Below are 72,089 nucleotides of genomic sequence, written 5' to 3'. Positions count from 1 at the left end.
CTTTCGTCAGTGAGCAAGTATTTTACTTCCATCTACCACTACCTCTATCATCCTTTCATCAGAGCAACTAGTCCCCTTCCATCTATCACTAGTTTCATCACCCTTTCATCAGAGAGGAACTGGTCTCCATCTATCACTAGCTGTGTCATCCTTTCATCTGGGAGAAAATAGCATCCTTCTGGCTACCACTGGCTTCGTCACCCTTGCACAGAGAGCAACTAATCTCCTACAACAAGCTTTGTCACCTTTTCATTACAGCCTCTTTTCATCTACCACTAGCTTCGTCACCCTTCCATGAGAGAACAAATAGTCTCCTTCCATCTACCGCCAGCTCATCTCCCTCCATCTACCACTAGTTTTGTCACCGTTTAATCAGAGAACATTTGTCTCCTCCATCTACCACAAGCTCTATCATCCTTTCATCAGAGAGCAACTAGTCCCCTTCCATCTATCTCTAGTTTCATCACCTTTTCGTCAGAGAGCCACTCGTCTCCATCTACCTCTAGCTTTGTCACCTTTTCATCTGGGAGAAACTAGCATCCTTCCTTCTTCAACTAATTTCGTAGTAGTCTCTTTCATCTACCAGAAGCTTCTTCACCCTTTCACATTCCATGTGACAACAAATAGTCTCCTTCCATCTTCCGCCAGCTCATCTCCCTCCATCTACCACTAGTTTTGTCACTGTTTAATCAGAAAATGTCTAGTCTCCTTCCTTCCTACCACTATCTTCGTCATCCTTTCATCACAGAGCATCTAGACTCCATCTAACAGAGAGCAACCAGTTTCCATCTATCGACCAATATTTTTGTGCATAAACACTTTTTCGTAAGAGAGCAGCTAGTCTAGCTTTTACCATGATCCCCTTCAACATTTTCCGTCAATAAGCTTTGCTGTTTCTATCGATCATTTCACCCTTCGTCTAAATAAAGGTAAGAAAAAATAAATAATTTCAATGTAATTCCACTTCCTTTTCACATTTAATCGAAAGCCATTAAGCTGTTTCCATATCATTATATTACGCAACTATTAAAATCAAAGAGTATCCAATAAGTATGACAAAATCAATTTTACAGAAGGTTACAATTAAACTGAGACACAAAACTTCATGAGAAACTCAATTATCTTATAAACTTCATTTTCATAGATATGATTAACTTAGTTTATCCCATGATTTCTAAAAATCCCGCGGTCCCACCCCCCAAAAAAAAAATCTTGTTCCTTGTGCCAGGCCAAGCTGGAATAAAAAAACATAAAATATTATTGATAAAATCTGAAGTTAATGTTTGAAATGTTAATTTTCTCTTTACTTTAATTTCAGCTTAGATTTATCGATATTTCCTTTTTATTCAGTAGATATCTTTTGACAAAGTAATCACTGTTTTCAAGGCAACAAAGACCTAGAGAGAAGACTGTCACGATGATTTCAACAGCAGAATCAGTAACTCTATGTGCTATTTTTTTTTCTTTTTAGGCTGGATAAGATTAAAGACAATGCTAATAATAATAGTAATTCTTATTTACTCAGGTTAGCCACTTCGCGTCAGCGTTTATTGACAGTCTTCTACGAAAGTAGTACATTTTTTTTAATAGAGAATATATCATGATACAAATGCTAACAACTCTAAATTACGTTACCCAAACAGGCAAACATCTCTCAGTGGACCCAACTTGATATGATTTTGTCCTAATTAAAATATTATACAATATCTATGATTCTATTTACAGAAAGTAGCCACTCGGTTTTTGCAAGCACTTTTCCAGCGGTTCGATGCATTTTAATTATAATATTAATATTTATAATATTAATAATGATTATTCTTTTTACACATGTAGCGAAAGGCGGTCTTGTACTGACCCTTTACAAAACCATAGGCAATATTTTTTTTATAAAGCCTTAGGAGTACCCCCTTAATTGTGCCCCGCGTACATGATATGCTTTCTTTTCTTTCTTTCAGAAACAGAGCGGATGATCAAAAGGAAAAAAATCCAATAATACTTAGTGAAATTATTATTGATTAACTATTTAATACCAGTGTATTTCTGTTTTCCCACTTCTGATTCTCTTCTTTTCTGGATGCATTTTTATATTATGAACAATGATTCTTTTTTTTCGTCAGGGAACACCACTTCAGCTGGTATCGGCCGTCTTCTATATAACTTTTAACTTCTGATCTTTATTGTCTTCTCTTTTCAGGCTTGATACTTTTTTAACATGAATATTCATAATGGCTCTTATTTTCCAGGTTAGACAGTTCCGTTTTGATAGGTTTTTTTCCAGCGACCCTGCTATCATTACCATTAACAATATATTTTTTAATGTAAGGTAACCTTTTCAGATTATTATTGACGTTCTTTTCTCTGTCTTACTAGCACTCCCCTAACCATGCTTCCGTGTCCTACTGACACGATATGCTTTGGTTTCTTTCCCTCATTCTTAGAAGCAGGGCGGCTGATACAAAAACAAGAGTCCAATATTATGTGCTGATTGAAATTTATAATTGATTTATTATGTTATCCAAGTATATTTCCGTTTCTTTGTATACGTCTCACTTTTTTTCCAGACTTGTTTTATTTCCTTCGTTACGAAGGGAGTCCACTTCAACTGATGTTGGTGGTTTTCGATTAATCCTTCTTACATTAGTGATGACCGTTATTTTTCGTTAGCATTTGTAAGATAACCCTTAATAAAGACCTTTATTTTCTGTGGTGTATACAATTTAATTTTTTTTGTCTTCCATCGGCTATGCTAATGTATGTTATTGTTTCTCTTCTTTCACTTTAAGCAGAGTTGCTGAAAAGAATGGAAAAGTATGCTTCAAAATTTCCCTTTCAATCATATATTATCAAATAATTGATTTTGGCATGTAATTTTCGTAACTTGGATCTTATGATCTTTATTCTCTTTTCAGGCTTGATACGTTTTAAACATTAATATTGATGACGACTCTCTTTTTTTACTAAGGATAACCACTTCAGCTATTATAGGCAGTTTTCCATCTTTCCTACTAATGAAATCAAATAATTTGCCTTACTCTTAATAATAACTCTTACTTATTTTTCCACGTTGTCAGTTCAACTTTTAGTAGTGGTTTTCCGGCGCCTTTGCTATCATTGCCATTAACCGATTAACATAACAATAACTCTTAATTACATATAGGTAGCCACTTCAACTTTTATTGGTGGAGTTCCAGCGTACCCTGCTATTGAACATGGTACGATTTATTCCATTCTTTCATTCTCAAAACCAGAGTGGCTGATTCATAGACAGAAATTCCCATTTAACAAAATATTTTTAGCAAAATATGTGAATACAGGCTTAGGATTTTCGTGAGATCTGAAACTGTGGCCCGCCGAATAATTTTGTGCCACCCGCCAAAACTTCGAAGATGATCAAGGTAAGTAGTTTGGTTTTGCTCTTTTCAAACATATCAAGTCACTTTTGTATTTACTAATGTGAAGGAAAGATTTCTCATCCAAACTTTTCTAAAGACTCGTCTTAAGCTTGTACTTAGATTTTAATCTGTTTTCGCTGATATACTTGCCAGAACATGTGTTAAGTATCATTTACCTGCATAGTTCTTATTCATCTCCAATCATGCCAATGCATCTCGGAGAACTAGAATTCGTTCCATTCTGAATTTTATAGAAACATAATTTAGGAGGTAAAATTACATCGGATATTATATATTTGTCTTCATCCAATATAACGATTTTCATGATTATGTTCTCTTCTTTTAAAAAAGGTTATCTTAAATGTCTGTTTTATCACTTTCACATTCCACAGGTGTATGTATGGGGGTGGGAGGGGGTGATGCCCCTCAAAAGTTCAACGATTAAGAAAGACAAGGAAAATCAAGGGAGAAAATGAAAGAAAAAGGGAAAATGGTGACATCAATTCATGAATATTATATCTTGATATATATCACAAAATTGTATTTTGATTTTAAAATTGATTTTGCTGGCTCTCAACTTTTTGGGAAGTTTGCTCCGTAGGTCATGCCATTTCCCTTCTTTTTGGTCAACCAAAGGCCAACTGCTAGTCGACCAGGATCCATATTGATAAATCCGTAATAAGTCGAGTAGTCACTAATCAACTAAGTGTGCAGTTTCCTAATTGTGCCATAAATATTGCATTTTGGTAATTGCACATTTTGTTAATCAACCCAAAATGTTCAACTTAACGGCATGTACCCGATTACTGGCTGATGCCCCCCCCCCCCCGTTGGTTTGTGACGCCTTTTTTGTACCGGTATTCATTATGATTTTGCATTGGTCTTAATGATACTTGTTCTTTTTCTTTTTAATTTCACAGTTTTCACAGAATTTAAATTCCGGAAGCTATCTTGAACTTTTTTCGAAATATGGACAAGGAGATCGAATGGAAAGTACCATGAACGTTTCCACAATGAAGACTCAGTTCCCGGAGAAGTTTGTGTTCTTATTTACTTATCATTGACTTCGCTTCATCCACCACGCCTCCTCCAATGTTGAACTTGAGAAACAAATCCTGATGACTTCAAGTTCCAAGTTCTGGATAAATGTCTATTACTTTATGGACACAATACTTTCAGAAGAACTCTAGATGCAGAATCAGTCAACAAATTTCTTCTTGGACGGATCCCTATATTTTCTGTGTGCGGACTAGACACCATTTTAAAGATAGAACTTCGCCGAGACTAATCCGAACCTCACGGGAGGCTTGTTGATGGGTCTCTGGACGGTTGTTCTCCCCTTGATTTACCCATTTAAACTTGATAATATTGTGAACATCAGCGGACAGAGACTTATTTGTGGAGCTGCGGATAAATATTTAAACACTGGATCTTAGAGGAAAATTTTGTTTGGAGCTGAAATCATGTTCCTGTGGACATGGATACATGCCGATATCAGAGAGAGGACAGATGTCAGACTGAACATTTGTATGAGTGAGTCATTTTACCCCTAGAACAACACGACAATATCACTTACTGATCTTAATGAAACTTTGACATTTATGGATATGGGTTACGGTTTGGTTTTAGTGCCAGGATTTGTAGAGTAAATTAATTAGGCAAAATTATAGGGTCCCCCATAGGAGCCTGACCGAAGCTTGATCTTAGCCCATCTCCATAAATGTTATTGTGTCATATCAAGAAGATTGCTGCGTTGCCACCTACGGGTAATCGAATTCATTTAAATATTTTTTAATTAGTATGTGCCGAAAGCTTTACAACTTTTTTTAAAGAAAAAGGTTGTAAGGCTTTTCCCCCTACAAATCTCGTTGAATTGTTAGCGAGGATTCGGCGTAATTCCTTACAGGGGCGGTGCCGGCAGTGAGGGGGTGGAGACGTTGCCTCTGAATTTTGTTTAAAGTATTTAAAGAAAATTACAAAAGAGGAGAAGAATACAAAAACGAATTAAAAAAATAAAATATCGTATTAGTTCCTTGAACTCCATAAGAACACTATTATTCAAATGAAAAACAAAAACAAACAAATTGACGACACCTCTCGGTCGTCTTGCCCCCTATACCCTGGCGCCGCCCCTGGGTAAACATACTTTCACATGCCAAGATTAGGGTAGGTGAAATTATCGTAGAAAGCATTGACGACATTCGATATTCGGGCGTTAATAGATTTCGTATACGAAATGCATTACGTTTGCCCTCGTAGGAACATCCGTTACGAACGTTTAAAAGGTGAGATATATTACATTTATTTTGTATGTTTGATTATTTTTTTAATTTTTCGTTTGATTGATTTGGGGCAGCTCGCTACCCAATTTACTTCTTAGAGCAGGAGAAACTAAGTGCTGAGTAAGTACTTTTGTGTAATATTGATAGCATTCCAATTATATCCTTTTCTGAATTTCCATACAATTTCTACTTTACTTATAAGGATAATAGTGTGGTTCAGTGCACAGTCCCATAGCAGATCGAGTTGTAAACCCCATGGAGAATTATTTTCCCATGGTAATCCTCAAAAAGTCAAGTGTGAGTGCGAATGGATGGATCATGAATAGGCCTATCGATATAGAAACTAATAAAGAGCCAATATTCAAAGTTAAAAAAGACCAAGGATTAGAATAGTTTAATATTGCACTTCTTCCTACATGTAGATATGATCAGATTGTTTTTGTACAATTTTCGTTATTCTTTTTGGACAGTTAATAGTTCTAACAATTTCCAGTCCCATGCAATAGCTATAGTAATAGATCTAGATATCGTTACCATTATGGACAACATGTGTCGTGTAGACAAAACTGAATATGGGCTATCCATCCGCTTCATATTTTTGTTATTTTGTACAGGAATGTTGTTGCTCAAAGGATCAGTGGTTTTGAATTGGAATAGTTCGTTATATGCGCTTGTAAGGAACAAATTGTAACAATCGTATGAAAACATAGGCCTAACTTTCTTTATGTTATTATATCTAGATGAAACATTAGTAAATAATTAACAACCTAAAATTTTTACCGCATGGAGATGATGATGATGATTATGATAGCGATAATAGCACCGGTTATTGTTCAATTCAGTTCAATTCAAGAATGGCATTTATTGATGATTATGCAATATCGTACATGAATTAAGCTGCAGCTGTAGCTTTCTCGTTTAAAAGGTTGCTGGCACAATATATAAATATCATAATGAATACATTGTAAAATTATATTAAAAACAATGTAAATTGTAATGAGGAAAAGACAAATTTGTTTTATTTTATAGATCTAGTGCATAGAAATAATTATCAGAATCGAGATTTAAATTAACATGGATCTATTGTGTTTATGTTTCAGGTATGGAATACCCCCCCAAAATACATACCCAGCATTAGCAAGGTCGTATTTGGACAGTTAAAAAAACATTCGCGGCTTTCGTCGTCTTGCCAACCTGAGTGACTTGAAACCTCAGTCATCATGGTCATATATACCAGGGGAACAATATACTTGTATCAGTTCGTGATCATAATGATTCTATGAATGTTGTCGAGCTGGTTTGTGGGGCGAATTTTAATGCCATGGTTTGTAGAAAAAGTCACGCATCTAGGGCCTTAGTATGGGGCCTTGACTAAAATTGCTCAGTAAATTTATAATATCATGTCAAGAAGATTGCTGCATAAGCGCTCGAAGGTTACTTATTTTTAACGCGACTGGGATAGTACGACTATTCCTGAAACGGCTTGAGGTGGCGCTTTAGTTGAAATCGTCTTCTGGCTTTACTTTCGACGAGGAAAAAACATAAACCGTTGACTTTGTTTTTACGTTTTCGTCCGTCCACTCGTTCATTCGTTGAGTCTCTCGTATGATCATTCGTTTCTTGCTTTTAGTCATCATGCTCAATACGTAGCACCGATCGTCTCGTTCGTTTGAATTATCGCGGTAAGTTTAATTTCACTAGTACTCTTTTTACAATGTCTTTGTATACATCAATCAATGGTATCAGTCTATATCTTGTAATTCGTTATTAACATTGCTGTTATTAAATTCTCGTAATTTTGATTTGACACTTTAATACAGATACACATTTCTTTACATTTAGTAAAGTGTTGGAGACATAGTTTTTCATAATATTATTGTTGATTTTATCATTAAAAGGGCTTTAGACAAATTAGGTACTCAAAAAGAATAAAATCAACGATCAAAATCAAACTTGCAACTACAACGGTTTAATAATTTTCTATTGATAGATCTAGATGATGAATAAAAACATTATTTAAAAAAGAGATGATTATTATCAAGTGACAACAAACCGTAAGGTTTGTATTTTTGGTGCGGGTTTATGTATAATTAAATGCCAGACAATCGTCAGAAACAAATAATTTTCTATCATTACTATTTTTTGTTTATGTTCCAGGTGTTGGATATGAATAGGGGCCTTCATCTTCACGCGCTTTGGAAGAGAAGCTTCTGCAACCATATCGACGAGGAAATACCCTCTTGAAAATCTAACAAGCTCCGCGAGAGTAATTTTCCTGTGGAACAATTATACAGCAAATTTTTCACCGATATCCAACAAAGCTCATACAACCAAAGAGGTTTAATACAGCTGAACAATTTATCACATCCTTAGAAAGGGATGAAAACTAATTTAATATACCAGATATTTGGTATTCTGGTAGGGTATGGTTGATTGTGGGGTTGACTATTTTGGTTGATAACTCGTAATGAGTAATGACGATATATACACAAACTGTAAAAAAAATGTAACTAAGTGTGATGATTTTAGTTGTAATGTCAGATTGTTTGAGAGCCAGGATATGTATAAGTATTTTATTCCACAGGTTTCCTGCCAGCAGCGATTTGTCAAAACTAGTTTCATTTAGTAATCTTCGCCACCCTTCCATCAGAAATCAAGTATTCTCCTTCCAATTACCACTAGCTTCGTCACCCTTTCATCAGTGAGCAACTAGCCGCCTTCCGTCTTCAACTAGCTTTGTCATCCTTTCGTCAGAGAGCAACTAGTCTCCCTCCTTCTACCAATGGTTTCGTCACCCTTTCATCAGAAACTAACTACTCTCTTTCACTTTACCACTAGCTTTGTCAACCTTTTACCAGAGATCAACTAGTCTCCTTCCATCTATCACTAGCTTTGTCAACCTTTTACCAGAGATCAACTAGTCTCCTTCCATCTATCACTAGCTTTGTCACCCTTGTACAAGAGATCAACTAGTCTCCTTCCATCTATCACTAGCTTTGTCACCCTTGTACAAGAGATCAACTAGTCTCCTTCCATCTATCACTAGCTTTGTCACCCTTGTACAAGAGATCAACTAGTCTCCTTCCATCTATCACTAGCTTTGTCACCCTTGTACAAGAGATCAACTAGTCTCCTTCCATCTATCACTAGCTTTGTCACCCTTGTACAAGAGATCAACTAGTCTCCTTCCATCTATCACTAGCTTTGTCACCCTTGTACAAGAGATCAACTAGTCTCCTTCCATCTATCACTAGCTTTGCCACCCTTGTACAAGAGATCAACTAGTCTCATTCCATTTACCACTCGTTTCGACACCCTTTCATCTGAGACAACTAGTATCCCATCTACCACCAGCTTCATCACCCTGTCACCAGAAAGTCTCTTCCATCTTCCACTAGCTTCGTCACTCTTAAATCAGAGAGCAACTTGTCTCCCTTCTTCAACTAGCTTCGTCATCCTCTAGAGCAAGTAGACTCTTTCTATCTATCACCAGCTCTATCACACTTTCATCAGAGAGCAACTAGTCTCCTTCTATCTATCACTAGCTTCTTCACCCATAAATCAGAGAGCAACTAGTCTCCTTCCATGTACCACTAGCTCTCGTCACCCTTTCATCTGGGAGGAACTAGCATCCTTCAATCTACCACTGGCTTCGTCACCCTTCCACAGAGAGCAACTAATCTACTATAAGCTTTGTCACCCTTTCATCAGAGCCTCCTTCCATCTACCACTAGCTTTGTCACCTTTCCATGAGAGAACAAATAGTCTCCTTCTGTCTACCGCCAGCTCACCTCCCTCCATCTACCACTAGTTTTGTCACCGTTTGATCAGAGAATATCTAGTCTCCATCCATCTAACACCTCCTTCGTCACCCTTTTACCAGAGATCAACTAGTCTCATTCCATCTACCACTAGCTTCATCACCCTTCCACAGAGAGCAACTAGTCTCATTTCATCTTCTACTAGCTTTGTCACCCTTTCATCAGAGAGCAACTCGTTTCCTCCATCTATGCCACTAGCTTCGTCACCCTTTCATCCGAGAGCACTAGTCTCCTCCATCTAAACCACTTGCTTCGTCACCCTTTCATCATAGGGAAACAAGTTTTCTTCCATCTACTACTAGCTTCGTCACCCTTCCACAGAGAGGAACTCGTCTAATTTCATCTGCTACTAGCTTCGTCGCCCTTTCATCAAAGAGCAACTAGTCTCCTTCCCTCTACCACTAGCTTCGTAACCCTTCAGCAGAGAGGAACTCGTCTCATTTCATCTTCTACTAGCTTCGTCACCCTTTCATCAGAGAGCAATTATTCTCCTCCATCTAAACCACTAGCTTCGCCACCCTTTGATCCTAGAAAAACTAGTCTCCTTCCATCTACCACTAGCTTCATCACCCTTCCACGGAGAGGAACTAGTTTTCTTCTATTTACCACTAGCTTCGTCACCCTTCCGGAGAGAGAAACTCGTCTCATTTCATCTTCTACTAGCTTTGTCACCCTTTCATCAGAGCCTCCTTCCATCTACCACTAGCTTTGTCACCTTTCCATGAGAGAACAAATAGTCTCTTATCTACCGCCAGCTCACCTCCCCCATCTACCACTTGTTTTGTCACCGTTTAATCAGAGAACATCTAGTCTCCTTCCATCTAACACTTCCTTCGTCACCCTTTTACCAGAGATCAACTAGTCTCATTCCATCTACCACTAGCTTCGTCACCCTTTCATCAGAGAGCAATTATTCTCCTCCATCTAAACCACTAGCTTCGCCACCCTTTGATCCTAGAAAAACTAGTCTCCTTCCATCTACCACTAGCTTCATCACCCTTCCACGGAGAGAAACTAGTTTTCTTCTATTTACCACTAGCTTCGTCACCCTTTTATCAGAGAGCAACTCGTCTCATTTCATCTTCTACTATCTTCGTCACCCTTTCATCAGAAAGCAACTCGTCTCATTTCATATACCACTAACTTCGTCACCCTTTGATTATAGAGACACTAGTCTCCTTCCCTCTACAACTTTCTTCGTCACCCTTTCATCAAAGAGCAACTAGTCTCATTCCATCTACCACGAGCTTCGTCGCCCTTCCATATATAGCAACTAGTTTCATTTCATCTGCTACTAGCTTCGTCACTCTTTCATCATAGATAAACTCGTCTCATTTCATCTACCACTAGCTTCGTCACCCTTTGATTATAGAGACACTAGTCTCCTTCCCTCTACACCCTTTCATCAAAGAGCAACTAGTCTCATTTCATCTACCACGAGCTTCGTCGCCCTTCCACAGATAGCAACTAGTCTCATTTCATCTGCTACTAGCTTCGTCACCCTTTCATCATAGAGAAACTAGTCTAATTTCATCTGCTACTAGCTTCGTCACCCTTTCATCAGAGAGCAACTACTGTCATTTCATCTGCTACTAACTTCGTCACCGTTTCATCAGAGAGCAACTACTGTCATTTCATCTGCTACTAGCTTCGTCACCCTTTCATCAGAAATCTACTAGTCTCCATCTAAACCACTAGCTTCGTCACCCTTTCATCAGAGAGCAAATAATGTCCTCCATCTAAATCACTAGCTTTGTCACCTTTTCATTATAGAGGAACTTGTTTTCTTCCATCTACCACTAGCTTTGTCACCCTTCCACAGAGAGCAACCAATCTCCATCTACCACTAGCTTCGTCATCCTTTCATCAGTGAGTAATTTTTTGGCTCTTACCATGATCATATATTCAACATCACACCGTCAGTAAAGTCTACTGCTTCTTTTGATTATTTCACCCTCCGTCTATATGAATGTAAGTAATCGATAATTCTGAACGATATAACATTTTTTGTCACATTTAATCAAGAGCCATGAGGCAATTTCCATATTATTTTCACATATTTTACATATTATTATATGGGGTAACTCATTAAATCAAAGAGAATTCATTAGGTATGACGAAAAACAATAATTTCGCAAGTTACAATTAAACTGGAATGTATGATACTCACAATTTAATCGGAAAGTCCAATTGATACAATGGTTATCTGAGTTTACCCCATTATTTTGAAAAAGAAAGGACAAAATATTTTATCTTGTGCCAGGTCAAATTTGAATCAAAGTCCTAGAAATTAGAGAAGAATTTAGACAAAACAGGGTTAAAAGTAACATAATTTTTTTTATTTTTCTCTTCGTTCTTTTAATATCAGCTTAATGATTTTTCTTTCCTATTTAGGGGAGATCATGTGATCAAGCTATTGCTTTTATATGGCAATGGTGGTCAAGAAATGACACTGGTGTACAGATAAGGCTGGCGGGATGATTACAAGGGCCCAATCATTAACTCTGTGTGGTATATCCCCCTTTTTTTAGGCTGGACAAGATTGAAGATAATGTTAATAATGGTCATTCTTATTTACTCCGATTAGCCACTTCGCGTCAGCATTTATTGGCAGTGTTCTACAAAAGTAGTCCATGTTAAATGCAGAATATATCATAATACCCTTGCTAACGACTCTCCTAGCGGATCCATCTTGATTCTGTCGTAATTATGATATTATTATACTATTAATGACTCGCATTTACTCAAAGTAGTCACTTGGTTTAAACTGACGGTCTTCCAGCGGCTGGATGCATTCTAGTTATATTATCTTTTTATTTGGATTATATAATATTGATAATGATTCTTTTTTTACAGTGAAACTACCTGAGGTGGCGGAGGCGGTGTTCTATTGCCCCTCTTAACATATGTAATGATTTTTTAAAGCCTTATGAATTCCCCTTAGCTGTGTCCAGTGCCCCGCTAACATGATGTGTTTTTATTTCATTCTCTCAGAAACAAAGCGGACCATACAACAACAAAAGTCCAATATGTACTTACTGAAATTATTATTGATTGATTATACAAGCGTGGTGTATGTTTCCCTTATTTTGTCTCAATGCATTTTGATTATATTATGAACAATGATTTTTTTTCACCAAGGAAATCCACTTTAGCTGGTACTGGCCATCTTCTATATGACTTATAACTTCTGATCTTTATTGTCTTCTCTTTTCAGGCTTGATAATTTTTAAACATGAATATTTATTATAATGACTCTTATTTTCCAGGTTATACAGTTCAGTTATAATAGTTTTTCCAGTGATCCTGCTATCATTAACATTGACATATGTTTTATTACCTATTGTAGCCACTTATTAACATCTTCTAAACCATGTCTCCATGCCCTGCTAAAATGATATGTTTTTACTTTTTTCTCTCATTTTCAGAAGCAAGGCAAATGATACAAAAACAATATATGTGCTTCCTGTTTTCCTTTTTATTAATTAAGTCAACTGAGTGTATTTCTTTTCCGACTTGTTTTATTTTCATTATGAAAATCATATTCTTTTTTATTACCAAGGAAAGCTTCTTCAACTGATGTTTGCGGTCGTCTATTGATCCTGCTTACATTAATAATGACTCTTAAATTCCTTAACCCTGTCTCTTGTCTTCCGAACTAGCCCATCAGCTCATATTGGTCGTGTTCCAGCATGCTCAACTATTAAGCACGATATGTTTTATTTCCCTTCTTTCATTCTCAAAAGCAAGAGTGACTGATACTGTGATACAGAGAAAGTCAAATTCTTTCATTATCTAGCTATCAGCCTGGCGGTCACTTGGGCAGTTTGGGACTCAAATAAACTACCCTTTTTGAATTCCAGACTAACATTATCCCTTTCCCTTGATTGTTTTCGTTGCTATGTTATGATGAGCTAAAGCTTTTTTCTTTTTCTTTTTGATTTTGGATATTCGTTCTGATTTCGGTTTGTTTGTGTTGATCATTATTATATATTTAATTTAATCTAGATTTTGTTTGTTGCTCTTGTTATTTTTAGCATTTTTTTCCTGTTGTAATTTGTTACGATTTGGCTTGCTCGTTTTGATCATTATACATTTAACTGGATCTTTATTTTGCTCGTTGCTCTTATCATTTTGAGCATTTTTTCATGTTTGTTATTTGTTCTGATTTGATTTTCTCGTTTTGATTATTATACATGTTACTGGATCTTCATGTTATTTTATTTTTTGTATGTATGTTTGTTTGTGCAAGTTTTGAAATTTGTTATATATGTATTTATTATTTATCATTTCCATCCATCCACCATATATAATTCACGGGGATTTTATACTAACCATTATCAAGCATTTCATGATCTATTTATTTCCCTTTTGGTTATACGTGTAATCACCTTTTATTTATACTAACCCGGGGTCGTGCTGCTACCTTCACGCGGTGACTCTGTTACGTGCAAGGGCGTCAATAGTGGGTGTAAGATGCAGACAACTTTGCCGAAATCATCAGTTATCTAGAATACGCCCACAAACTTCTGAGAAAAAAATTGTGTATAATATATGTAATATATTTAAAAAACTAAATCCTAGGTGAATTACTTACCAATGGAAACAAATCCAGTTGTCAACTTGGTACACAAAATCTGGTAACGCCCTTGCACAACTAAAGCAGCCATTATCCTGATAACTTTTATTTTCATGTCATTTCTCATTTTCTCTTGTGACGTTACAATTCAATCATCAAAGTAATCTCATGAAATTTGAAGAATTGCACGTCACAAATATATCACTAATGGTATGTAAGTCGCGTTATTTCATGCGAGCGTTAGCTAATCTAATTTAATGTATAAAGGTAATCCTACTCGATTGAAATCTTGTTTTTAATCCAAACGATCGGCTCGCGTTTCTCGCTGACATTGCCTTGTTCAGTGAGATAATAATCTGCTAAGAGGATATTGTGGGGCTTAAGACATCCCCTTTTCAAGTCCATGCAGAAATTAATCTGCTCGCTGTTCGAGTTGTCATTATCATGTTTTAGCACATCCTGTCTGTGATTACAAAAAAGTGATGAATATTATATTAGGCATACACTATTAGAAAATTTATCCTTAAAATAAAAGAAGTTCCTGCAGCAGAGTCTCGAGAACACCTGTATAATCTTACCAGATTTCATAATCTTACATTGTATCATGTAAAATAACAGGAAATTTGTATTTGGTGTATGGAACCTTACAAATTTCCTTAAATAAAACACAATTTTCCCCCTTTTTAAACAGACCTGTTCTGTTAAATTGTTGAAAAATTCCTGTTTTATGAATTTACAAAATGATTCTGTAATTGCTTTTTGCAAAATCTTGTTTTTTTCCTGTAAAATCTGTGTTTTTTTAACAGTGTATGTGAGAAATGAGATACGTATCGTCTTCATGAATCCCACAAAGCAGTTTTTCAAATGTCCCATTTTCAGGTGAGTATATCAAATATTCTCAGCTCGCGCTTTTCATTCGCACTAATTTTTAGTCAGATACACATCCTGCTCAAAATTAAAAAAAGTGCTTAGATAAAGGCATATATCGCCAAAATATTTCATTTCGTGATTCGTGCTCACATCATTTATGTAGTGAGATTCATGTCCGTTACACATTTTTTATATAAATGTTAAACATTGCTTAAATTGTCACCTTTCAAGTCGGTATATCTAAAATTGCAGCTCGCGCTTCGCTCTCACACTGTTTATTTCAGACACACATTTTTACAGTTTTTAGGAAGGAATATCAAACATTTGTTCTGCTCGTGCTTCGCGCTTGCATCTGTTTTTTTTTAAAAGATATCTATCATGTTTGTGATTATAAAAGGAGCTTAGAATATCCAGTTTTCAGGTCGGAATATAATTTTTATTCAGCATTATTTGATTATACGTATCCTCTTCATGAGTCGCTGCAAATAGTCCTTATTTGGCTCAATTTTGCAGGTCAGTATATATACTAAAAATTTCAGCTCGCGCTTCTCACTCTTATTAATGTTGTAGTAATCTTGTTCATGATTACAGAAACAACTTAGAATGTTCAATGTCCAGGCCTAAATATATGAAACATCCAAAAGTCGTAAGAATAAAGCTAACATATACCAACAACAAAATAAGCTTTTGGCAGCCGATCGTCGAAAATATGAATAAAAATATTTTACGCCCCCTCCCCTCTCTATGGAGGTATATCAAATTTTCACAAGGAGATTAAGAGAAATTCATGAGACGCCTCTATTATACTGTGAAAGGAATGATGTAAGTGCACAAAAAGATGTATTCATGTTTTAAAATATTTATTGATATCATATTTTAGTTACATATAACTCCGAACTAGTCTATTATCTGTATTCACATACATGTAAATCAAATATATTATTTTTTTTGGGGGGGGGCGGCTAGAGATGTCAAACGTGAGTGATAAATCAACTATATACTAATGTAACTGGCACATTTCACATTAGAAAGCACATATTTTTCATTTATTCAAAGTGAATAGGTACATTGTTCAAATTGATTAAGTTTTCACACTGCACCAAACTTGGTAAACTACACACTCTCCTCGTACACAGACAGCTCGCGATCGTGCAGCCGCCATTAAGGGGTTAACAATGCAAAATCTCCCCGACGGGGCTCATCGATTTTTGTCTTTATTTCATAAAAATATATAAAAAGAACTAGACGAAACTAAAGATTATTATTCCGTTTTGGCCTGAAATGCACCAAAACGGGGGAAAAAACTTAAAAGGATAAAAACAGTGACTTTCGGCTGACATGTCGCGCAACTCCCACTTCCCTGGTTTATCCGAACTTACTACATAAACATGGCCACTGAGTCCCTGTACAGACCGAGTTAGAACTTAGAACTTTGGTCTGAGTAATTGGTGGGTGGAGCCAACGGAGTTCAGCAGAACAACCAATAACAGAGACCGAAGCTTTTAGTCTAGGGCAGATCCAGCATTGTATTTGGTTTTCTAATAATTTGCCGTACGTATATTTCAATCTACTGAAATTCTCTATTACACCTTCATTTAATTAATTACCATTCCCCATTCCGTGTAAAGCTCTTAACTTAGTTCATGTCACAGACCATTTCTTTGAATGTGTGTTTGATTCGTGATTGATTATTTGATTTTCTAATGCTTTGCCATACGTTCCCATTCTTTATATTATTTAATTTTCTGTTACACAAAAATGTAATTACTTTTCTTTATATGGTAGCTTAAATTCAGTTGATATCTAGGAAGTCGTTTCCTTGAATATACTTTGGGTATAAATCTTGATTTTTTTTAATCATTATTTGTTATATACTTACTTTGCTGTTTTTGTTTTGGTAAACCTGCACATAACTGTGACAAATGTCATGTAACCCAAATTGACCTACCATGTCTGTTTCTAATTTTTTTAAATTTGCTGATTTGACCCAATCTGCATTCTCTCTTAAAGTATGAATTCGATTACCTTTTTTTTTTGGTTCTTCCTTCATATTACGATGAAGGTTAATTCATATAGAAGTATTGTAATTACGTGTTTAAATTTATTGCTATTTTGTGTTATTCCATGTAGGCACCAGCCAATGTTGAGAACCTCTCGACAGAATTGTCAATTCTTTTAGGTGATCCACAGGCATTGGCTGGTGCTCAATTTTACATTTTTTGTGTAATGTTCCTATTGGTGTCATGCTTTCTTGCCTGGAAATGAAATAAATAAATAAAATACAGGGGGCCGGGAAAAAATCGTCAATATATTTTCCCGAACCGGCTGCTGGAAGAGCTGAAATGCATTTTTGTTTTGTTTAAGGCCATGGTCCCACTGGCCGACGGACACAAAACGTATTCCTAACGATACAGCGGACAAGCAAAATTTCGGGGTGGCTCCATTCGTTTTCATCCGCTCAAGACAATGGACAAAATGGGCGAACAATGAATTCACAGTGGACGGATGCTCGATGGATATAGAGCGTATGAAACACGTATGCAAAGAGTACACAACGGATACATAACGTTTCAAACGGATGGCAAGTTTCTTTTCCGTTTTACATCCTCTCTGCATATTCTGTAAGTGCAGTGGGACCAAGCCTTTAGAGGGGTAGTTCTGCAGATTAAAAAATTAAGCGCAAACTATGACTAAATAAGTGATTCGAGTGCGAAACGCGACATGATTTTTATTTTTTTAATATTTTTATATTTTTTATAGATAAAATGCAATTAAACGATAAAACGGAACATTAGGATATGTTAAAATTGATAATGAGGATATGAATTTCATTAATCAAATTAAGCAATATGTTTTTTTTTAATTCAGACCCAGAATCTGGAAATTTTTAAACAATATGTTGAAAGGAGAGTGAAGTGCGAGTTGATTTCCCGAAAAAGAACGTTTTAAGCTCTGTAACAACAAAAATCAGCATTTAACTGTCGATCGTGGAAAATGTGAACGGATTTATTTTCAATTGTTCGGGGGAAAATGAACTTGTAAAACTTGCTTTGTGGTCGATTCTGGCGCTGATTACTGTTAAAATGGCATCCATTCCCTTGAATTTATTTTGTTTATTGAATAGTAAGAGACCAACATTTATCGCTTGAAGAAAGCATAAACTATGCAGGCCGCAGAATCGAGCGTTTCCCAAAAGGAAAGATATTTTTATCCACCTTTTTTCCCGATCGGTTGCTAAAAGCTGATTTTTGAATATTTTTTAGGGATAGTCCTAACCAAGGGCAAGTGCCCCTGTCCGCGATTCCGCCGCCTTTGTTTTATTTCATACTTTCCTAAAGTGATCCTTTAATGTCGCTGATATAACACAATGGACCGATACAAGTAATTATTGAATAGTTCATTCAAAACTAGATGACTACTAATGATCATTATATCCGGTTTTCATCTTTCTTTCTTTCTTTCTTTGAGAGGGGGCGGTGAGGTGATACTTTTCAAGACTAGTCACACTTTACAGCTCCTTGAAAAAAAATCTTACTTATTCATTGAAAGTAACGTTTCAAAATAAATCACTTCCACTGGATTTTTAAGTATAGGGGACTCTAATTATTCCTCTACAAGACCGCGTAGGTCTACAAGATTTCCTTCCTCTCCCCTTTAATATTAACTATTTTTTTACCCATTCCAGATCGACGCTTTAATAAAGCTGCTCCGAAAGTAACTCCGAGTAAATTGTCTTGACACATCCCATAGAAGGCGGTAACACTTTTATCTTTACTCTGCATCCACTCCGTGAACTATTATACAAATAATGCATGCAGCCGAGTGCGTTAGTGGAAATGCAGAGCGCGCGAGGTTTCTTCAGATAGGTGCCGCACTGTACGTGCACGAGCCGCTGGCGGCGAGTGTCCAGTGTGCACCATCTGAAGAAACCAAGCTTTCTCTGCATTTACTTTTAGGCACGACAGAGCAAGTGCATTATTTGTTTTATAAAATAGCAACACAGAACATATTCTTAAAAAGTTACAGTACAGTTTTGTTGGACTTCTCCCGGGACTTCTTCCGCACTGGTTTGCTTGAGCGTGCAATGTCAATTTTCGTTGCGCACCTTTTGCACTGCCGTGCAGTGCACAAAAAAAGTTGGATGTCATGTGACGCGTATTGGCCAATCGCGATGCTTGAAATAATACACCTATTTTATAAACTAGTATGGTTTTGTAAACAACTCGCTTTATATTGGTTCGACTAGCTCGTGATCGTGACATTCAAAGTTGTCCTACACACAAGTAATACTGCGTTAGACAAAATGGAGATGAAACATGTCTGTCTTCTTTTGATGTTCGTTAGTTCAGCTGTTGCTGTCAAACATGGAATGAACAGGCCAATGGCAGGGGGTCTTTTCGACCCTCCTGACATGACTTCGGTCCCGCAAGAAGTTGTGGAGAATGCGCTGATGAAATTTGAAAGTGTGAGAGATCGTCTGGAATCGAGATATGGTTACAGTTTGACCAAACCTTCAGTGACGCAAGTAAAATATCAGGTAGATACAGCTGTTTCCCTATTTCGATTATGAAGTACAAAATATAGTCCTAGCTCTTTTGGTCTGTCTGCAGTTAAAAACTATAGTATGGCAAGACTTGGATATATGTCTCTTCCACTAAAATAAAAGAAAATATATGCAAACATGGCAGGGGTTATAAAGTCATATCTGACATAATTATATCCGAGAGATTTAGGAAGGAAAAGTTAAATATACATACCAAAATATGTGGTTTTATTTAGTCAATATATCATGCAGTTACACAGTTATTATTATCATGATTATTATTACTAAATTATTATTTTTATATTCACTGGCAGATCGATCCAGGGGGAGGGGGACATTCGTCCTGTGCCCCCCTTGACTTGAGAAGCATATAGAATTTTTTTAAATGTAATTATATGCCCTTCTTTAGTGTGCCCCCCCTCCTTTGGAAGTCATATCATATATGTTTGATGGGAGTACATGTATGTCGTTCATATACAAGTGAGGACTTTTTTTTTGGAAAATCCTAGATCCGCAGTCTCTGATAATATTTATCATTATTATTAAATTGTTGTTGGTATCATTAAATGAATATTAGTAATATGGTGCACATTTACACGACCAGTCAAGTGAGTCCACTAGCTACAGCTACACGTACGTTGTAACTGAAAAACCCTCTTAGGTTAACGAAATCCTTCATTAATCCAATAGCTCTTTACCATCAATGTTCACTAATTGCACTCTTGCTTGGTGGCAGCGGTGGAATGATGATAAAAGATGACAGAGACTCAAACTCTCCCGCTTTCGGGAGGAAATCTCTCACCAACGGCCAATTTTCGCAAAATCTCCCATTCTCCCGCTTGAGATTTAATATCTCGCGCCGAGGTCTTGTGTCTCCCGCTTAAGTTTTATTTTCTCCTGCCCAAACACCTTTAAAAAAATTTAATATCCAAGCCGATATTCAAGTTAAGTAGAGCGACAACGCTGCACGCGATCTCGTAAATGTAGCAGGTGCGCGCTAGCTAGATAGCATCATCCCTCATAGGCCCTTCTACATTACATACCCCAAAATGTATGGTTTTGTAGATGCTTATCAATGTCATATGCATGCATGAATAATGATATATGAAAAGAAGTGCCATCATATATTTAAAAAAAAATAGCCAGATAGCACGAGAGAGCATCCAGAACCCAAAAGCTGGACCCCGGCCGCAAGGGACATCACGCTTCATGCTCGTGATGTGGGCCTCGCTCATATCAAGTTGGAGTCTCCAGTTTGCTAGGGGATCCAGGTGGGAGAATCTCCGGATCAGAAGGTGCTTGGGGTTGGAGTCTGTGTTTTTGTGGATCCTTGTCAAATGTTTAGCTGAAATCTACCATGTGTTGGTCATTATTTTGGAAGAGCCGTGGTGTAGTGGTTCTGACTCTCGCCTTGTAAACAGAGGGTCGTGTGTCCGAATCCCACCGCGGTCTAGCGTCCTTTGGCAAGGCGTTAATCCACACTTTGCCACTCTCGACCCAGGTGCTAAATGGGTACCCGGTAGGATGCGAAAGATATTGTATGTTTGAATTTGCCAGCGCCATAATGAGGCTGCGATGAATGCAAGGAATGCTCCCCAGGGAGTGGAAATTGTGCACTTTTCGTGCGGGATTGAAATGAATCCAATGACCGGGGTAGTAATATGCTGTAAAGCGCTTTGAGCTGTTCTGGGAAAAGCACTATACTGTATGTTATATATAGAGTATAGTGCTTTTCCCAGAACAGCTCAATATATATACTATATATACATATATATTGGCTATTATTATCAATATTATTATTATTATTATTTTACTCAACAGAAATGCCTTGGACTATACTATACGCCTCAGGCGTGTCTTACAACTGTTCTTAAACTACCATACCTGGGTAGGTTTTGAAATTATCATCCAAAAATAAATAACTAGCTGTTTCTCCTTTAGTATGCTCAAAAATGAAATCATTTCTTTTGTCCAGTTATTGATCGATTGATTGATTGAATGGCTTATTTATTTTAAATATTCACTGAAAATAGCAGCCAAAGGCTGAATTACATTCAGTTTACAAATGGTATATACAGACATATAAAAAAAATATTCAACTTATAATAAAATAGGCAAATATATCAAAATGAAATTGTTCTACAAAATAAAGTATATGAAATTTATTGTAATACCCAGCATATCAGAAGAAAGCCTCAGAGGTAGAATAAAGTACATGTAGTGAGAACATGTTAAAAGGAAAGACAGAATGAAATAAGAGGAAGAGAGAGAGACAGGAACAAAGTAAAAGAGGTTGGGTATTTAACAAAGATGGAAAAACAATTATCGGAATTAGTAATTATAATGCAACAAATGGAGAATTGAGGAAGGAACAAATTATATTGGGATACATGTTTCTAAGTTATAGTGCAACTAAAGGAATTCAGAGAAGTTCAACAATTGCGAAAAAAATGATATCTTGAATAACATTATTTAGCATTGTTTTGACATTCAAGTGCTGTTTGTATGCAGGAAATAAGTATGAAATTATCCAGGTAGGTATGATTTGTCATAATGAAATAATATTTTGTCATAAAGGAGTATTTGGATTAAAAAAGAAGTACATGAGTAGTTTTATTTAAAATAGCATCTATAAGACAGATGAGTTCTTGAAAATAACTACTTGTATTTACCTATGTATAAATCAAAATAAACAAAATATGAATTTAAATCTATGTTACAATAGAAACATTTGAGAACAGCCCGTGGAAACATTCACTTGGGTGTGTAAATGATTATGAATTATTCAATAGATTTACAAGATATGGGATTGCACTGTCTTTTAATCTGTTTGTCCTGAATCTGAGTAGTGAGTATGGTCTAGAATACCTTGTTGATCGAATATTCGAGTCTCTAATTGGCAAGAGATGGCGGACATGGGATGTTGGCTTCACAAGGTCCTTCGCGAATGAGAGACACAATGCCGTACGTCGATCAGCAAGAGAAGGCAGTTTGAGAACAAAAAGTTCCTTCATATTTCACTTTATTTTAATACTGCCATTATCTTTTGTATTTTGTATATAATCAAACGTATTTCTTGTATTATGTTATGTTGCTAACTTGCTATCTTGTGAAGTATGAAAATAAATTCAAATTCCATTCAATTCAATACTTTGTACGTATATATTTTTTTACTAATGCAATTTATGATACATGTTTATAATTTGAATGATTAACATAATTTTGGTATTGCGGCCACAGACGCGGGATGTTGCAAGCTTTGGATGGATGTGCATCCATGATCCCAGACACAAGTCACATGACTTATAATTTTGTTGTTTGCTCCTTTTGAATCATGATGTCATTGTCTCCTCATCCTGGAGTTCGCACGTACATTGATCCAGGGGGGGGGGGGTTACTGCCATTGATTGAAGAGTGGTCAGCATCCACGATTAAAATAAGTGGAAAATCAATGTCAACTTTATCAAGTCAATATTTACAATTTCACTCTACAGTCTTATTTTGCCGATTGCCATATACTATATTGTCAAGCGCACTAGCAAGTATTGTCAAATGCAGAAAGTGGAAGTCTGTGATATTTTGTCTGCCTGCACTCTCGTATTCATTGTCTTACAGGTCGTGAGAGGCATGATGTACCATGTTACACTCATCGCTGGATCAAGAAGCCCAAAGGACTTCAGCTCTGTCCGACCAGCCGCTGGGAAGGTTAGTAAACATAACACATGTAGGTATAATTGGATTATTGTCCACCAAATTAGCAGGGTCCTGGGAATGATTTTCTGACAGGAGTTCTTGTAATGACTGGCGAATCCAGAATGTTCCAGGCAAGAATTGGGGCATTTTTTATTTAGAGAATTTTGACAAGAAAAAAAAAAGGTCTTGAATCCAATACGAGGGTGAATATGAGGAAATAACTTATTAAAAAAAATATATGGAATAAGATGATTATTCTGAGCTTACTTTAGGAGGAATAAATCGCATTGCAAAACAAAAAGCAAGCCAAAAAAGGAGTTGACCAGCTTTTGGGTATAAATTGCATAAAACAGTATGTTCCTAATACGAAGCAATGGTTTGTTTGAAGTAAATGGTCTTTAGGTGTTCCTGATTGATAATGATAACGTATCAGAATGATGGAAAATATGAATGCACAAAACCAGGATATAAACATTTCTCAGATTACAGATTTAAGATAAGAAGAGATCATCATCAATGGTGATCTCTCAGTTCATGACAGTTTCAATGACCGGAGAAGACTCTACATCAAGAGGCTGTCCTCTTGAGCTATTCATTTCAGTTTTGATAGGAGATAAGAGATTATTACTATGTACAGTACTTGAACCCTTGAATTAAAGGCCATCAAATACCATGGTTATGGATGCCCTGTTGACCAGCCTAGATGACCTTGTCATTTGCCACGAGGTTAGTTACGTCTCTTCCCATTTATGTTGTATATTGAAGTGTTTCCATGAAAAGGTGGCATTATCCTAAAAATATATTTAAAAAAAACATTAGGGTCTGTATATGATTAAATTGTATTATCAGCACCCCTATGTTTATAGATGATGCCTCTTTTCTTGTAAAAGCTATTACTTTTTTTTAATTCTTGAAATGTAGGATTTCATCCAGTGTACCGTCAGAGTTTGGAGCCAGCCTATGATGAATTCTGAGAGGCACCTATCTGTCGAAGCCCAAGAACTCAGAATCACAGATGATTGTCAAGCAGCAGATATGACAGTAAGTGGATATAATCACAGGGGCCGCGGAACGGTTTTCAAAGTTGGGGGGGGGGTGTTACACCCACAAATGTAATAATCGCCCACAAATGTAATAACACTTTACCCACAAATGTAATAACGCCCACAAATGTAATAACACTTTACCCACAAATGTAATAATTTTGATCGCCCACAAATGTAATAATGACTTTACCCACAAATGTAATAAATTTGAAGGGATTTTTGGCGAATCCGTTCTAAACTGAAATCCTATAGTAATACGCTCATATAGCACAAAAGTGCAAAGTCTTTTTTTCCAGACCCGGTTAATAAAGAAAGTATAATATAATCCAAAGTCTTTTCTTCCAGACCCGGTTGTTTCAATAATTATGATATAAGTTCAAAGTCTTTTTTCCAGACCAAGTCGTTTAAAAAATTATAATATAAGTCCAAAGTCTTTTTTTCCAGACCCGGTTGTTTAAAAAATTATAATATAAGTTCAAAGTCTTTTTTTCCAGACCCGGTTGTTTCAAAAATTATAATATAAGTCCAAAGTCTTTTTCCAGACCCGGTTGTTTAAAAAATTATAATATAAGTTCAAAGTCTTTTTTCCAGACCCGGTTGTAAAAAAAAAATTATAATATAATATAAGTCCAAAGTCTTTTTTCCAGACCCGGTTATTTCAAAAATTATAATATAAGTCCAAACTAAGATATGATAATGATATTCCAGTGGAATAAAAATGAGAATCGAGCTTAGTCTTTTTCCAGACCCAGTTAAGTAAAACTGGTGGAATTAGTGTCTTTGTTGTTGTTTTCACTTATACGGCGCATACTGTGAATATATGCGCTAAGGGTTAATTGAGAATCAAGCATAGTCTTTTCTCCAGACCCGGTAACTAAAACTAAAACCCTATAGTAATGTGTTCGTATAGCACAAATGTGCAAAGTCTTTTTTCCAGACCCGGTTAATTCAAAAATTATTATAAGTCCAATGTCTTTTTCCAGACCCGGTAACTAAAACTAAAACCCTATAGTAATGTGTTCGTATAGCACAAATGTGCAAAGTCTTTTTTCCAGACCCGGTTAATTCAAAAATTATTTAAGTCCAATGTCTTTTTTCCAGACCCGGTTGTTTAAAAAATTATACTGTAAGTTCAAAGTCTTTTTTCCAGACCCGGTTGTTTCAAAAATTATAATATAATTTCAAAGTCTTTTTTCCAGATCCGGTTGCTTTAAAAATTATAATATAATTCCAAACTAAAACAACAAAACAAAGACCTATGGTGTAGTCTTTGCTCCAGACTCAGTTATTTCAAAATAGGAAATTATAAGAAACAATAAAAAAAAAATATCAACAAAGACCCCACAATATCATTGATGTAGAATAACGTTGTTATTGTTATCTTGGGTTTTAAGGTGCGTATCATTCAGATATGAACATTTACGCCTATGATTAATTTGTCGTTTTTGTGGTATGCGTTATCACAGGGTTTTAATAGTTTAGAAGATGCTGGGGTTAAGTTTTAAGATTAAAGTTTCGCTTATTTTGTATTTTTTCAGAAAACTGGGTGTGGGGTACAGACAACACTCTAAACCCAAGCATTTTAACTGGGCTTAATTTTGAAATTTGGTCTTATTTTTTTTTTCTCAATATTTCTTTATTTTTTAAATAACTGGGTCTAGACGAAAGACTATGCATAATACTCGTGTTATTCCACAGGAATAAGAATATGACAAAGTCTTGTGTTTTTAAGACTGTTTGAATTGTTTTTTAAATGACTGGGTCTGGAATAAAGACAACGCTCTAAACATGTGCTTTTCTACATGGTCTTAATTTGGAAGATTGTTGGTTCTTAGATTCGTTGTTGGGGTTGGGTTTTATTGCTTTTTTATTCTTGAAATAACTGTGTCTGGAGGAAAGTCTACAATCGATCTTCATGTTATTCCACAGTAATTAGATTATTGGGTATTCGTTTTAGAATATTTGTAAAAACTATTTTGTTTTCTTCAAATAACAACCAAGTCTGGAGAAAGGATGTTTGCTTTACCCATGCATTATTACAATGTTTTGTAAGGGTCTTAGTATTATTTAAAAAAACTGGGTGCGGGGTAAATACATATTTTTACACTCAGTTACACCCAGTAAGGGTGTAACTTTTGAAGATTGGTCTTAGATTTGAACTGTTGAAGTTTTTTTAAATAACCGGGTCTGGAGAAAAGAGTACGTTTTAAAACTCGTGTTATTCCAGAAGAATAAGAATATGATATAGTCTTACGTTAGAAGATTTTTTTTTGGTAATTTTGTTAATGATTAGGTCTGGAATAAAGACAATGCTCTAAACCTCTTTTTAAAACAGGTTCTTAGGTTGAAGGATTGTTTGGTCTTAGATTTGGAATTTTCTTATTATTACTGTTAGCGTTATTTTGAAAAAAAAAACTGGGTCTGGCTGAAAGACTATGCTATATGTCCATGTTATCCAGCATTAATAGGATTATGGGGTCTTTATACTGTTTTTGTTGTTGTTGTATTGTTATTTATAATTTTCGAATAACAGGGTTTGGAGAAAAGACTAAGCTCGATTTTTATTTTTATTCCACTGGAATATCATTATGGTATCTTAGTTTGGACTTATATTTACAATTTTTGAAATAACCGGGTCTGGAAAAAAGACTTTGGACTTATGTTGTAATGTTTGAAACAACCGGGTCTGGAAAAAGACTTTGGACTTATATAATAATTTTTGAAACAACCGGGTCTTGAAAAAAGACTTAATTTAGACTTATGTCATAAATATTTAATTAACCAGGTCTGGAAAAAAGACTTTGCACTTTTGTGCTATATGAACGCATTACTATAAGGATGTAGTTTTTAGTTTTAAGTAACCGGGTGTGGAGAAAGACTACGCTTGATTCTCAATTTACTCTTATATATTCACAAAACGCACCGTGTAAGTTCAAACAACAACAAAGACATTAATTCCATCAGTTTTAATTAACTGGGTCTGGAGAAAAGACTAAGCTCGATTCTCATTTTCATTCCACTGGAATATCATTATCGTATCCTAGTTTGGATTTATTTTATATTTTTTTAAATAACCGTGTCTGGAAAAAAAAAAGACTTTGGACTTATATTATAATTTTTGAAACAACCAGGTCTGGAAAAAAGACTTTAAATCATATTATAATTTTTGAATTAATCGGGTCTGGAAAAAAGACTTTACACTTTTGTGCTATATGAACACATTACTATAGGATTTCAGTTTAGAACGGATTCGCCAAAAATCCCTTCAAATTTATTACACTTGTGGGTAAAGTCATTATTACATTTGTGGGCGATCAAAAATTATTACATTTGTGGGTAAAGTGTTATTACATTTGTGGGCGTTATTACATTCGTGGGTGCAACAGGGGGGGGGGATGACCATGCAAAAATTCACAATCATACTGTCATTTTTACGTTTTTGTACATGGTTTTGGAAAAGAAGTATGGGGGACTGAAGCCCCCCCCCCCCCTTCCGCGGCCCCTGAATCATAACCAATGTTGGTTCTTTGTTGTAAATTTGAAAGAAAAATATCTTTATATTTCAACAGACAGGAATTACTCTCCAGGCTAAGTAGCAGATTTGCAAACTATCAGATTGTATTGTAATTCTGGCGATTAGCTGCATGTATATAGAAAATGCTTGATTTTGATCAATTTTATTTATAGTATTGCTAAAATATATGTTTTCAAATGTAAAAACCCAAAACCGCATCGCTTCTATTAAAGGGGGTTGAAGAGCGCGTATCAGACGCACATGTAGCCATATTACACTATAAATTTTTGCATTGACGGTGTTGATGAGGGGGTTTACATGTCTGTAGGTGGTTCTTGTCATCTTTCTTGTATTTGATATTTTGTTTAGTACATATTTTTCAAGACATTGGCCCTGTTTCTTAAAGACCTGTTACACAAATGCATAATTTCTAAATCAAGTTAATAATCAGCCAGTCAGATCGAATGATTTCAGTTCCTTTAAACTGCTATTACATATGATAACACGTTTGGTGAAACTGGCCCATGATTTAATATTTTTTTACATTTAATATGGTATTTGCTACGTAAGTTTCCGACTGAGACTACATGTCTGAGCAGGTATATCAATCTGATATCTGACTCTTTCAAAGTCCCAAATTTAGTTAAGTTTTCTTTAGAGACAAACGCTGATGCGATGATGCCTTTATTGTCTCTCATATAGAAATACATGGATGCATATCGCGATCAGTTTGACAAGTTCCTGATGAAATTCAAGAGAGGATACAGAAAGAATGATGGCACAAATGGTAAGAAGTCTTCACACATATTCTGCAAAAAAGTATATGAGAGAGAGAGAGGGGGAGGGAGTGGGATAAATGTCAGGGAGAGAGAAAAGGGAGAGTGAGAAAAGATAATGCCTTCTTCAGTCACCTATGGTTGGTGGAGACATGAAAATGTTAATATTTAAGTTATTTTGAATCAGATAGAATAGTAAAAACTTCATGGTTGTTATGTACACGTTCCTGTATTTCACGTTCCTGTCGTAGTAGTAGAAGCAGCCAAATTTTTAATAGAAATAGAAGTAGTAGTAGTAGTAGTAGTAGAAGTAGAAGTAGTTGTAGTACTACATCTACAAATAGCCTATTACCGGTATTAGAACTACTACTTCTACCACAACTGCTGCTGCCGCTGCTGCTACTTCTACTACTACTACTACTACTACTTTTACTACTACTACTACTACTACTACTACTACTACTACTACTACTACTGCTACTGCTACTACTTCTACTTCTACTTTTACTGCTACTACTACTGCTACTACTACTACTTTTACTGGTACTATAGTAGAAGTCATAGTTGTAGAAGCAGCAGTAGTTGCTGTTATACATGTAGCTGTCATAGTTAGTAGTAGTTGTGACCATAGAGCTCTATGTTGTGACAGTAGTAATTGATGATTTTGTGGCACCGCACTGGTACTACTAATATCTGTATAGTAGTAGTTAAAATAAAATTATTAATGTGATAATTTTACTAGCCATGCGTTATCAGATTAACATGTCTTGCATTTCATTCTTCTCCATCTTTACAGAATATGAATACCGCTTCTCAGTGTTTGTTCAGAATATGTTGACTGTGGAGATGTTGAATCAGTTTGAGAAAGGAACAGCAAAGTATGGTCCTACTAAGTTTGCTGATATGACAGGTGAGAATCCTGATGATTGAAATGTTAGATAGGAATGTTGTTGATTAGCCTCTGGTCACACCACCAACTAAACGACTCCAAACCGACAGATGAAGTGGCATTCGGAATAACGTAACTAGCTTTGATCAGTCTGGAATCGGTTTCATTGGTGTGACTGTATATAGCATCAGGGATAAAGTTCGTGCGAGCCGAATGCTTCTACATGTAAATCATGTGCACAAACTCTCGGAGAGAAAACATTATCAATCGTTGGTATGATTCTGCTCAGTGCTCAGATCCTGGTATTAATTCCATCCTTGCCCAAAGTGTGTGTGTGTGTAGGGGGGGGGGGTAGGGGGATTTTAAAGATGTGTTGAAATTTCTACATGTCTTATTGTGTAACTTGATTATAAAGCACTATTAACACTCGATTTCAAGATGTAGTGATCATATCATAGCAAAATGTATATTTCACAAGATAGTAACATCTTTTTTTCTAATGAAAATGCTTGTTCTAATTTTTTTTTTCAAAATTAGCATTTGTAAGTATGAAAAGAAAAAAAGGCAACATATATGTTGAGCCTCATATTTGACTGTTCATATTTCTTCACAGAGTCATAAGTAACTAACAGCCTTTCATGTACTCCATTTCCCGCCTTTGGCCCCAAGAGATAAACATTCTGCAATTTACTTATATTTTCACAGTTGTGTTATACACATTAGTTACTAGAACATCAGTGTGACCCAGTATTCAATGATGCTCACTACTATTCAAATAGAGACTAAATATTGTATTTTCCTGAACTCTTATATATGTCATTTGACAGCAAAAAAAAGTTGATTGATGACCATGGTTATTTGGGGGTGTACTTTTTTAATTAGAATATGAGTTTGGATATGATTTCATGTTTAATCGACAGGATATTCAGGAATTTAAGTTTGCTTTAAAAAAGTCTGTATTGAAGGTTGATATGTAGGTAAATATCTATTAAAAAAATAAAATTGGTTTTAAGTACGTCTTAAGTACTTATGGCTGGCATGGACAAAATGAAAACATTATGTAGGTGTACTTGTTATTTGAGAAGTAATGACATTGTCATGTGATCTCCTCAGTTTTGTATCCCTGTTCAAAATTGTTAATTGTATTAAAGTAATGATAGGAAAGTGAAACTGTTTATAAGTGGTTATTATGACATGTCAGTTATAGTATCAAAATACTAAGAAAATAATCTCTGTCGGTGAAGGTGATTGGCAAACTATCACTTTCAAAGCAAGTTTGGATTTAGCTTTCTTTTCACAGCAAAGGTGAGACAGATACATAGATTGTACCTCTCGCCAAGGAAGTAATATTTTGTCTCTTCACCTGAGTTCATTAGGTGATTTTATATTCCACATCTTGAAACCATTTAGTTCATAGAAAGAAAAGGATATCTCTACAAGAATTTTGGTTTTAAAAAAAATCTTATTAAAAAAAAAGCACTTGAGTTGTTTCTCTTTTTTGTATCGCTAATGCATATAGGTACATGTAAATCGCCTACACATCTTGCTCAGTCAGTGATTATGATGTCACTATGAAATTTTACAGTCACTGCATGTGAAGGATAAGATATGGGGAAAGATCAGGGCTAAAGAGGGGCCATTCCTTTTTTTGTCTTTGTTTACATCCATGTAAACTACCCAAGCATCTTAAACTTGCTCAGATAAAGGTAGTTGTGATGTTATAAACAAATTTCCTTTTGCCAATGCAGAGGATGAGTTCTAAAAGACCCAGTCAGGCTCTTTGAAGACTACTGATATTTACCAAGCAGGCAGCCATCTTCCATGGTCCATTGCCCCAAAAAGTATGACTGGACGACCTTTGGTGGGGTCGCTCCAGTCAAGAACCAATCATTTTTTAGATTATGTACATGAAATTTAATCAACTTTTGCCAATACAGAGGCCGAGTTTCGCAATATCCAGTCCGGCCATCTGAAGACCACTGGGATCACCAAGCAGGCAGCCATTCCTCAGGGTCCAGTACCCCAGGAGTATGACTGGAGGGACCATGGTGCGGTCACTCCGGTCAAGAACCAAGGCCAATGTGGATCCTGCTGGGCATTCTCTGCCATTGGTAACATTGAAGGACAGTGGCAGATCAAGAAAGGACAGCTGATATCATTGTCAGAGCAAGGTGAGGGACATAGTAGAATTCTTTGGCCCGTATTCTGAAGTCAGGTTTAACTTAGACCATGGTCTAACTTTGTGCTAAAATTATGGGAAGCCATGAGTGTCAATTTTTTATTAAATTTTATGTTTCTTATAATTACTGTACTCTTTCCTGCTTCATCGATATTGAAGACAATCATCCATTTATACTTCCTAGACAATTATGAATGATTTGAGAGCCAAATGAGCTGAAATATGATATCTCTATACCGTCATTGATTTATGTAACAATTGGCTATCCATACTTAAACCGCAACTTTAAACCTGACTTCAGAATACGGGCCTTAGGGGCCCTGTAGCATAACACTTAGCAATTGATCATGGGGATGATTATTTTCATTTGATTATGAATACGATCATTCATAAAAATCATCCCCACAATCAATTGCCCCCCTTAATGTTACAAGGCACGGAGCATTCAGGGTTCCCAGTCCATCAGGGAAATTAGGGAAAATAATTTTACTTTTTCCAGTCAATGAAAAATCAGGAAATTTGATTTTACAAATACCTCAAATCAGGGGAAAATGCCTTAAAAGAGGGAAAAAATCAGGGAATTTTGATCGGCCCAAAAGTCGAAAGCACGGTAGTAGGTCAGACTCTGTTATATCTTGTTGCATATCAAAAATACATCTATTGAATCACTGGTTATGGTGGTACTAATTTGTTTTACATTATTGTTTTTATACTGAAAATACATGTAATTCACTGCAACAACTTAGAAACATGCAAAACTTGGAATGGGTTTAAATAATTATCAGGGAATTTAAACTTCATCAGGGAAAAATCAGGGAATTTTGTTTTCTTGAAAAACTGGGAACCCTGGCATTTCACGAAACAAAAGTTCATGTTCATTGTAATGTTTTGTCTAATTTCCAGTTAGGCTATATACATATTTCGTCTAATACTCACTTTGTCTTCCACACTTATATGATAAGACAAATTCTTTATGAATCAAATTTTCATTGGATTAATAAGAATAAGACTAAGTGTGTATGAGAGCAAGAGTAATATAGACCAAATTGCAATAAGACCAAATTGGTAGTAGACCAGATGAGTTTAGCCCATGTGATGTTAGACTGTCTGAGGAGTAGACCAACTGCTTGTAGACCGAGTAAGTTTAAACCAATGCAACTATGTACTTTGTGCGGACATCATCATGCATATAAATCTTTTGTATGTTTTTAATCTCAATATTTATTTTCAGAACTTGTTGATTGTGATAAGGTTGATTTAGGATGTGAAGGAGGGGAGATGAGAGATGCTTATGAAGCTCTCATCAAACTAGGTATGTATTTTATAAACAACTTTTTATGAATTCATATTTTATTATTGTTTGTCAGATTTTGTTTGAACTGTTGCTTGTGCTTCTTTGATACTTTCCTCTGTTTAAAATAAAAAAATTTCAGTGTAATATACAGTGGGTCCCAGAAAAAAGGAAACCGGGATTCCCTTGGGGTTTTTTTAAAAGGCAAATGAATTATGATATCTATTTTACATAATCATATAATTCAATTATTCCTCTTTAATTTGATACCTAATATGGGACAAATACTTAATGCATTAATAATGAGTAAACGAGTTTTGAAATTTCAATGTCAAAATCAGGCTGCTTATTTGACGATTGGCTCATTAGCATTTCTTTTGTATTCTTTGTTAAGATTATCTCACTGATCCCTGAAATTTGAAAGGATTCAGATTCACACAGGAGTTTATGCGCAAGTCGTTTCTCATATGCCTCAGTATTTATTGTTTGTAATCTGCTATGCGTGAACGATTGGCTAAGCTGTTGGTTTCAAATTAGAGATGAGATTCCACCCTTGCCATTAGTAACAAATTTACAGTAAAAAAACATATTTAATGATTGTGAAATCTATCTCTGAAAACGGGTTTCCTTTTTTGTGGGACACACTGTATATATAATATTACTTTCAGTAATATGGCAAATATATTTGAACAGTATTCCAATCGGCAAAACCTTGAAGAGGGCAACGTGCCATATTTACTGCTTTGGCCTCAAATTTAAAAGTAGTGTGCAAAATATACTTTTTATTTAGCTTCTTGAATCCCTTATATAAACCCCTCAAAAAAAGTTGGAAATCTGTGTTTGGCCATTAATTTCTCCCAACTCCCAATTTTACACAATGCATATTTTACATCATTCAAAAGATCATTTAATTCTCTTTAAAGTGATACCATGCTTGTTATGATCATGCCATCACAAAAAGAGCAGGATTCAAAAGTGTTGGATGAGGTCTGAATTGAAAAGCTGCAAAACGAGCAAAAAAAGTTTGGAAATCTGAGTTTGGCCATTAATTTCTCCCAATTTCCAATTTTACACAATGCATATTTGATACCATTCAAAAGATAATTTTATTCTCTTAAAAATGATACAATGCTTGTCATGATCATGCCCTGACGAAAAGAGCAGGATTCAAAAGTGTTGGATGAGGTCTGAATTGAAAAGCTGCAAAACGAGCAGAAATAGTCATGAAGGGTCAATACAGAACATGATTTTTTTGTCTGTGTCAATAGAGATGAAAATCCATACAAATCAAGCCCCTGCTTCTGTAGTGATGGTTCTGTGAGATAACATGGTTTTATTTGAGTCGTGGTTTGAAATACCCATGCATGTTTGTTTGTTTGTTTGTTATGTGTTTGCTTGTGCAGAGGTGTGTTTGATTCCATGTTAATGTTGATGTTAAGGTGCATGAAAATAATTAAAAGAAACCGCTGAGAAACTCACTGAAAAAAGAAAAGTGACTTTCAATATTCTGTCATTTTGCAACTTTTGAATTTTGACCTTGCCCCACATTTCAAGGCACTGCACCTCCATGTGAACGATAATCACATCATGTAGGGTATCATTTTAAAGAAAATTAAATAATCTATTCATTAGTATTAATTACACATTGATATGTACTAAAACCGATGAGGAATCATCGATCAAAGTCAAAAGAAACCGCTGAGAAACTCAATCATCACCACGGAAAAAAGAACAGTGACTTTCAATATTCTGTCATTTTGCAGCTTTTGAAATTTGACCTTGCCCCACATTTCAAGGCACTGCACCTCTATGTGACCCATAATCATATCATGTAGGGTATCTTTTAAAGAGAATTAAATGCTTTATTTAGTAATATTAATTACTTATTGGTATTTACTAAAACCGAGGAGGGATTATTGATCAAAGTCAGGTTTCCAAACTTTTTTTAGGAGTTTAGTTGATAATTATTATCATATCCTACATAGATTAAATCCTGGATAGTAATTGGTTCAAATAGCATCATGTGACCAAATATATTACAACTGTGATGTTGCGTGACGTCAGACCTCAATATATTTTTCACCATACCAATATTCTGACGTCATTATTTCAGAAAATTTGATATTTAGCTAAACTCGAATTTCCGTTCCGCTGAGCGCAGTGGCTTGGGGAAAAGTAGGTCATTCAATGCAAGTAGGCCCTAACCGGACTCTGCAAGATCAGTGCATAGATTTTAGTTCTAAATTATTAAAATTAGGATATAAAACAAATATATCAGGCGTTTCCTCGAAAGCATGGTGGGAATTATTAATCCTCGGTTGGACTGGCAAAACTACTATATTCGCCCCTCGGGAAAAATAGTAATTGCCAGACCAACCTCGGATAAATAATTCAACTATACTTTTTCAAAGCCTGATATATTTGTTCAATATATAATACTTATGTTGGTTTTATCTTAATGTGGAAATTTGATAGAAATAAGAATGAAATGGAAAGCCATATTTGTGGAGGTTTTTTAATCTGTATAACACATGAATTTCTCATGTGATGAACCACATAGAAAGTTTACTTTTATGAGGATTTTGATTTTGTATAAAATTTCAAAATGTGTTTTTGCCTTCATTAGGAGGAGTTATGACAGAAAGAGCATACCCATACCGAGGAGAAAATGAGAAATGCAAGTTCAACGTGTCTAAAGTTGAAGTGAAGATTAATGGCTATGTGAATATCTCCAAGAATGAAACAGGTCAGCAAATAATTTGAAGTAATTCACCTGGGCCGGTATTCAATTTGATACCTTAGCCATAATTTTCAGTGTTTTACTCAGTATTCTGATAAGTAAAAGACTTATCTAGTTTTATTATTCCATTGCCTTTTTTGGCTATTAAAGTATTTTGTGCAGTTTACAAACTACATAATTATGTGCAGTCGTACATCTTTTGCGCAGCTGGATTCATACATTGCCGTCACAGTAACGTCACAATGGTTATTAGCAAGTGTTTTGCTTCAATTTGGCTTAATACAGTCAAATACTTAGAAGTGGTTTGAATTTTGCTTAGCAAGGCAAAATGCTAAGTAAAATACTTACTTCATCAATACTTGTTATTTTTATTAAATACTGGCCCGGAAGTACAACTGCAGAACAATCGTGGACACCACTGGCATTAGTAATGCACATTATAAAGCTTACAAAATGATAATTAACTCTTATAAAAAGGCCATGGCACAGCCCTTTTTTCAATAAATTAAGAAAATGGCAGATTTTAATTTTGTATCCCTGGTTATCGTAGAGTGCATCATTTGTTGTCTTACAAGTCATTTCATGAAACGTTTCCTAGGTCTCAGAGTTGTGTGGTCTAGAGGTTAGAGCTTTTGACTCATAATTGTGAGGTTGTGAGTTTGTATCACTCCTTGGCCATTGTATCCACTTTAATGAAAAGACCATCGTGTAATTTCTGTCATCTTTAAGGTCCACAATTATTACTGATTTACTTAGATGTAAAATGTTCCCTATGTAATTCCAGCTTAGCACTATGCAGCAGAAAGCTATCCTGCTGAGTTCCTACTGGAGTTACCGTAACAGAAACATTATTATGGTATGGACAATCTGGTATAATGTTCAAAATATGAAAGCTCGCCATGATTATTGTTAAGGTTGGTAGAAGTCTAAATATTATTTCCTTCAAAATTTGTATTTTGCAGAGATGGCCGGATGGCTAGCAGCACATGGACCCATCTCCATCAGTATCAATGCCGAGATGATGCAGTTCTACTCAGGAGGAATCGCACATCCTTGGAAGATCTTATGCAATCCCGATGACTTGGATCATGGTGTCCTCATTGTTGGATATGCTGTCAAAGGTAACACTACTTTTGCATTTCATGTGTACAATAAATGGAGTGTATTTTGAAGTCTTAGATAATTGCATATTCTGCACAGCTTTTATTGCATTGTATATTGAATTGAATTGAATAACTGTATTGTCCATAAAGGAAATTCCTTTTTCACTGGTTTACACACATGTAGATACAATGTAAATACACAAAACAAAACAAAAGATGATGAAAACATGAGGAAATAATTCCAACTCGGGTATACTTGGTTCACTAAAAAAATTACAATACACAAGTATTTGAAATACAAGTCAAGGTTAAAGTCTGTTTTTTGTTGTTGATAATTAGCAAAGAGTTGCAAGATGAAGAAAGGTATTTTTACCAGAAAAAATACATTCTGATTTGATTTTGATTGAAAAGAAAGAAATTATAAAAATTGTTGATATGATGGCATACCTGAAGGGAGAGCAGAAGGGCAGATCCTCCCGGCAGGAAGTGATTCCTCCAAAAGCTGTTAGCACTGCAACTGGTAGCCTAGCTTGTCCAGGGTAATATCGGAGTGCCTTGTGCATTTAACAAGGCGGATATGTGTGGTATACAATTACCCCATATCATTATTACCATTACAAGGTTAGAAAAATATGACAAAAGTTAGATTTCATGAGTTTATAACACATCAATATTATAACACATTAATATTTTAATGTTTGCAGATGGAGAACCTTATTGGATTGTAAAGAACAGCTGGGGAGAAGATTGGGGCGAAAAGGTGAGTTTTCTTTTAAGACTTTTACATGTCATTGATTCATCTTATGTCAAACTTAATGGAAAAGACAAGATATGGTGCGAGAAATAAATCTTTGTTGACCTTTGCCTTTTATTAAATGGAAAGTTCACCCGACCAAACGGTTAATTTATAAAAATAGAAAAAAAATACATTAAATTTTGGTGAAGATTTAAATAAATCCATCAAAGATTAAAAAAGGAATTAGAATGTTTTTCATTATTTGTGCGGTCATATAAAAGCAGCATTCTGTATAGCATGAATTTTAAAAAATCAGTGAAATATAATTTTTTCTCAAAAATTTGAAAATGGTTTTAAATGTACCATCAGTATATCAACAAATCATTTTACATCCACTCCTGAAAGAAAAAAAATGTTAGTCACATGATCCATTAAAAAAATGAGATTTTTACATATTATATTAAATTACATATTATATGGGGCAGGTGCTTGCACATGTGACATCACAAAGAAAAAACTTAAAATTATAATAACTTTCTTAATCTTTAATGGATTTTCCTCAAACCTTCACCAATATATTCAATTATTTTTTCTGGTAGTTTGTCAGGATAAACTTTCCCTTTAAGCAGTTAGGAAAGACATTTGAAGTTTTCACCAACGAAGTACATTTTGAAATTTGTTGTATGCAATAACCATGGTAATAATAATAATAATAATAGTGATATTCTATATAGCGCGCACACCGTCCAGAGACGCTCATGGCGCTAGGCCAGCAACAGTTCCTTTAGATAACAAATATTATATACACGTAGATTACAAACAGCTACTTAGCTGAATATTATGCTGAAAGTGCTTTGAACCCATCAGAAAGTGTGCATTGTCAGAATAAGCTATCATTTTTATGTATAAATCTGGTGATATCTCTATAAATGGATATGAAGAAAAATTGGGGGGATGGGTTATCGGCCATCGCTATTATTCAGCAGTTAGGAATATTCCCTTGATATTGGCAGTTATCCCCTACAACATAGGCGGATCCAGCTTTTGGCGAAAGGGGGGGGGGGCGCACTGCCGAGCGGCGCACATATTTTTGCACTTCACCGGCGCCATAAAAGAAAATGTTGAAAAAGGGGTAAAGTCTGACCCTGTCAAATGCTCTTTTCAAAATGTAGGATTTCCAGTCATGCCATTTTGCATGACCACACGCAGATAATATTTCCGGGGGGGGGCAAGACTCGAAAATTTGGTGCACATCTCACATTTGCACATTTTTCATAGTTTTCATGATATGTTAAGGAAAAAAAATTGTTTTTCACAACAGCAGATCGCGAATGTGCCCCCCCCTTCCCCCTTGCTGCGTACGACCATTCACTGAAGTCCACTTAAACATATCTCATTATAACAGAAATATACATCAATTTAGACATATAATCTTTCTAAAACATATATAGAGAGAGATTGAAAAACTTATTAAAGAAAGAAACAAGCAAAAAGTAACACAAATTATGCATGTTATGTGCGATTTCAAAATCTCGTGTATTAACCCTTTTATTGCGATGAGGCCAATACTTTTGTATATTAATAGAGATACAAGTTTTTTTTTATTATATGTATATATATATAAACACAGGGGCGTCGATCCTTTTTTTAAGATTTGGGGGGCAAAATCATGAATCAACTTCCCAAAGGCGCTCGATATCACACAAAACAAACAAACTCACACACACATATGCATATATATTTATATGACTCATGAGATAGAAACACATATCTCACCAACAAATTAATGCGAGCGCGAAGCGCGAGCTGAAATTTTTTAGTATACTGACCTGAAAACAGGAAAAAGGTGCCCGTTTAGGACTGTTTGTAGTAACTCATGATGAGGATACATATCTCACTACACAGATAATGCGAGTGCCGAGGGCGAGCTGAAATTTCTTTATATTCTGACCAGAAAGCTTGATATTCTATATGCATTTTTGGTACCAATGATTAAGATGGGTATAAAAAAAAAACAATAGATGCGAGCGCGAAGCGCGAGCTTAAAATTTTGATATTTCGATCTGAAAAAAAATGACAGTTTAATGGACGTTTGTAATAAAGAACAAGATTATATCCAGCAAAAGATTATTGCAAATCGAAGCGGGAGTTCTTTTGACGTTTAGTCCTGAAAAAAAGACATTCTATTTACCTATTTAATCATGAAAAGTATGGGGTTTTGCTACAGAAATGATGCGAGCGCGAAGCGCGAGCTGAAAATTTTTATATTCCTATCTGAGAAGCGAATAATTTAAGCACGATTTTAAATAAAGAACGAGTTGTGTAGCTCAATCTCAATATTTATTTATTTATTTATTTATTTTATTTATTAAAATATCTTTATACAGGATAACAGGCTCAGATTAACTGTTTTTCAGCCTGGTCCTGTTAACATAAAATAACAATATATACATAATAGATAAAAGAGTAACTTGGGTAATGTACAGTAATGAGTGAATTCAATAACATTTAAAATCAGAATTATCATTAATACAAAATTGTTTTTAGATAAAATACACTACCAGTCACAATTCCCAGACTCAGCACTACCTGCCTCAGCCAGAGAACAATAGAATCAGCATGATCAGTGGACCAAATTCATTGCTCTCCGGCCGAAACAGGCAATAGTGATTCAAAGAATGGTGACTAGCACTGTATTCATTTTTTTTAATTGACGAAATGTGAAAACTATCCTTTAGACAAAACAATAGCTGTGAAATATAAATTAAGATGTATGATATCATTGACATAGTAAATACAAAATTCAACAAAATTTATGAAGAAAATTAAGGATATAATTATCATTGAGCATATCATACTAGACTTAAGTATAAAATTTTACAAAATAAATATCGCCAAGTTAAGTAATGGAAGCTTATTTACTAAGAGTACGAATTATATTACATAAAAATTATTCGTTCCAACATATTTGATATCCCAAATCATTAACACAATTCAAAACGAGAAAAATAAAGTAAAATGGAACAAAAAGCATATAATATTAATTATTGAAATAAAACTTCTTATAAATCAATTTAAATGTTTCGATAGTTTGTGCATTTTGAATATTATGGGGTATGTCGTTCCATCGTTTGGCACCGGAAAATCTGAAAGCTTGTTTGACAATTGAAAGGTGAACAACGGGTGCAACTACGTTAAGGCTATCATTATTTCTTGTATGGTAATTATGTCGGTCACATACCATTTCAATGTCATTACAAAGTTGGGGAGGGGCTAATCCATGTATACATTTAAACATTTGTGTGGCAAGAAAGTATTCTTTTCGTTCATCCATATCAGTCCAGGATAGGTTTTTTACAAGTGTTTTAAGAGAAATATTTTGATCAAAGTTTCCAGTTATGTAACGTGCAGCTCTTTTTTGCAATCTATAAATTTTGCTTTTGTTTTTATCAGTAGTATTTCCCCAAATTATACGACTGGTTGCGTAATTATACACTCCCGGTACTAGCAACGGGTTTTAGCAAAGTTTTGGGCTAAAATATCGAATCATCTTCATAAAACACTATAGTATATAGCTGTCTTAAACTAAAGGCCATAGAGGTGGCACAATGTGGAATGTGTAAAGAAGAAAAGTGACTGACCTTCTTTTTATTAATTTTATTGGAAAATAAGATCAAAATTAAAGGATTTGCTCTACGCTTTTGTATGATTCTGGGATTTTTAAAATAAATTAAAGATTTCATGACATCTGTCATTCTGTGGGCAACTGCCCCGCCCCAGTCCAGTCTGTAAGGGCATGCGATAAGCTTTAATTGTTATGACCATTCAACAATAAAATGTATAACCAGGTGCCGCTGATCATTCTTGACCGGCGCCGATCTAGATTTGGTTGGCAATAGGCCCTTCTTCATTATTCTACCGGCGCATATTTATTGGAACCAAGGGACGCTGATTATTCTTCACCGGCGCCGAGTTAGAACAAGTAGTGCTGATTATTTTTACCGACGTCACGTAAGATTCAGGCAGCGGCAATTCAAAATTGACTGCCGCCGATTTAGAACCAGGAGGCGCCGATTATTCTTGACTGGCGCCGATTTTTAACCAGGTGGTGCTGATTATTCTTGTCCGGCGCCAATTTAGATTTAGGTGGAGCTGATTATCCTTGATCGGTGCCGGTTACGAACTCAGGCAGCGCCGATTTTTCTTTACCGGCGCCGATTTATAACCAGATGGCGCCGTTTATTCTTGCCCGGCGCCGATTTAGATTTAGGTGGAGCTGATTATTCTTGATCGGCACCGGTTAATACTCTGGCAGCGCCGATTTATAACCAGATGGCGCTGATTATTCTTGTCCGGCCCCGATTTAGATTTAGGTGGCGCTGATTATCCTTGATCGGCGCCGGTTAAGAACTCAGGCAGCGTCGATTTTTCTGTACCGGCGCCGATTTATAACCAGATGGCGCCGATTATTTTTATCTGGTGCCGATTTAGATTTAGGTGCATGGCGCAGATTATCCTTGATCGGCGCCGGTTAAGACTCTGGCAGTGCCGATTTTTCTCGACTGGCGCCGATTTATAACCAAATGGCGCTGATTATTCTTGTCCGGCGCTGATTGAGATTAATGTGGCGCTGATTATTCTTGATTGGCGCCAGTTATATGCAGGCAGCGCACTGCTGATTATTTTTAACCGGCGAAGTTGTTGGGAAAAGGGTAGTTAAAAGAAAAGATATGGAAGATGATATGATTGTGCTTTGCTGGGGGATATCTTTCCTTACTGTTGCTAATATTATATCAGTGTATAATTTTTTTAAGCGCCGCCTTTTCTTTTCTTTCCTTTATTTTATTTTTTTCAAGCAGCGCCTTTTCTTTCTTTTACTTTTCTTTTATTTTTTTTGAGCGGCGCCCGGCGCCGCTCAAATATTAGGGGGGGCGCGCGCACCCTGCGCCACCCCCCCTGGATCCGCCACTGTACAAAGTATAATTCAATATTCATTGTATGCAATAACCAAGGTGATATTTTACTATAAATTGCTTTGAACCAGTCCAGAAAATTGTGTTAGTGAAATTGGTATTGTTTTAGCAATAACCTGTGTTTTATCTATGACATATGAAATGATGGTGATTTTATCAAAAGGCGTTTATGTAGCACCATCTATCTAGGAATAATCTGGTTTGAGGCACAATATCATTATTACCTTGACTTTAAGCTTAGTTAGAAAAATTGGTCCTTGTGCTTGGCATTCATTAGCTCAATCACTGTATCTTTTTTGTATTGCGTTTAAAAAAGGAACTATTATTTTCTTATTAATAAATATCCCAACACTTTGATTTTTAAAAATGTTTTTGTATATATATTGTATGTGTGTGTGAACCAGTGAAAAAGAAATTTCCTTCATGGACAATAAAGTTATTCTATTGTATTCCAGTCTAATCCTGTTGAGTTTAATATACAAATTTGCTACTTGTTGCATCTATGAATTAGAGTTTGTGTGTACAAATATGTAAAAAGTTTTAGTTGTATTCTGTATACAAATAATGAATGTGTATACGTGCAATGGGAAGAATATTTTCATGAGATGAAAGATGTAAAGAGTTCCATTCAACGAGGCGTTAGCCGAGTTGAATGGAACTTTTAATCTTTCATCGATTGTAAATATTCTTTCCATTGCACAAATATTTACATTCATTATTTGTTTTATATAACTCATATAAGTTACAAAGTTTTTAAAAATGTAAAAAAGGAATAAAAAAGATAAAGATTAGGTTGGCCTATTTCCAGCAACTCCTTTTCTCTGATAATTGCTAGTCGGTGGATTACACCATGTATAGACAGCTCATCAGCCCTTTGCTTTCATGTTTGTGACGCGCATTGCTTAATGGATCTGAGTCGAGTGCGCACAGTCAGTTTGATCTGCGCTAACTTAATGCGCGCAAACACACACACACACATACACAAAAGGTAAGTAGACATACACATGATTATACTGAGGGAGCGCTAGCTAGCGCGCGTACCGTGCAATGGAAAAAAAAATGCACGGTCACCCTGCAATGGAAAATTACAAAATACACGCAGTAATTTAAAGAATGGACCAAATATTGAACACCTTTCAACCAATCAGATGGCAAGAATCTTCGTTTGAGTTATATAATATACAAATAATGAATGTTTATGAGTGCAATGGACAGAATACTTCATGAGGTGAAAGATGAAATGAACCATTCAACGAGGCGTAGCCGAGTTGAATGGATCATACATTTCATCTTTCACCAAATGAAGTATAGTGTCCATTGCACGAATTATAAGAACATTCATTATTTGGTTTATATGACACCTAAAATAGATTCTTTATCATATGAAATTTATGAATTTCGATGCAAAATATGTTCATTCAGTGCGAGCTCGGTCTGTTGATTGTCGCGTACAGTATGCTGCAGTCTCGGTGCGCGCGTGCAATGGACAAAATCGTATGGATCCAAAATTGCACGGTGAATGGATCCAAAATTGCACGGTTGATGACGTCATTGTAAAATGGGCTGAAAGATCGATATCTAACAACAAATCAAATGACAAGGATCGATCTAGGTGTCATATAATACATACTGTATGCTGATTAAAGTTCTTTCAATGATGATGAATAATAATGAACAGAACGACATGAAATTTCTCTAAAAAAACACACAAATTTTTTAAAATGAATTTGATTTGAGTTTTGTGTGATATCTGCAGACTGGCTTTAACTGTTTCTCTTTCTTCCTCTTTGTTTTTTGTTACAGGGATATTATCTTGTTTACCGTGGCGACGGAACATGTGGGCTGAATCTGGATAATACCTCTTGCATTGTGGACTAGACCTCACTGGATATTGGAATTTCCATGATGTGAAATACATTCCTATCATGCACTTTTAGCTGTAAGACAATTGTAATGGTATAATTGAAAATCTTCAATAATTATTAAGTCTGTAAATTTGAACTTATTTATCAATGAATTACAAGTTCAGGATATTTCACAATATGGCACTAAATCATGGAAGATAAAATGGACCATTGGTAGTCATGGCTGCCATATCCACATAACCACTCCTCCACTCCCCCCTCCCCCAATCCATGGACGATTCAATTACTTCTAGGTGGAGGGGAAAGTTAACTTGGGGTGGGAGAGTTGATCAGGGGCATTAGTGATTGTCCTGGGGTAGATCGATTGTATTAGTAGTGATTGTCCTGAGAGTAGTTGTCCTAGGGGGTGATTTTCCTATGAGAAGTTGTCCTAGGGTGTGATTGTCCTGGGAGTAGTTGTCCTAGGGGGTGATTGTCCTGAGAGTAGTTGTCCTAGGGGGTGATTGTCCTGGGAGTAGTTGTCCTAGGTGAATTATTGTCCTGGGAGAAGTTGTCCTAGGGGGTGATTGTCCTGGGAGTAGTTGTCCTAGGGGAATTATTGTCCTGGGAGAAGTTGTCCTAGGGGGTGATTGTCCTATAGTGGAGTTGTCATGGGGGTAGTTTTCCTGGGGGTAGTTGTGCAGAGGTAGTTGTCCTAGAATCCATTTTCTCATGCAACAGTCTCATGCTGGCAAACCGACCCCAGACCAACCTAAGCTACTATGTTATTTCCTTAGGCAGTGCTGGTTCAGCTAGCCGGATTAGACATAATACTTTGGACATGCTGACCATTGTGCACAAGCAACATGGCCTGCGGAATGATGTTTTGTAAAACCCAGGTGTATCGCCACTGTTAGGCATACCATCGATCGGTTTGGAAGTGGTTTCGTTTGCATGACTGTAACATTGGTATACAGACATATTGAATGTGAAGCTAATTTAATATGTAACATGCCTCTAGATTAACCTCTTGTCTGTAATCTTTAACATATCTTTTAATCCATGGTTTAGCACCTTTTATGAACCAAGGCTTTTTAAATTTGCATCTCGTTCGGTGGATTTCATGAAAAAGCTTCTTTCTGGCACAAATTACAACAATCATCTCGTCACTTCAGTACATTTTTTGCATTATTCATATATATTGTAAACTATATTGATGTCAATGCGACAGTGAGAAAGTACACCAATTTATATCTACATTATAGACATTCTTAAGCTTTTCAACATGCATTATGCTTAGCAAATCATTCTTACAGTTTGCCCCAATTGGCACATATTCTGAACTTCAGTTGAACTTGGCATGTCTTCATGAATATTCATTAGGTGGGCTGTATTGTATTTTATTATATGAAATTAAGTTCATTTAAACTTTTTCTACCAAGAACTAAAACAATTGGATTGACAACTGATTAAGTGCATTAGATATTTATTGCCGCAACTGATTCCATTATAATGGAGACACATTAATAACACATTTATGAAAAAAAAGGAAACAATTATGATTTCATGTAATAACATAAGAAAAAAGGAAAGTGGGGATGTGACATCATCAACCCACCCAATGAATATTCATGACAATGTTCATGTAACTGTTTTCACAAAATATTAATAAACTTTAAAATTCGATAACTTCGGTATTTTGATAAAATTTTCAGCATTCTGCTCTGAATTTTAATCTTTAATTATGTAAATATGAATATTTTCAGCCCGGACCATCCCTTTACATCAAAACAATATCCCAGTATATTGGAGAAACATAGATGCATTACAATGTAAACAAATAGATATTTTTGGTTTTCCGTACTTTTAGCCCAGACTTACATGTAGATCTTGTTAAACTGGGGTACAAAATATGGGTCAATGAGTAAGTCAATAAGTTGATGATGTATTTAGATATTAAGTGCATTTTCTTCATATTTTGTCATAAGTATTTTAAAAATCTACATTGTGTATACATTTTCATAATCTTACCTCACCTAATTTATGTTAGACTTGATTTTATTTTTATATGTTTTGTTGTTGTAATCAATGTCAGGGTTGCAAATATTTTGTTATTTTTATGGTGAAATTTCATATCACTGTTCACAAAATTTTTTTACTAATAAACCATCAATTTGTGATATCAGAAAGAGGTGTCTTCTAGTTTATGAACATAGCATTATGTTGAAAATAAAATCTTTGACAAACTTTTTTGATACATGTCAACCATTCAATATCATTTATCCCCTCTTCTAGCGATAAAAAAGGTCATATAGTCATTTAGATACAGTCAAAAAGATTTGAATTCATTTAAGAAAAACAATGAAATCAGCAAACATTACACAAAAATAAAGTTAATGACAAATGACTTGGCTAAAAATTCAGAGCGTATGAAATTGACCTGTTATTTGAAGAAAAAGTCCACTTAGAAATTAACATTTGAAATTGTTTCCTCGGTAGTAAGAATATGTAAAATGCTTGAAGAAATGCATCATGACAAGAGAGTAAAGTAGCTGACCTTGCCAGAAAGGCATTCTTGAAGTTTTAAGTTGAAAAGGGAGCAACTCGTCCTACCCATTTTACAACAGAAGTGCAGAACTAATTAATCAATTTATAGTCAATAAAGAAGCAGAATTTGATTATCACTTATATTCAACAATGAACAAATTATTATACATGCGTATGATATAATGAGGATATTTTTCCTAGTTAATAAGAATTTGTAGGTGGCAACAAAATATAGAAGCTTTAGATTTCTATATCTTTGGATTTGGATAGCTTTGGATTTCTTTCACAAATTCTGTGAGAGCAACTTTTAAAATGTAGTCAACCACCACCCATGTTCATTCATAATCAGACGCCCTATGTACCCTGCCCAGCACCACCACTGTATCCTCGTGATATAGGCCTATAATTGAGGATCTAGGCAAGAGTCACTGTTGGGGGTTGTCACGTGGGAAGTGACTTTTTTAATTATTTACCTACTGCTGCTTGACACCAAATAAAGAATACGTAAAACTGATAAATACAATCATTGTAAAAGTCACTTCCCACGTGACAGGGGTATAACCACCGTGGCCTAGCTACTTGGTTGGCCAACATTGTCTTCAGCTTCAAAAGCTCAACTGAAAAACAAATAAAAAAATTGTCATTCATCGAAACTAGAGGAGGAAAGATGTAAGTGTATGTTTGGGTACATGTATGGGAGAGAACCCCCCCCCCCCCTCCCCGAGAGAGAGCAGGAGGGTGTATACAATGTCTGCCAAGTATATAGTCAGTTTCGCTATGTAATTTCGCCGGATTTTTTTGGAGAAATTGAAAAAGAAACGGTTATTGTATAAGGATTCCGAATAACAATGTTTCCATTTGAACCGTGACCTACATGGCCGCCATCTTGGAATTTTCAAAATCCCCGCCAAAAACAGGGGTTTCGACAATATCTCGGCTTCTGAGTAATCTAGAATCATGATTCTTACACCGAAACCACCTTTTATGAGGTAAAGGAATCTATTGGTATCAAAATCAATAACTTTATTCAAGAATGAAAATAATTTTCATGATATTTTCTGTCTTTTTCTACGTATTTTCAGATTATGATTCACTTTAAAGTCCAAATTAGGTACGTATTCCAAATTAAGCGACCTGAACACACCTTGCAGTAAGGGAAATATTAAACCAGTGCGTCATACATTCTTTTTCCCATCATGTGTTTCAGGTCACATAATTAGGTCATAGGTCATTTAGGGTCGATGAACTTTGGTCTTGCTGGCCGGGGTATCAACTTGAAATCTTAACCAATGTTAAGTGTTTGGAAATTCACCATAACCTATACACGATTTAGGTAGTAAAGTACCAATGATCATCTTGCAAGAGTTTCAGGTCACATGTTAGATCAAGGTCAAAGGTCATTTGGGGTTGATGCAATCTGACCGTGTTGTAGTTTCACTAAAAACTCAACCAAAGTTAAGATTTAACTTTCATACAGTTAGTCATCGAGAAGTGACTGATACAGAGAAAGTCCCATTCTTTCACTATCTAGCCTGGAGGTCCCTTGGGCAGCTTGGGAATCGAATAAAAACTACCCTTTTGGAATTCCAGACTAATATCATCCCTTTCCCTTGATTGTTTTCGTTGCTCATAAATTGTTATGATGAGCTAAAGTTTTTGTTTTATTCGTTCTGATTTCGGTTTGTTTGTGTTGATCATTATTATGTTTGATTTAATCTTGATTTTTTTTTGTTGCTCTTGTTATTTTTAACAAATTTCTCCTGTTGTAATTTGTTCTGATTTGGCTTGCTCGTTTTGATCAGTAGGCCTATACATTTAACTGGATCTTTACTTTGTTCGTTGCCCTTGTTATTTTGAGCATTTTTTCCTGTTTGTTATTTGTTTTGATTTGATTTTTTCGTTTTGATTATTATACATGTTACTGGATCTTGATGTTATTTGAGTTTTTGTATGTATGTTTGTTTGTGCAAGTTTGTGAAATTTGTTATGTATTATTTATCATTTCCATCCATCTACCATATATAATTCACGGGGATTTTATACTAACCATTATCAAGCATTTCATGATTTAGTTATTTCCCTGTTGGTTATACGTGTAATCTCCTTTTATTTATACTAACCCGGTGTCATGCTGCTACCTTCACGTGGTGACTCTGTTACGTGCAAGGGTGTCAATAGTGGGGGTAAGATGCAGACAACTTTGCCGAAATTATCAGAATTATCTAGAATACGCCCACAGACTTCTGAGACAAAAATTGGGTATATATGATTAAAAAATAAATAAATCCTAGGTGAATTACTTACCATAGGAAAAAATCAAGCTGTTAACTTGGTACACAAAATCTGGTAACGCCCTTGCACAACTAAAGCAGCCATTATCATGACAACTTTTATTTTCATGTCATTTCTCATTTTCTCTTGTGATGTTACAATTCAATCATCAAAGTAATCTCATAATATTTGAAGAATTGCACATCACAAATATATCACTAATGGCATGTAAGTCGCGTTATTTCATGCAAACGTTAGCTAATCTAATTTAATGTATAAAGGTAATCCTACTCGATTGAAATCTTGTTTTTAATCCAAACAATCAGCTCGCGCTTTGCCTGTTCAGTGAGATAATAATCTGCCAAGAGGATATTATGGGGCTTAAGACATCCCCTTTCAAGTCCATTCAGAAATTAATCTGCTCGCGATTCGAGTTGTCATTATTCTATTTTAACGAGATGCGCATCCTGTCTGTGATTGCAAAAAAAGTGATGAATATCATCTTAGGCTTATGTGAGTAATGAGATACGTATCGTCTTCATGAATCCCACAAAGCAGTTTTTCAAATGTCTCATTTTTAAGTGAGTATATTAAATATTCTCAGCTCGCGCTTTTCATTCATTTTTTAGGTCAGATACTGCTCAAAATTACAAAAAGTGCTTAAAAGGTAGGCATGTATCGCCAAAATATTTCATTTGGTGATTCGCGCTCACATCATTTATGTAGTGAGATTCATGTGCTTTTCACATTTTTTTTAAATATAAATGTCCCCTTTCGAGTTGGTATATCTAAAATTGCAGCTCGCGCTTCGCGCTCACATTGTTTATTTCAGACACACAGTTTTACAGTTTTCAGGAAGGAATATCAAATATTTTTTTCTGCTCGCGCCTCTCGCTTGCATCAATTGTTTTTTTTTTTATATCCATCGATCCTGTTTGTGATCATAGAAGGTGCTTAGAATATCCAGTTTACAGGTCGGCATATAATTTTTAGTCAGCATTATTTGATTGGTGATATACGTATCCTCTTCATGAGTCGCTGCAAATTGTCTTTATGACTATTTGCAGGTCAGTCCATTTGCAGGTCAGTATATGTACTAAAAATTTCAGCTCGCGCTTTGCACTCTTATTAATGTTTAGTTAGATATGCATCTTGTTCATGATTACAGAAACAACTCAGAATTTTCAATGTCCAGGCCTAAACATATGAAACATCCAAAAGTCGTTTTTAAGAATAAAGCTATACGAACACTGGTCCCATTGGCTGACGGTCACAAACGTATTCATAACGGATACAGCGAACAAGCAAAATTTGGAGTTGCTCCATCCGTTTTCATCCGCTCCAGACAGTGGACAAAATGAGCGAACAATGAATTCACAGTGGACGGATGCTCGATGGAAAGAGCGTATGAAACACGTATGCAAAGAGCACACAACGGATACATAACGTTTCAAACGGATGGCAAGATTCTTTTCCGTTTTGCTCCCTCTCTGCATCCGTAAGTGCAGTGGGACCATGGCAGGCCTTTAGCATGTTTAGAGGGTTAGTTCTGCAGATTTAAAATTAAGCGCAAATGAATTGCGAATGCGAAAAGCGACATGATTTTTCTTTTAATTTTTAAATTTTTTAATAGCTAAAATGCAATTTAAAAAAACAACGGAACATTTTGATGTGTTTGAATTGATATTGAGGATATGAATTTGTCAAATTAATCAAATATTTTTTTATATTCAGACCCAGAATCTGGAAATTTTAAACATTAATATGTTTAAAGGAGAGTGAAGTGCGAGTTGATTTCCCGAAAAAGAACGTTTTAAGCTAACAACAAAAATCAGCTTTTAACTGTCGATCGGGGAAAATGTGCATGGTTTTGTTTTCAATTATTTGGGGGAAATGAACTTAGTTCTGCAGATTTTAAATTAAGCGCAAATGAATTGCGAGTGCGAAAAGCGACATGATTTTTCTTTTAATTTTTTAATTTTTTTAATAGCTAAAATGCAATTAAAAAAAACAACGGAACATTTTGATGTGTTAGAATTGATATTGAGGATATGAATTTGTAAAATTAATCAAGTATTTTTTTATATTCAGACCCAGAATCTGGAAATTTTAAACATTAATATGTTTAAAGGAGAGTGAAGTGCGAGTTGATTTCCCGAAAAAGAACGTTGTAAGCTAACAACAAAAATCAGCTTTTAACTGTCGATCGGGGAAAATGTGCATGGATTTGTTTTCAATTATTTGGGGGAAATGAACTTGTAAAACTTGCTTTGTCACGGTCAGTTATGGCGCTAATTACTGTTAAAATGGCATCAATTCCCTTGAATTTATTTTGTTTATTGAATAGTAAGAGACCAACATATTTATCACTTTAAGGGAGCATAACTATGCAGGCCGGAAAATCGAGCGTTTGCCAAAAGGAAACATATTTTTATCCACCTTTTTCCCCATCGGTTGCTAAAAGCTGATTTTAAATATTTTTTTAGGGATAGTCCTAGGCAAGTACCCCTGCCCGCGATTCCGCCGCCCCTTTTTTATTTCATATTAGTACTAACTTCGTACTAATATGAAATAAACAAGGGGCGGCGGAATCACGGGCAGGGGTACTTGCCTCAAAAGTCGCTGATACAATACAATGGGCCGATACAAATAATTATTAAATAGTTGATTAAAAACTACTAATGATCATCAGTCATATCATCCACTCTAATACTTCCGGTTTTCATATTTTTTTCTCTCTTTCTTTATTTGGGAGGGGGCGGTGAGGCGATTATATACTTTTCAAAACTCACACTTTACAGCTCCTTGAAAACTAATAATTCTTACATATTGAAAATAACGTTTCAAAATTGAGCACTTCCACTGGATTTTCAAGTAGGACACTCTTATTCCTCTACAAGACCGCGTAGGTCTGCATGATTTCCTCCCTCTCCCCTTTAATTTCTTCTATTTATCATCTTTTTTACCCATTCCAGATCGAAGTTGCAGCTCTCCGAGTAAATTGTTTTGACACATCCATAGAGGGCGGTAACACTGTGTGTTTTATCTTTACTCTGCATGCATTCATTCCGTGTGTACCGTACTAGTATGTTTTGTCAACAACTCGCTTTATATTTGTTCGACTAGCTCGTGATCGATCGTGACGTTCAAGCTTTACTTGTCCTACACACAAGTAATAATACTGCGTTAGACAAAATGGAGATAAAACATCTCTGTCTTCTTCTGATGTTCGTTAGTTCAGCTGTAGCTGTCAAAAATGGAATGAACAGGCCAATGGCAGGGGGTCTTTTCGACCCTCCTGACATGACTTCGGTTCCGCAAGAAGTTGTGGAGAATGCGCTGATGAAATTTGAAAGTGTGAGAGATCGTCTGGAATCGAGATATGGTTACAGTTTGACCAAACCTTCAGTGACGCAAGTAAAATCTCAGGTACCGTAGATACAACTGTTTCCCTATTTTGATTATGAAGTACATCAGTCCTAGCTCTTTTGGCTAACTGTTACAACAGGTTGCAGTTAAAAACTATAGTAAAAAATAATAGTATTAGTATGGCAAGACTTGGATATCTCTTCCACTAAAAATTTGAAAGTATAAATATCATATGTAAAGCCGCCTGGGTAATAAAGTCATATCTGAGTCTGACATACCGGTATATATCCGAGAGATTTAGGAAGGAAAAAATTTCAGTTAGGCCTACATAGTTATTATGATTATTATTACTAAATTATTATTATATTCACCGGCAGATCGATAAGGGGGATTCGTCCCCCCCCCCCCCCCCAGTCTTGAGAGGCTTGAGAAGCACAAACAAAATATTCAATGTAAATATATTCCCTTAATACACAAGTGTGCCCCCCCCTCCTTTGTCTTTGAAAGTTGCATCATATATTTTTAATTGGAGTATGTCGATTATATACAAGTCTATACAAGACTTTATGTGGAGCAAATTGCGATGCGATACCAGGAAAATTATTCCCTTTTAAATGCAGAAAATGGAAGTCTGTGATATTTTTCTATCTGCAGTCTTGTATTCATTATTTTACAGGTCGTGAGAGGCATGATGTACCATGTTACACTCATCGCTGGATCAATAAGAAGCTCAAAGGACTTCAGCTCTGTCCGATCAGCCGCTGGGAAGGTTAGTAAACATAGACACTGTACATAGGTATAATTGGATTATTGTCCACCAAATTAGCAGGGTCCTGGGAATGATTTTCTGACAGGAGTTCTTGTAATGACTGGCAAATCCAGAATTTTCCAGGAAAGAGTTGGGGCATTTTTTGTTCAGAGAAATTTGACAGGAAAAAAAGTCTTGAATCCAATACGAGGGTGATTTTTTAGGAAATAACTTTTTTTTAAAATGAATGTCATTAAGATGATTATTGTGAGCTTACTTTAGGAGTAATAAATTGCATTGCAAAACAAAAAGCAAGCCAAAAAGGGAGTTGACCAGCTTTTGGGTATGAATTGTGTAAAACAGTATGTTCCTAATACAAGCAATGGTTGGTTTGAAGTAAATAGTATTTAGGTGTTCCTGAGTGAAAATGATAAAATATCAGAATGATGCCAAATATGAATGCACAAAACCAGAATATCAACAACATTTCTGAGATGACAGATTTAAGATAAGAGATCATCATGAATGGTGATCAATGACAGTTTCAATGACCCTAGAAGACTCTACATCAAGAGTCTGTCCTCTTGAGCTATTCATTTTGGTTTTGGTAGGAGATAAGAGATAATTACTATGTACAGGGCTTGAACCCTTGAATTAAAGGCCATCAAATGCCATGGTTATGGATGCCCTGTTGACCAGCCTAGATGACCTTGTCATTTGCCACGAGGTTAGTTACGTATTTTCCCATTTATGTTGTATATTGAAGTGTTTCCATGAAAAAGTGGCATTATCCTAAACATATATAAAAAAAAAAAACATTATGGTCCGTATATGATTAAATTGTATTATCAGCACCCCTGTGTTTATACAATGTAGATGATGCCTCTTTTCTTGTAAAAGCTATTACTTTTTTTTTTAATTCTTGAAATGTAGGATTTCATCCAGTGTACCGTCAGAGTTTGGAGCCAGCCTATGATGAATTCTGAGAGGCGCCTATCTGTCGAAGCCCAAGAACTCAGTATCACAGATGATTGTCAAGCAGCAGATATGACAGTAAGTGGATATAATCATAACCAATATAGGTTCTTTGTTGTGAATTTGAAAGAAGAATATTTTTATATTTCAACAGACAGGGATTACTCTACAGGCTAAGTAGCAGACTTGCAAACTGTCAGATTGTATTGTAATTCTGGTGATTAGCTGCTTGTATGTAGAAAATGCTTGGTTTTGATGAATACCAGGGGGCCGTTTCATAAAGCTGTTCGTAAGTTAAGAGCGACTTTAAGAACGACTGGTGAACCTTTTATACGCGCTAAACCATCACCAATGAATATACCATTTGCCACTAGAAAGGATCACCAGTCGTTCTTAAAGTCGCTCTTAACTTACGAACAGCTTTATGAAACACCCACCTGATATATTTGCCAAAATATATGTATTCATATGTAAAAACCCAAACCGCATTACTTCCATTAAAGAGGCTCAATGAACACGCATCAAACACACATATAGCCATATTACACGATAATTGCATTGGCAGTGTTGAAGAGGAGTTTACATGTACACTGTACATATATTTAGCTCGTCGTCTTTCCTGAATTTAATGTTTTTAGTAGATATTTTTCAAGATATGGGCCCTGTTTCATAAAGACCTGTTACGATATAAAAAATACACAATTTCTAAATCAAGTTTATCACTAGCTAGTCAGATAGAATGATTTCAGTAGCTATAAACTGTTATTACAAATTCATTATTACAACTTTGATGAAACAGGCTTGTGATTTTAGTATTTTATCGTTCATTATATTTGATATGGTATTTGATTTCTGATTGAGACTACATGTCTCGGCAGGTATATTACTAGTAATCTGATACTTGACTCTTTGAAAATCCCAAATTAAGTTCTCTTTAGAGACAAATGCTGAAGAAATATTGTCTTTATTGTCTCTCATATGTAGAAATACATGGATGCATATCGTGATCAGTTTGATGAGTTTCTGATGAAATTCAAGAGAGGATACAGAAAGAATGATGGCACAAATGGTAAGAAGTTTTCAAACATATTCTACAAAAAAAGTATAAGAGATAGAGAGAGGGGGGGGGTGGATAAATGTTAGGAAGAGTGAGAAAAGACAAGAGAAGTACTTTGAAGGTGAGTTACTTTATTTTGTGAGAATGAAATCAGGACGGATGGACAGAAACCTATGGTTGGTGGAGACATGGAAATATTGATATTGAATTTTATTTTGAATCAGAGAGAATAGTAAAAAAGTTCATGGTTGTGATGTAAATGTTCGTGTATAACACGTTCCCGTCGTAGTAGTAGAAGCAGCCAAATTTTTAATAGAAATATTAGTAGTAGTAGTAGTAGTAGTAGAAGTAGAAGTAGTTGTAGTACTACATCTACAAATAGCCTATTACTGGTATTATTACTACTACTTCTACCACAACTGCTGCTGCTGCTGCTGCTACTACTACTACTACTACTACTACTACTACTACTACTACTACTACTACTACTACTGCTACAACAACAACTACTAGTACTACTTGTCTTGTACTACTACTACTACTACCACTACTACTACTACTGCTACTACTTCTACTTCTACTTTTACTGCTACTACTACTGCTACTACTACTATAGGGGGATGGGGTTGGATAAATGTTAGGAAGAGTGAGAAAAGACAAGAGAAGTACTTTGAAGGTGAGTTACTTTATTTTGTGAGAATGAAATCAGGACGGATGGACGGATGTTCCAGTATTTCACGTTCCTGTAGTAGTAGAAGCAGCAGTAGTTTTAATAGAAGTAGTAGTACTACATCTCGTACTAATACTGCTACACTACTACTACTACTACTTCTACTACTACTACTTCTACTACTACTACTGCTGCTGCTGCTGCTGCTGCTGCTGCTGCTGCTGCTGCTGCTGCTGCTGCTGCTGCTACTACTACTACTACAATTACTACTTCTACTTTTACTGGTATAGTAGAAGTCACAGTTGTAGTAGCAGCTGCAGCAGTTGCTGTCATAGTAGTAGTTGTGACAGTAGTGATTGATGATTTTGTGGCACCACACAGGTACTTCTAATATCTGTAGAAGTATGAGAAGTAGTAGTAGTATAAGGAGTTAAAGTAAAATGACTAATATGATAATTTTACTAGCCATGCGTTGTCAGATTAACATGTCTTGCGTTTCATTCTTCTCCATCTTTACAGAATATGAAAACCGCTTCTCAGTGTTTGTTCAGAATATGTTGACTGTGGAGATGCTGAATCAGTTTGAGAAAGGAACAGCAAAGTATGGTCCTACTAAGTTTGCTGATATGACAGGTGAGAATCCTGATGATTGAAATGTTAGATAGGAATGTTGTTGATTAGCCTCATATTAATGCTCTGGGGCGGTATTCTGAAAACCGTGTTAGCACAAAAACGGTGTTAGCTAACATGATTGGTATCCTGAAAATCGTGTTAGCATGAAAAACACGTGGACCAAGTGGTAACACTGCGCAGGTCATGAAATACGCAGTGCGCAACGTGCAACCCCCATACGCTGTGTTAGGGAGGAAGATCACACGAAATTTGGTATTCTGAAAATGGTGTTAGCAAAAATTTTGTTCAAAGATAACACGAACATTTAACACTGCCCTAAGGAGAGGTTAAGTTGGGGAAGACGATGGCTGCACTTTTTCTAGCAGACGGAAATGTCGATAACAACATAGACCGGCATATAGCTATCGTCTGGCAGAACTACTAGTAATTCTTATTATTCCAACTTTGTTTTCTCTCTACCTTTCTTTCCACTAACAATGATTAAACGTCAATTTCTTTGTCTGGAACTAACTGTGAGAGTACCCTTCAAATGCATCCTTAATTTGGATTATTACAAAAAATCATTATCATATATGCTCATATGTTTACTTTTTGCCATATCGTTAAAAATTAAAGACAAAAAGGAGGGAAATAAAATTGAAAAAGTCTTTTAAAAAAGCAGTAACAGCAATTCAAAATCTCTCCCACCAATTTGATAATATCTCTATGTCTAGTTAAATGTTTCTTAAAGTGCATGCTTCTTAAATTTTGCATTGCACATCTATTTTTCAAGTTTTCAAAAATATTTGGGGGCAAATAGATATGTTTTCTCCCATATTTTCATGGGGTATAATCTGCCACCATCGATCGAGGTCTCTTTATTCTGTTATAATTTCGTACTATCTGAAATATTCCATTCTTAATTGCCACAATCACCCAGCTCCCCTACGAGCTAGATTACTTTTATTTAGCTGTTATGCGCTTACAAAATGATGTCACAATGCAGCTTGCTTCGTGTCACCGCGCGTACAATGATTTTTCCCCTAAAAATTTTGCGCGATCTTTTCTTTAACAGCGCATTTGATTGGATTAAATAGATGCAGAGTGGGAGGAGCTGAAGATAACACGAAATGAGATAACACGCAGATAACACGGTTTTCAGAATACCGATTTGGGGGGTATGTTAGGGGCGTGTTAAATCAGAGAGATAACACGATATTTAACACGAAAGTTAACACGATTTTCAGAATACCGCCCCTGGTCACCACCAACTAAACGACTCTAAACTGACAGATGAAGTGGCATTCGGAATAACGTAAATAGCTTTTATCAGTCTGGAATCGGTTTCATCGGTGTGAATGTAGTACCTGGCTTTAATTCCATCCTTGCTCAAAGCGTGTGTGTGTGGGGGGGGGTAGGGGGATTTAAAAGATGTGTTGAAATTTCTACATGTGTTATTGCGTTACTTGATTATAAAGCACTATTAGCACCATTTCCAGATGTAGTCATCATGTCATAGCAAAATGTATTATTTACAAGATAGTAACATCTTTTTTTTTAATGAAAATGCTTATTCTAAATTTTCAAAATTAGCATTTGTAAGTAAGAAAAGAAAAAAAAGGCAACATATATGTTGAGCCTCATATTTGTCTGTTCATATTTCTTCACAGAGTCATAACTTGTAACTAACAGCCTTTCATATACTACATTTCCCGCCTTTGGCCCCAAGAGATAAACATTCTGCAATGTGCCTACAATGTATATTTTCACAGTTGTGTTATACACTTTACATGTACTTTTTGGAACATCAATGTGACCCAGTACTCAATGATGCTCACTACTATTCAGATAGAGACTAAATATTGTATATTTACCTGAACTCTTATATATGTAATTTGACAACAAAAACAAAATGTTAATTGATGACTATGTTTAGTTGGGGGGTTAAATTTTGGGGGTGTACTTTTTAATTTAGATGATGAGTTTGGATATGATTTCATGTTTAATTGACAGGATATTCAGCAATTTTAGTTTGCTTTAAGAAAGCCTGTATTGACAGTTGATATGTAGGTAAATATCTATTCCAAAAATAAAAATTGGTTTTAAATACATCTGAAGTACTTATGGCTGGCATGGACAAGATGAAAACATTATGTAGGTGTACTTGTTATTTGAGAAGTATGACATCATGTTATCTCCTCAGTTTCGTATCCCTGTTCATAATTGTTGATTGTATTAAAGTAATGATAGGAAAGTGAAACTGTTTATAAGTGGTTATTGTGACATGTTATAGTATCAAAATACTAAGAAAATAATATATGTCAGTGAAGGTGATTGGCAAACTATCACTTTCAAAGCAAGTTTGGATTAAGCTTCCTTTTCACAGCAAAGGTGAGACAGATACATAGATTGTACCTCTCGCCAAGGAAGTAATAGTTTGTCTCTTCACCTGAGTTCAATAGGTCATTTTATATTCCACATCTTGAAACCAATTAGTACATAGGAAAAAAAGGATATCTCTACAAGAAAGAATTTTGGTTTAAAAAAAATCTGATTTTCTAAAAAAAAAGCACTTGAGTTGTTTCTCTTTTTTGTATCGCTAATGCATAGGTACATGTAAATAGCCTACACATCTTGATTCAGTCAGTGATTATGATGTCACTATGAAATTTTACAGTCACTGCATGTGAAGGATAAGATATGGGGAAAGATCAGGGCTAAAGAGGGGCCATTCCTTTTTTTGTCTTTGTTTACATCCATGTAAACTACCCATGCATCTTAAACTTGCTGAGATAAAGGTAGTTGTGATGTTATTTAAAAAAAATTCCTTTTGCCAATGCAGAGGATGAGTTCTAAAAGACCCAGTCAGGCGCTTTGAAGACTACTGATATTTACCAAGCAGGCAGCCATCCCTCAGGCTCCAGTGCCCCTAAAGTATGACTGGAGGACCCGTGGTGGGGTCGCTCCAGTCAAGAACCAATCATTTTTTTATACTACGTAAATGAAATTTAATCAACTTTTGCCAATACAGAGGTCGAGTTCCGCAATATCCAGTCCGGCCATCTGAAGACCACTGGGATCACCAAGCAGGCAGCCATTCCTCAGGGTCCAGTACCCCAGGAGTATGACTGGAGAGACCATGGTGCGGTCACTCCGGTCAAGAACCAAGGCCAGTGTGGATCCTGCTGGGCATTCTCTGCTATTGGTAACATTGAAGGACAGTGGCAGATCAAGAAAGGACAGCTGATATCATTGTCAGAGCAAGGTGAGGGACACAGTAGAATTCTTTGGCCTGTATTCTGAAGTCAGGTTTAACTTAGACCATGGTCTAACTTTGTGCTAAAATTATGGGAAGCCATGAGTGTCAAATTTTTTATTAAATTGAATGTTTCTTATGATTACTGTGCTCTTTCCTGCTTCATCGATAGTGAAGACAATCATCCATTTATACTTCCTAGACATTTATGAATGATTTGAGAGCCAAATGAGCTGAAATATGATATCTCTATACCGTCATTGATTTATGTAACAATTGGCTATCCATACTTAAACCACAACTTTAAACCTGAGTTTAAGTTAAACCCGACTTCAGAATACGGGCATTAGAGGCCCTGTATCATAACACTTAGCAATTGATCATGGGGATGATTATTTTCATTTGATTGCATTGATTATGAATAAGATCATTCATAAAAAAATCATCTCCACAATCAATTGCTCCCCTTAATGTTACAGGGCACGGAGCATTCAGGGTTCCCAGCCCATCAGGGAAATTAGGGAAAATTATTTTACTTTTTTCCAGTCAATGAAAAATCAGAGAATTTGATTAAAAATTCCTCAAATCAGGGGAAAATGCCTCAAACGAGGGAAACAATCAGGGAATTTTTAACGGTAGTAGGTCAGATTCAATTATATTTTGTTACATATCAAAACAACATCCATTGACTCACTGGTTATGGTGTTACTAATTTGTTTTACATTATTGTTTTTATACTGAAAATACATGTAATTCACTGCAACAACTTAGAAACATGCGAAACTGGGAATGGGTTTAAATTATTATCAGGGAATTTTTAAACTTCATCAGGGACAAATCAGGGAATTTTTAAACTTCATCAGGGAAAAATCAGGGAATTTTTAAACTTCATCAGGGAATTTTGGTTTCTTGAAAAGCTGGGAACCCTGGCATTTCACGAAACAAAAGTAGTCAATGATTTTCACTGACAATTTTTCTCTTAGCTAATGAGGTACATTTTTAATAAATGTACTGGCCTGTCTCAATAAAGATCTTCCAACTGTATTTGAATCTGATGAAAACATCTGAATGTTCATTGTAATGTTTTGTCTAATTTCCAGTTAGGCTATATACATATTTCATCCAATACTCACTTTGTCTTCCACACTTATATGATTAGACAAATTCTTTATGAATCAAATTTTCATTGGATTAATAAGAATATGGCTAAGTGTGTACGAGAGCAAGAGTAATATAGACCAAACGGCAATAAGACCAAATTAGTAGTAGACCAGGGCCCCGTCTTACAAAGAGTTACGATTGATCCGATCAATCGTAACTCTATGGAAATCCATCAGTGTCATAATTTTTTCTACAGGAAATTTGCAAAATGTCCTTCGTGAAAAAAGGAGATCACACCAAACTGTCATGAAATTGATGAATTTATGGATATACATTCATATCTAGAATTTTCAATGAATAAACATGCATTTTATATGTTGACTTTGCCCGCTTTCCATAGTTGCGATTGATCGGATCAATCGTAACTCTTTGTAAGACGGGGCCCTGATGAGTTCAGCCCATGTGATGTAAGACTGTCTGAGGAGTAGACTAGCTGCTTGTAGACCGAGTAAGTTTAAACCAATGCAACTACTTTGTGCGGACATCATCATGCATATATATCTTTTGTATGTTTTTAATCTCAATATTTATTTTCAGAACTTGTTGATTGTGACAAGGTTGATTTAGGATGTGAAGGAGGGGAGATGAGAGATGCTTATGAAGCTCTCATCAAACTAGGTATGTATTTTTATGAACAACTTTTACAAATTCATGATTTATTGTTTGTCAGATTTTGTTTCAACTTTTGCTTATGTGCTTCTTTGATATTTTCCTCTGTTTAAAAGAACTTTCTCACTGTAATAAATATATATATATATACATGTATATGGGCAAATGCTGCCCTCTATTTTTGTACAGTATTCCAATGGGAAACACCCGGAAGGGGGCAACATTGCAAATATCTACTACTTTGGTCTTGGATTGAAAGTAATGCGCAGAATATAAGTTTTCATTTCGCTGCTGAAATCCCATATATAATGTTTAATACTTGTTGGTTTTATCTTAATGTGGAAATTTGAAATAAATCAGAATGAAATAGAAAGCCATATTTTTGGAGTTTATTTAATCTATATAACCTGTGAATTTCTCATGTGATGAACCACATGCAAAGTTTGCTTTTGAGGATTTTAATTTTGTATAAAATTTCAAATTGTGTTTTTGTCTTCATTAGGAGGAGTTATGAAAGAAGAAGCATACCCATACCGTGGAGAAAATGAGAAATGCAAGTTCAATGTGTCGAAAGTTGACGTGAAGATTAACGGCTATGTGAATATCTCCAAGAATGAAACAGGTCAGCAAATAATTTGAAGTAATTCACCTGGGCCGGTATTCAATTTGATACCTAAGCCATGATTTTCAGTGTTTTACTCAGTATTCTGCTTAAGTATAATATTTATCTAGTTTTACTATTCCATTGCCTTTTTTGGCTATAAAAGTATTATATGCAGTTTACAAATGCACATGTGCGCAGTCATACATCTTGCGCACAGCTGGACAGAGTTATGTGGTCTAGAAGTTAGAGCTTTTGACTCATATTTGTGAGGTTGTGAGTTTGTATCACTCCTTGGCCATTGTATCCACTTTAATGAAAAGACCATCTTGTAATTTCTGTCATCTTTAAAGGACAAGTCCACCCCAACAAAAAGTTGATTTGAATAGAAAGAGAAAAATCCAACAAGCATAAGACTGAAACTTTTCATCAAAATCGGATGTAAAATAAGAAAGTTATGACATTTTAAAGTTTCGCTTAATTTCACAAAACAGTTATATGTACATCCTGGTCAGTATGCAAATGAAGAGACTGGTGACATCATCCACTCACTATTTCTTTTGTATTTTATTATATGTAATATTCTAATTTTCTCATTGTGAAGTGAAACAACAATTAATTCCTCCATTAACATTTGGAATTACCATTGTTTAATACCATATGGTTCAGTCAAGTTGGTCCTTGTCCATTGTCAAATCTGTAAAAAATGAAATATATAATTCAAACAATAAAAAACAAAAGAAATAATGAGTGAAGGACATCATCGTCTGTCTCACTTGCATGTCACTGAGTTGTGCATATAACTATTTCGTGAAAAATAAGCTAAACTTTAAAATGTCCTAACTTTTTAATTTACATCCGATTTTGATGAAATTTTCAGCGTCATGCTAGTTTGATTTTTCTTCATTTATGCAAATCAACATTTTTCTGGGGTGAACTTGACCTTTAAGGTTGGTAGAAGTCTGAACATTATTTCCTTCAAAATTTGTATTTTGCAGAGATGGCCGGATGGCTAGCAGCACATGGACCTATCTCCATTGGTATCAATGCCCTGATGATGCAGTTCTACTTTGGAGGAATCGCACATCCTTGGAAGATCTTCTGCAATCCCGATGACTTGGATCATGGTGTCCTCATTGTTGGATATGCTGTCAAAGGTAACACTACTTTTGCATTTCATGTGTACAATAAATGGAGTGTATTTTGAAGTCTTTTATCATTGCATGCTCTGCTCAGCTTATATTGCATTGTATATTGAATTGAATTGAATTGAATAACTTTAGTGTCCATAAAGGAAATTCTTTTTTCACTGGTTCACACACATGTAGATACAATGTAGGGAGTGGAAATTGTGTACTTTTAGGCAGGATTGAAATGAATCCAATGACCGGGGTAATGATATGCTGTAAGGCGCTTTGAGCCATTCTGGGAAAAGCGCTATATAAAAATTGGCTATTATTGTTATTATTATTATTAATGTAAATACACAGAACAAAACAAAAGATGATGAAAACATGTCAACATGAGGAAATAATTCCAACTCGGATATACATGGTTCACTCAAAAATTTACAATACACAAGTATTTGAAATACAAGTCAAGGTTAAAGTTGGGGTTTTTTTTTTTTTGGATAACCAGCAAAGAGTTGCAAGATGAAGAAAGGTATTTTTACCAGAAAGAAATACATTCTGATTTGATTTTGATTAAAAAGAAAGAAATTATAAAAATTGTTGATATGCTGGCATACCTGAGGGGAGAGCAGAAGGGCAGACCCCCCCCCCCCCGACAGGAAGTGATTCCTCAAAAAGCTGTTAGCACTGCAACTGGTAGCCTAGCATGGCCAGGGTAATATCGGAGTGCCTTGTGCATTTAACAAGGTGGATATGTGTGGTATACAATTTCTCCCCATATCATTATCATCATTTCAATGTTAGAAAAAAATATGACAAATGCTAGATTTTATGAGTTCATAACGCACCAATATTTTAATGTTTACAGATGGAGAACCTTATTGGATTGTCAAGAACAGCTGGGGAGAAGATTGGGGCGAAAAGGTGAGTTTTCTTTTAAGACTTTTACATGTCATTGATTCATCTTATGTCAAACTTAATGGAAAAGACAAGATATGGTGCGAGAAATAAATGTTTGTTGATCATTGCCTTTTATTAAATGGAAAAAAGTTAATTTTTAGAAATAGAAGAAAATACATTAAATTTTGGTGAAGGTTTTAAATAAATCCATCAAAGATTAAAAAAGGAATTAGAAATTTTAATGTTTCTATTTGTGCAGTCATATACAAGCAGCTTTCTATATAGCATGAATGAAAAAAAAAGTGAAATATGGTTTTTTTTCTCAAAAATTTGAAAATGTTTTTTATTGTACCATCAGTTTATCAACAAATCATTTCACATCCACTCCTGAAAGAAAAAAATGTTAGTCACATGATCCATTAAAAAATTGAGATTTTTACATATTATATTAAATTACATATTATATGGGGCAGGTGCTTGCACATGTGACATCACAAAGAAAAAACTTAAAATTATAATAACTTTCTTAATCTTTAATGGATTTTCCTCAAACCTTCACCAATATATTTAATTATTTTTTTCTGGTAGTTTGTCAGGATAAACTTTCCCTTTAAGCAGTTAGGAAAGACATTTGAAGTTTTCACCAACAAAGTACATTTAGAAATTTGTTGTATGCAATAACCATGGTAATAATAATAATGATATTCTATATAGCGCGCACACCGTCCAGAGACGCTCATGGCGCTAGGCCAGCAACAGTTCCTTTAGATAACAAATATTATATACACGTACATTACAAACAGCTACTTAGCTGAATATTATGCTGAAAGTGCTTTGAACCCATCAGAAAGAGTGCATTGTCAGAATAAGCTATTATTTTTATGTATAAATCTGGTGATATCTCTATAAACGGATATGAAGAAAAATTGGGGGGATGGGTTATCGGCCATCGCTATTATTCAGCAGTATACAAATAGCGAATAGGCATGAGTGCGATGGTGCAAGATTTCGCATGAGGTGAAAGAAAGATGCTCTATTCAACGAGGCGTGAGCCGAGTTGAATAGAGCGTTTCTTTCTTTCACCGAATGCGAAATCTCGCACCATTGCACGAATAAGAATATTCGCTATTTGTGTTGTACAACGCCTCGGAATTTAGCGAAAATATGAAAAAACAAAGAGTTTATCCCTATAGTAATCTATGAAAAGGGAGCAAAAATACCGAAAGCAGAAAGCAAAATCCCACAAGCGCACATAACCTTGGGCAGCCTTGCGCATTTAGCCAGCTGGCTTATACGCGTATTGTTCATTTTTATCGAGCGCGATGAATTAAATCGTATTGTGACGTCACCTCCTAAAGCCGTGCAACGGTACATTTTGGACGGTACATTTTGGATGGTACGTCTTTTGTGCAACGGTACGAATGTTTGACATTCAGCCTCCCATTTGCTCGCGTACAACAAGCTAAGTAGGCGTTGTACAATTAGGAATATTCCCTTGATATTGGCAGTTATCCCCAACAAAGTACATTTCAATATTCATTGTATGCAATAACCAAGGTGATATTGAACTATAAATTGCTTTGAACCAGTCCAGAAAATTGTGTTAGTGAAATTGGTATTGTTTTAGCAATAACCTGTGTTTTATCTATGACATATGAAATGATGGTGATTTTATCAAAAGGCGTTTATGTAGCACCATCTATCTAGGAATAATCTGGTTTGAGGCACAATATCATTATTACCTTGACTTAAGCTTAGTTAGAAAAATTGGTCCTTGGCATTCATTAGCTCAATCACTGTATCTTTTTTTGTATTGCGTTTAAAAAAGGAACCATTATTTTCTTATGAATAAATATCCCAAAACTTTGGTTTAATTTTTTTTTGTATATATATTGTATATATTTGTAAGCCAGGGATAAAGGATTTTTTTATGGACAATAAAGTTATTCTATTCTATTGTATTCCATTCTAATCCTATTGAGTTGTACGAATTTCCTTTTTGTGGCATCTATGAATGAGATTTTGTGTGCAAAAATATGTTAAATTTCCTCATACTTTGCTTTTAGTTGTATTCAGTACGTATTGTATGCTGATTAAAGTTCTTTCAATGATGATGAATAATGAACAGAATGACATGAAATTTCTCTAAAAAACACACAAATTTCCTTAAAATGAATTTGATTTCAGTTTTGTGTGATATCTGTCGACTGACTATAACTGTTTCTCTTTTTTCCTCTTTTTTTGTTGTTGTTACAGGGATATTATCTTGTTTACCGTGGCGACGGAACATGTGGGCTGAATCTGGATAATACCTCTTGCATTGTGGACTAGACCTCACTGGATATTGGAATTTCTATGATGTGAAATACATTCCTATCATGCACTTTTAGCTGTAAGACAATTGTAATGGTATAACTGAAAATCTTCAATAATGATTAAGTCTGTAAATTTGAACTTATTTATCCATGAATTACATGCTCAGGATATTTCACAATATGGCACTAAATCATGGGAGAGAAAATGGACCATTGGTAGTTGTCCTAGGGGGTGACTGTCCTGGAAGTAGTTGTCCTAGGGGTGATTGCCATGCAAGGCATACCATCTATCGGTTTGGAAGTGGTTTTGTTTGCATGACTGTAACATTGGTATCAAGTGCCACCATACAGACATATTGAATGTGAAGCTAATTTGTCTGAGACCAAACTTATCACAGAAGTGGCACCATTGAGATTGCTTGTTTCATTACCAACTTAGTTATATGCATTCAACATTTTCTATGAAATTGTAAATAAAGTAATTTATTTGATTTTTTTACTTAATAAGTATAGCTGTCAGTGGCACTGGAATGTTGTGATCAGGCAAAGATTATGGGTGGTAAGCAACTATGCGTTAACATTTCAACCCACAACACTTTGCATTGAAGCATTTTGGTGTAGAGTGGTTTTGACTGTCACCTTGTAATCAGAGGGTCATGTGTTCAAATCCCACTTTGGCCTACCATCTCTTGGGAAGGCATCAGCGAACACTTTGCCACTCTCCACCAAGGTGTTATGGGTCCCTGATAGGATGCTAAAGCCTATGTAGTGTGTGCGGCCTAGCAATTGGGTGATTTCAAGTCCGGTGTTGGCCTTGGTGTTGGTGTTAGAATTTGGATTGCTTCCCCTCGTCCCAAAACTTATTCAGATTTTGTAAAACTGATCCAGATCACATTATTGACATCTCAACAACTACTGAGTTATTTTCCGGGACCATCTTCATTTTATGTTTGGTGTTATAATCGTATAAAAATTGACCCAACACCAAAAGGTCAACACTGAACTTGAAATCACCCATTGTGTTTGGAAACTTTTGTTGGAATGCTCTCCAGGGAGTGGGGAAAGTGCATACATTGTATATGGGCAAGTCAGATCCAATGACTGGGGTTATAATATATCTGTAAAGCGCTTACAGACGTTGTTCTGATGTAAGAAGTGCTAATTTAAAAGCGGGTTATTATTTGTCTGAGCAGTACATTCTAGTGTCACTGTGGCAGTCTATACCACACTGATTCCATGTAGCAATAATTACCTTATGATACTACTGTCAAACCAGTGAATTTCGCATTTATTTAGAATTCCTACCAGTATGTATTTTATGACAATTGGTACTTCAGCTATTTAGAGGATGTGTAGTCCACTTCACTATGTTATACCTCTGTGTGATGTCAATCATAAATTCTAAATTTCTTTATCATAATGAAAATATGTAAGTAAAACCTCCAAGTTTGATGATTTTTTTAAGCCTGCTCATTTCTGGCAATCATAAAATTGAATTAAAAAGATTACACTTCTAGCATCAATTTGTCAAGCGATTTGTAATTAGTCAAAAAAAGTAATATAAATCATGCACAAAATTAGATGAAGATACTGTTAATGTACTGTAAAATACTATGCTATGCAAAAACTATTGAGGATGACATCTATACAATATATTTTAACTGTTAATAAATGATGGACTTTATATTTTCATAAGACACAGATGTATTATTGTGATGATAGTTCTTGATTTTTACAGTATAAATATGAAAAATATGAATCATGTTGTCAAGACATTGATGTATGCATTATTGTCATGATAATGCTGTTAATTTCATTTATATTTATTTTTATCATTGGAAAGTTGCAATTAGTGATATTAAAAAGAAGGTTTTAAAGTATATTCTCTAAATCAGAAAAGAATAGTTATGTATTAAATGAAATCTAAGAATATTTCCTTTTATTTGTTAGTTCATGCCTAGTTCTTCTGACAGTTTATTGGCAGAGAGAACACATACATTCATGATGTCATAAGTGCAATGTACACCATGCATGCAAGGGTATGGTAAGTCCTGTATGCCAAATATGTAAACATGCGTCTAGATTAACCTCTTGTCTGTAATCTTTAACATATCTTTTAATCCATGGTTTAGCACCTTTTATGAACCAAGGCTTTTTAAATTTGCATCTCGTTCGGTGAATTTCATGAAAAAGCTTCTTTCTGGCACAAATTACAACAATCATCTCGTCACTTCAGTACATTATTTGCATTATTCATATATATATATATATATAAATTGTAAACTATTGTCAATGCAACAGTGAGAAAGTACACCAAATTTATATCTTCATTATAGACATTCTTAAACTTTTCAACTTGCACTATGCTTAGCAAATCATTCTTACAGTTTGCCCCAATTGGCACGTATTCTGAACTTCAGTTGAACTTGGCATGTCTTCATGAATATTCATTAGGTGGGCTGTATTGTATTTTATTATATGAAATTAAGTTCATCCAAAATTTTTCTACCAAGAACTAAAACAATTGGATTGACAACTGATTAAGTGCATTAGATATTTATTGCCGCAACTTATTCCATGGAGACACATTATTAACACAGTTATGAAAAAAAGGAAACAATTATGATTTCATGTAATAACTTAAGAAAAAGGGAAAGTGGGGATGTGACATCAACCCACCCAATGAATATTCATGACAATGTTCATGTAACTGTTTTCACAAAATATTGATAAACTTTAAAATTCGATAACTTCGTTATTTTGTTAAAATTTTCAGCATTTTGCTCTGAATTTTAATCTTTAATTATGTAGATATGAAAATTTTCATCCCGGACCATCCCTTTACATCAAAACAATATCCCAGTATATTCAACAAAACAATATCCCAGTATATTGGAGAAACATAGATGCATTACAATGTAAACAAATGGATATTTTTGGCTCTACGTAATTTTAGCCCAGACTTTCATGTAGATCTTGTTAAACTGGGGTACAAAATACGGGTCAATGAGTACAAGTCAATAAGTTGATGATGTATTTAGATATTCAGTGCATTTTCTTCATATTTTGTCATAAGTATTTTTTAAATCTACATTGTGTATACATTTTCATAATCTTACCTCTGTCACCTCATTTTATGTTAGACTTGATTTTATTTTTATATGTTTTGTTGTTGTAATCAATGTCAGGGTTGCAAATATTTTGTTATTTTTATGGTGAAATTTCATATCACTGTTCACAAAATTTTTACTAATAAACCATCAATTTGTGATATCAGAAAGAGGTGTCTTCTAGTTTATGAACATGGCATTATGTTGAAAATAAAATCTTTGACAAACTTTTTTGATACATGTCAACCATTCAATATCATTTATCCCCTCTTCTAGCGATAAAAAAGGTCATATAGTCATTTAGATACAATAAAAAAGATTTGAATTCATTTAAGAAAAACAATGAAATCAGCAAACATTACACAAAATAAAGTTAATGACAAATTACTTGCCTAAAAATTCAGAGCGTATGAAATTGACCTGTTATTTGAAGAAAAAGTCCGCTTAGAAATTAACATTTGGAATTGTTTACTCGGGAGTAAGAATATGTAAAATGCTTGAAGAAATACATCATGACAAGATAGTAAAGTAGCTGACCTTGTCATAAAGGCATTCTTGAAGTTTTAAGTTGAAAAGGGAGCAACTGCAGGGTTCCCACAGTCATGGAAAATCCTGGAAAAATTTGTGGTCATGGAAAGTCAGGGAATTTGGAAAATTTGTGAAAAGTCATAGAATTGCATTTACCTCTTGGCTATGGCAGCTTTCCAGTTTGCTGTGTCTCGCAACTCTCATACTCTCATTATAATTGGTGTTTATGATTTCCATTTTCCCAGTTTTGTGACATCCCAAACCCTACATAACTCCTGGGACGTCACGGGAAGTCATGGAAAGCAGCAATTTAGTCATGCAAAAGTCATGGAATTCTGTTTTCAAATTTCTGTGGGAACCCTGAACTGGTCCTACCCATTTTACAACAGAAGTGCAGAACTAATTAATCAATTTATTGTCAACGAGTAGAATTTAATTATCACTGTATTCAACAATGAACAAATGATTATACATGCGTATGATATAATGAGGATATTTTTTTCCTAGTTAATAAGAATTTGTAGGTGGAAACAAAATATAGAAGCTTTAGATTTCTATATCTTTGGATTTGGATAGCTTTGGATTTCTTTCACAAATTCTGTGAGAGCAACTTTTAAAATGTAGTCAACCACCACCCATGTTCATTCATGATCAGACCGCCTAAGTACCCCAGCACCAGCACTGAATCCTTGTGATATAGGCCTAATTAAGGATCTAGGCAAGAGTCACTGTTAGGGGTACAACTACCGTGGCCTGCTACTTGGTTGGCCAACCTTATCTTCAGCTTCAATAGCTCAACTGAAAAAAATATATTGTCATTCTTTTCATCGAAACTCGAGGAGAAAATGTGTAAGGGTGAGTGTGCATGTATGGGAGAGACCCCCCCCCCCCCCCCCCCGAGAGAGAACAGTGTGTACAATGTTTAATAAGTATAAGAAAGTGTGTCTGATGGTCGGGGGCGTGTTACAACTGAATATATATCCCTGCCCCCAAACACACTCACCCTCACACACCTAGAACACACACACACTTTAAAAAGTATTCAGATGAAAGAGCTTGAACAAGATACCGAGTGACGTGTGATACATGTGACGTTATGCGTTAAATTTTCTGCGACATAATGCGTTGCGACATGCCCCAAACACACTCGCCCTCACACACCTAGAACATACACACACACTTTAAAAAGTGTTCAGATGAAAGAGCTTGAACAAGATACCGAGTGACATGTGACGTTATGCGTTAGAAAACTGGTTACGACAACATAATGTCGCTCTCTGCGACATTATGCGTTGGTGTGACATTATTTTTGTTTTGTAATAATACTTATCAAATCATTCAGTTCAAAGTAATGGTACATTGCAAAATATTACAATATCAATAAAACACTGTTCACAGAAGACAAATGATTATTCATAATACAAATAATCGTACAAAATATAGTATTAATGTATTCATATACAGTGGATAAATTCAGTAACCCCAAAAAATGTAATCATTATATAGCCATTTATAACCAATATAACTTCACAAAATCATACAATAGTAATGCAGAAATATTATGCGTTGCTGCGACATTATCGTTTGTATCAGGGCGTAGCTATAGGCCTTGTCTAATGGGGGGGGGGGGGGGGGCGTGTGGGGGCCCTTGAATACCGACAGATATCGGTACTGATTACGTCGTTCGACGGCCATGAGTCATGGTTGTGTTCATCATCCTCTGTCACAGTGTCTTTCTGCATACTCGGGGGCAAATCCGGCTTTCATGAAGGAGGGGGGGGGGGGGGTATTTTACCTGATCGGCCGCCAAAATCAGATTGTTCGGTTTTTGTTTGTTTCCTTTTTTGGGGAGGGTTTGTCCTCACTTAAAGACTGAAGTTTTAATTACATCAAAGCTTCATCCCGAAATGAATCGTTTATCTGATCAAAATATCAAATTTTCGGGTCTAAATATAAGAA

At 35.4% G+C, this 72,089-nt stretch overlaps 2 protein-coding genes across 2 annotated transcripts; both read left to right on the top strand.

Annotated features, from left to right (window-relative positions):
- The first annotated feature begins 19,169 nt into the window (after positions 1 to 19,169).
- Positions 19,170 to 46,457, top strand: LOC129265800 (cathepsin L-like). The gene is made up of 11 exons (XM_064102563.1): positions 19,170 to 19,481; positions 23,103 to 23,192; positions 24,102 to 24,221; positions 28,443 to 28,527; positions 29,313 to 29,426; positions 31,343 to 31,576; positions 32,816 to 32,896; positions 35,502 to 35,621; positions 36,578 to 36,736; positions 37,423 to 37,478; positions 44,231 to 46,457. Exons 1-11 carry the CDS (start codon positions 19,248 to 19,250, stop codon positions 44,303 to 44,305), a joined length of 1,368 nt encoding a protein of 455 aa, XP_063958633.1. The 5' UTR covers positions 19,170 to 19,247; the 3' UTR covers positions 44,306 to 46,457.
- Positions 46,458 to 52,079: 5,622 nt separating this feature from the next.
- Positions 52,080 to 69,833, top strand: LOC129264504 (cathepsin L-like). The gene is made up of 11 exons (XM_064102562.1): positions 52,080 to 52,518; positions 53,135 to 53,227; positions 54,140 to 54,259; positions 55,166 to 55,250; positions 56,428 to 56,541; positions 59,552 to 59,785; positions 61,475 to 61,555; positions 62,049 to 62,168; positions 63,146 to 63,304; positions 64,146 to 64,201; positions 66,434 to 69,833. Exons 1-11 carry the CDS (start codon positions 52,285 to 52,287, stop codon positions 66,506 to 66,508), a joined length of 1,371 nt encoding a protein of 456 aa, XP_063958632.1. The 5' UTR covers positions 52,080 to 52,284; the 3' UTR covers positions 66,509 to 69,833.
- Positions 69,834 to 72,089: the final 2,256 nt, after the last annotated feature.

This window comes from Lytechinus pictus, chromosome 7 (genome assembly GCF_037042905.1).
Source record: "Lytechinus pictus isolate F3 Inbred chromosome 7, Lp3.0, whole genome shotgun sequence".
Lineage (NCBI taxonomy): Eukaryota > Metazoa > Echinodermata > Echinoidea > Temnopleuroida > Toxopneustidae > Lytechinus > Lytechinus pictus.
This window is presented reverse-complemented; position numbering and strand designations above follow the sequence as displayed.

Bases quoted from the DNA above. Each gene is read 5' to 3' on its own strand.
- LOC129264504 (XM_064102562.1), top strand. From the start codon at position 52,285: ATGGAGATAAAACATCTCTGTCTTCTTCTGATGTTCGTTAGTTCAGCT. The intron at 56,542-59,551 runs GTGAGAATCCTG...TTGCCAATACAG, and splicing joins TAAGTTTGCTGATATGACAG to AGGTCGAGTTCCGCAATATC. The intron at 61,556-62,048 runs GTATGTATTTTT...TGTCTTCATTAG, and splicing joins TGAAGCTCTCATCAAACTAG to GAGGAGTTATGAAAGAAGAA.
- LOC129265800 (XM_064102563.1), top strand. From the start codon at position 19,248: ATGGAGATGAAACATGTCTGTCTTCTTTTGATGTTCGTTAGTTCAGCT. The intron at 35,622-36,577 runs GTCAGCAAATAA...TGTATTTTGCAG, and splicing joins TATCTCCAAGAATGAAACAG to AGATGGCCGGATGGCTAGCA. The intron at 36,737-37,422 runs GTAACACTACTT...TAATGTTTGCAG, and splicing joins TGTTGGATATGCTGTCAAAG to ATGGAGAACCTTATTGGATT.